Consider the following 72,089-nt stretch of genomic DNA (forward strand, 5'->3'; position numbering starts at 1 on the left):
ATTCAACTTCCCTGTTTGGCGGTAGTCCTGGCAATTCTTCTGGAAAGACATCTGAAAATTGGGATACTACTGGGATATCTTTTAATTCTTTTCCTTTAGTGTTAGTGATTATAGAAATCAAATACACTATAGATCCTTTCCTTATACAACTTGCAGTTTTCATCACAGAGATAAATTTAGTGGATCTAAATGGTTTATCTCCTTTAATTGAGATCTTTTCACCTCTTGGTGATTTTAATTGAATTGTCTTTTGATCACATAAAATACTGGCTTTATTGGCTATTAACCAATCCATTCCTAATACTACATCAAATCCAACCAGATTCATTGGGTAAAGGTTTGCCATAAATTTTTGATTAAAAATTTCTATTCTTGCTCCCTGCAAGATTTCAGAAATCTTAACAGTTTCTCCATTTGCGGTTTCCACTAGACATTCTTGTGGTAGTTTAGTTAATGATTGATTTAGGAGTTTGCAAAACGAAGTATTAATAAAACTTTGGTTTGCACCAGAGTCAAATAATACTTTAGCAAAAATATCATTAACTAAAAACGTACCAGCAATGACGTCTGGAATCATCCTGGCTTCCTCTGTAGTTAGCACGAATGCTCTGGCATTTTTAGGATTTTTGTTGGTTGCAGCTGGAGTCAATTTTGGGCAGTTGGTCCTAATATGACCTTTTTCCCCACAATTGAAACACATTCCATTACTGGATTTCTTCTTACAATTTCTCTTCCTTGTGTCCTGGGGCTTTGCAAAAATTACAGTAAGTAGAGCATCTTCCAGAATGCTTCTTTCTGCAGGCTTTGCAGTAGGGTGCAGAGGTAGAACCTACATTCCTACGATTGGAATTCCCAGAACGGAATTCTTGAGTAAGCCTTTGGGTTAGGTTTCTCCTCTGATCTTCTTCTCTAGTACGGATTAACTCATCTGTCAAGGTATTGGCTAGTTCTACAGCTTCCTCTATGGTTTGGGGTCTAGCTGCCTTGACTACATGTCTAATTTCTCCAATTAATCCCCAGATATAACGGGAGATTAATACCGGTTCAGGTGATGCAAGGGTAGGTACTATCCTAGCATATTCAAAGAATGTGGTAGTGTAACCCTTACTATCTACCCCGGTCATTCTTAGATTCAGAAACTTATTTGCTATCTGTTCTTTTTCATTGGGAGGGCAGAATTTCCTTTCTACCATGTTCTTGAATTCTTCCCATTCCATATTATAAATCCTATCACTTCCTCTGGATTGGAGGATAGTGTTCCACCATTCTAAGGCTGCATTTTTAAACAGATTTGAAGCAAACATTATTTTATCTTCTTCAGCACACTTACTTATTTTCAGAACTGCCTCAGTTTTCTCTATCCAGCGTAAAGCTGCAATGGGTCCTTCATTGCCCGAGAATTCTATTGGTTTGCAGGACCAGAATTCCTTGTAAGAACAACCATGTGGCATGGTTCTTCTTCTTTTAGGGACGGGCGCTTGAAGTATGGGTCCATTGTTCACGCTGTTTTCGGGTTCAGTTGGTCGCTTACTGCTATGCTTACTTTTATTATTTGCTTCCTGAACTGTTTGAATAATAAATGGCATCGCATCTATAATTCCCTGTGCCACAATATGCTGAACGGCACTATTATCCATTTGATTTCCGTTGTTATTATTGTCCGAATTCTCATTAACCACGTTAATGTTACTCTGGTTATCGTTATTCAGATTTTCTTGATTTCCCGCGTCGGCCATCTGAATATTTTAGACATTTACCAAATATTAATATCACAATTAATATTTGAATATATCCAATCACATAACACGCACGTTTACCCAAAAACGTCGAGCATTGCGACTTTTACTCTATTTATATAGTATGCATCAATACACACCAGTACAGAAATAAAAATTACAGTACCGACTGAAATGTAAAGCTACAATACTAATAGTATGCATCCGTAGTTTTTTTTTTTTTTTTTTTTTTTTTTAACACATACACACATATATTATTATTATATTATTATTATTATTACTACTACCATTTTTACCATCACTTTCACTGATATGGATTCATCCAAAAATCCATATTACGCTCATCGTATTTCCATACGAGGCGCTCTCCCACCTGTCGCATACGATCACTGCTTTCTAAAATTTCCTCCCCGAAAGTCCTAAGTTCCTGGACATTTTCTGCACTCATTGGGGGTGCAGGTTCTAGGACTGGGTTTGGAAACTGAGGTATGGGTTCCTGATACGGAGGCATAGGGGCTTGGTACGGGTATGGATTTTCTAAAATTTCCCTAACATATGCATCACTAATGTTGTAGGGATCTTGAGGATCTAACCCTGGGTAAGCTCCTAAGTTGGGTATTGGCACATTTTCCTGAATTGGGTTTTGTTGCACGTAGTCCCTAACATCGTCCCACCAGGGGTTGTAGTTGTTTGGGTCTAGAGGATCAGGTGCAGGTACCCTAGGTATTTCCTCCGGGTTGAAATCAGGCATTTCTATCTGGTCTTCTATTTCCATGGGTTGATCAGGATTTTGTGGTTGGGGTGCTAGCATTTGTTCCAGGTTTGGGTCAGCAGCAGTGGTTGCTAAAATATGGATATTAGCGATACCCCTATTGAGCATATCCTGATTATAAGCATCAGTTTCTCTTTTTGCTGCGGCTAACACTCGCTGTTCCTGCAACTTTTTCATTCTTTTCCTACGCTCGTGCGCTCCCCTACTGAACCATCCCCTCTTTTTCTGAGGAAATGGCTCTTCAGACTGAGCCTTAAACACAAAGATCCCTTCTTCTGTGTCAGCAGAATACCCTGAGAGGGCAGGCTGAGAAGAGGAGGTGCCTTCGCTCCTAGGCGAACCAGACAGTTGACGATAGGCGTCAGAAGGTCCTTGGTCACTCATACTGTAAACTAACAAATAGTCAGATAACACATAGCAAGAAATACAATTATACACGTATTTCCATAATTTATTTCCTAACACTTTGAATTTTGATGTCAGCAGAACACTTCTGTGGCTGAATCAGTGGCATAGCTCTGATACCACCTTCTGTCACAGCCCCCGATCCCTATCTCCCGGGAACGGGCGGCCGTGAACCAGTTTCGGTGGTATCACATTTATTTATTCAATTTGGCAGCGGAAATTTTCATCAGGATCGTAGTTAGGAAATATTTTAATCAGAGTAAACCACCATGTTTATAACATTAAACATATGGGTAAAAACCCAAGTTTTCAATACACACGTTTCATAGGAATACATCCTATTTATTTGAATAAAAACATCCATTTTATTCTTAGGTAACTTTATTGCCACTTTTCCAAGCCTTCAGTGCTGTCCAGCTGGCTTCTATTTGGCTTTCACATTTTGTTACCTGAAACGCGTTTTAAAAACATTTTGTCAGTGGGAAATACTGGTGAGTGAATCCCAGTTTAATCAAGTTTGAGTAAAAACCAATTTGCAGTATTGAGGGCACATCCGCAATTACATTTGTATCCAAGACATCACAATTAACATCAGTGGTACGGTCATACTCAACATATGGGATGTTACCACGCCAGTAACCAATTTTGTATACAAAACCCCAACATACCCACTATAATTGTACTCTTTACAAATACTCAATAACTGTCTTTACATGGAAAGGTATTTAAGGTTTTGTAAAAACATTCAACAAAAGGTTTACTCACAAAAATGAGCATATAAAAAGAAGGATCACTCACATTGCTGTTTTAGGTTTTTCGTAAGGGTTTCCTGGAGATAATCTATAAATTACACAAATGCACGTGTGTTAGTATAATAACCCATTTTAACATTAGTAATACCCTCCCCGAGACGGCATTCCAACGACTACGTCGGGCAGAACCACGACAGCCGTTACGGAACCCTAGATCAATCGGGCAGCGTATCTAATACGTCTCCAGGGGTTATAATACTTACATCGTAGCAGAACCTCGCTATTTTAGGGGATATTGAACTCGGGTATAATGCCCACTAACTAAAATTGAGAGAGAAAGAACGAAAATTGAACGATCAGACTGAATGCCCGATGCCCCCTCTTTATAGTGCTGAAATTGGACTTTCACGCGGCCCGCGTGAAGTTTGGGCCAAGTCTACGCGGCCCGCGTCAACAGGCGGTCAACGCGTAGCTTGGTCCGGTCAGCGTATAGCTTCGACACGAGTTGGACACGTGTCATCACCGGGTCATGCCACAAGTCCGGACACTCGCGGCCCGCATGGACTTAATCCATCATTTACACGGCCCGCTTGGGCTTAGGGTTTTGGCAAATCCTGGTTACTACTCGCGCGGCCCGCGTTAAGTTTGAGGTGAGGCCCATGCGGCCCGCCTCAACTTAACTATTATTGGTTTTATTGATTTTATATAATATAATCTAGTTTGAGGGCTCGGTTTTCATATACGGGGTACATATAGATATATTTCAAGATATATTAGGGTATCAGAATTATTATGAGGATATCGGTTTTACCGAGGGTTGTTATAATTTCTGACTCTAGTTCCCAAGTATATTCTGGTCCTCTCTTTGAATTCCATTTGGCTTTCACCAGTACTAGTCGCTTGTGTTTGAGAAACTTGATTTTCTTATCTTCTATTTGTAAGGGTTTTTCTATGAATTTCAGCTTTTCATTTACATCTATGTCTTGAAGAGGTACTACCAGGGATTCGTCTGATAGACATTTCTTAAGATTGGATACATGAAATACATCATGTACTCCAGCTAGTTCTTCTGGTAGTTGTAAGCGATAAGCAACTGGTCCTATTCGTTGAATCACTGGAAATGGTCCAATATATCTTGGACTCGGTTTTCCTTTCATACCGAATCGTACGACTCCTTTCCAAGGAGATACTTTCAACAGTACTTTGTCTCCTATCTGGAATTCAAGTGGTTTGCGACGATTGTCTGCATAGCTTTTCTGGCGATCTCTGGCTGTTTTCAATCTTTCCTTAATTTGAGTTATCTTGTCTGTGGTTTCTTGTACAATCTCTGGACTTGATAATTGACTTTCTCCTATTTCTGCCCAACATACGGGAGTTCTGCACTTGCGTCCATACAGTGCTTCGAATGGAGCGGCTTCGATGCTTGAATGATAACTATTATTATAGGAGAATTCGATTAATGGTAAATGGTTATCCCAATTACCACCAAAGTCAATTACACATGCGCGGAGCATGTCTTCTAGAGTTTGGATCGTCCTTTCACTTTGTCCGTCTGTTTGTGGATGATATTCAGTACTTAGATTGAGTCGGGTTCCCATTGCTTCTTGGAAACTTGTCCAGAAACGGGAAGTGAAATGACTATCTCTATCCGATACAATGGAGAGTGGAACTCCATGTAAGGATACTATTTCATCTACGTACAATTTGGTTAACCTTTCCATGCTAAAGGTTTCCTTTATTCGTAGAAAATGAGCGGATTTGGTTAATCGGTCCACGATCACCCAAATGGCATCATTACCTTTTCTGGTTTTGGGTAACTTAGTAACAAAGTCCATTGTTATAAGTTCTCATTTCCATACAGGCATTTCTAACTGTTGTAGTAGTCCTGAAGGTTTCTGATGTTCGGCTTTAACTTGTGAACAGGTTAAACACTTAGATACGTATTCGGCTATATCCTTCTTCATTCCTATCCACCATAAATTCTTTCTTAAATCTTGGTACATCTTATTGTTTCCTGGATGTACAGTATACCTAGATTTATGAGCTTCGTCTAAAATCTTTGACCTTAAATTTCCCTGTTTAGGTACCAAAATTCTGCTTTTGTGGAATTTCCAAATTCCATCGTTTCCTTGTTCCAATTCTTTTAGGTAACCTTTCATTCCTTCGGCATCGTCCTTGATTGCCATTTCTTGATTTTCCTTCAATTGTTCCATTAAATCTACTTGTAGATTTATTCTAAGAGCACGGACTCGCCTTTGCTTCTCATGATACTTACGACTTAAGGCGTCTGCGACTACATTTGCCTTTCCTTCGTGATATTGAATATCACAGTCGTAATCACTCAGGATTTCCATCCATCTTCTTTGCCTCATGTTTAACTCTTTTTGCCCAAATATATACCTTAAACTCTTATAATCTGTATAAATAGTAAACTTACTTCCATACAGATAATGTCTCCATATCTTAAGGGCAAAAACTATAGCTCCTAATTCTAAATCATGAGTCGTATAGTTTTCTTCGTGCTTTTTCAATTGTCTGGAAGCATACGCAATTACCTTCTTGCGTTGCATCAACACACATCCATATCCTAATTTTGAGGCATCACAATATACTTCAAAATCTTCTGTTCCTTCTGGTAAGGCTAAAATTGGAGCATTGGTTAATTTCTGTTTTAAAATTCTGAAGGCCTTTTCTTGTTTAGGTCCCCACTCAAACTTAGTGGCTTTACAGGTTAGCTTAGTTAATGGTACAGCTATCTTGGAAAAATCCTTAATAAACCGTCTATAATACCCGGCTAAACCTATAAAACTTCTAATTTCCATTGCAGTTTGCGGAACCTTCCAATTGGTAATTGCTTCTATTTTAGCAGGATCTACGTGAATACCTTCGTGATTCACCATGTGTCCTAAAAATTGCACTTCTTGTAGCCAAAATTCACACTTCGAGAATTTGGCGTATAACTTTTCTTTTCTTAACAAAGTTAAGAGTGCATGCAAGTGTTGACAATGTTCAACCTGACTTTTTGAATAAATAAGTATATCGTCTATGAAAACAATTACAAATTTATCCAGATATGGTTTACAGATCCTGTTCATCATGTCCATAAATGCTGCAGGTGCATTAGTTAACCCAAAGGGCATGACTGTAAACCCATAATGTCCATACCTAGTTCTAAAAGCAGTTTTAGGTATGTCTTCTTCTTGAACCTTTAATTGATGATATCCGGAGCGCAAGTCTATCTTAGAAAAATACCTAGCGCCTTGTAATTGATCGAAAAGATCATCAATCTTAGGTAATGGGTATCGATTCTTAATTGTAACCTTATTCAACTCTCTATAATCGATACACATTCTCATTGATCCATCTTTCTTTTTCACAAACAACACTGGTGCACCCCAAGGGGATGAACTAGGTTGTATAAATCCTTTGCTTAGTAATTCATCTAATTGCTTTTTCAATTCTAGCATTTCGGTAGGAGCTAATCGATAGGGTGCCTTGGCTATCGGTGTAATTCCTGGAATTAGATGAATCCTAAATTCTACCTCCCTATCTGGTGGTAACCCAGGTAAATCTTTCGGAAATACATCTGGGTATTCTGAGACTACAGGAATTTCCTTAAGTTCCTTACCTTTAGTACGAATGATTACTGAAATCATATATACTATTCCTTGTTTCCGTTCATAATTAGCAACTTTCATTACTGATATGAACTTTAGTGGCTTTCGAGGTTTATCTCCTGTAATCATGATTACTTTCCCAGTAGGTGATTGAATTTCTATAGAGTTTCTATCACAAATGATTTGAGCATGGTTGGCTATTAACCAATCCATTCCTAACACAACATCAAATTCAGCTAATTTCATAGGCAATAGGTTTGCAGCAAATTTATGACCTGAGAGTTCTATTTCTACTTTTTGCAAAACCTGATTGATTTTTACTGAATTCCCATCTGCAGTTTCGACTGTAAAAATTTGCCTAACGGTAGTTAAGGGTAACTTAAGAGCTTGACAGAATGAAGTATTTATAAAACTTTGGTTTGCACCAGAGTCAAATAATACTTTTGCATAAACGTTGTGAACTAAAAACGTACCGGCTATCACATCCGGAATGAGCTCTGCTTCTTGCGTAGTTAGCTGGAATGCTCTGGCATTCTTCTTAGTAGCTCCTTCGGCTGCCTTGGGTTTATTGTCTACTGGGTTGGCTAACTTAGGACATTCCGTTTTGAAATGTCCGGCTTCTCCACAATTGTAACAAATTATGGATTTCTTCCTGCAGTTTTCTTCACGATGTCCTATCGTTTTACAAAAATTGCAAAGTTTGTTACATTTTCCAAAATGTTTCTTTTTGCAAATTTTGCAGAATGGCTGTGCTGAAGATTGCCCTACTCCTCTTTTCTTGAAATTACTACTATTACCCACTCTAAATCATTGGGTAATTTTCTGGGCTAATTCCTTCTTCCTGTCTTCATCTCTTGTGTGTATCAATTCATCGGTTAGGGTGTTAGCTAATTCTACTGCATCGTCAATAGTGCGAGGTCTCGCAGCCTTAACGATATTGCGAATTTCGCTAATTAATCCCCAAATATAGAGAGAAATGAGTACCGGTTCTGGCGAATCCAGGTTAGGTACCACTCTAGCATATTCGAAGAATGTCGAAGTATAACCACGACAATCCACACCTAACATCCGATGAGTTAGGAACTTATTTGCCATTTGTTCCTTTTCATACTCAGGACAGAATTTTCTTTCTACGAGATTCTTAAATTCTTCCCAAGTCATAGCATAAGCCTTATTTCTTCCTTTAGCTTGTAACACAGTGTTCCACCATTCAAGTGCTCCTTCTTTAAACAGATTTGATGCGTACATGACTTGATCATCTTTGGCACACTTACTTATTGCAATTACTGCTTCGGTTTTCTCTAACCAACGTAGTGATGCAGTTGCCCCTTCATTGCCTGCAAATTCAGTGGGTTTACAAGCAAGGAATTCTTTGAAAGTGCAACCAGGTGTTGCAGCCTTCCGTTTCTTAGGGAGCGGCGTGTGCTGGGATTCATTATCATGATTAACATGATTATGGCCACCGTTTATACTATTACTGAAGTTATCTTCAGTAGTACGTTTACTAGGAATGATATGTTGCGGTTCGATTGGACTTTTTACAGCAGCAACAAATGCTGGAATAGCATTGGCTATCCCTTGAGCAACAATATTTTCAATATCTTGTCTAGTCATATATTGATCCCCTGGATGTTGTTCCGACTGATTAACTTAATTTACTGGTTCATTACCACTATTTGCCATCTGATAATATATAATAATTTTTATTAGTATTTGATAACTAGCAATTTATACACAAATAATCAGACAATTCACAATGCACGTAAAGTCAAAACTATCGATTTCTCGATTCCATTTTATATTGGTTATAGTATGCATCAATACACACCAATATTTTACAACGTTTTATTCGTTATGTTACATACTAATTTCAATATTTACTTTTACTATTACACAACTATAGTTTTACCATCCTCCTATCCCTCGTCGCTTATCATCCTAAAAACGAAGTTCCCTTTCGTCATACTTCCAGGCAATCTGTCCCCCTATCTCCCTGATTCTATTCCCTGCATCCATCAACTCTTCACCGAAATGGCGAAGTTCAGCCATATTCTCAGTGCTCATTGGTGGATTAGGTAGGGGTTCTGGATCGAATTGCGGAAGAAAAGAATAAGGGTCGTTGACAATATTTTGAAATTGCCAACCATTCGTCCACCATTCTTCCATTTCTATAGGTTGAGCGTGGACTATTGGTTCTGGGATTGCTGGTGCAAAATTCATAGGGATTGGATTTTCGATAGGATAGGTAAAAATATTCGTATTGACAGGCTGAATAGTCTCACAGTTTGCCAATAGGATATCTATTTCTTCCTGAAAAGTTATTCTCTGGCTTTGGTTGGAGCTCTCTCCGATTTCTACCCGAGTTGGTCTAGAACCTTGCCCTACTTCCATTTCTATTTCCTGAGAATATTCCTCAAACTGTATCTCCATTTGCCTAGAATCTTTCTTAACTTCAATTTCCATCTCCGGCTGTTTACCCGTTTCTTTTTCTATTTCTAAAGGATTGTTTATTTTAGGAAGTTTCGGGACTGGCTTTTTCCTACGGATACGATGTCCCCACACGTAATTCTTCTTTTTCTTTCGTTTTGGCTTTGTCAAAGGTGGAGCATGGAATTCTACAGGTTGGTCCACATCAGCAAAGTATCCAGTAAACTCTTGGGAAACTTCTATATTCACCGGGTAAAGATTGAGGTTCTGAAAAGCTTCAGATATCTCGCTCATGCTGTGTAGCATATATGCAAAAATGCACAGGAATGCTAAGTTAAAACTTTGGAACAAAGTTTAACAAATAAACATCGAAGTTTTATTGCACACTATTTGTACAAAATAACAGGAAAGAACACACTCAGATTTATTTATTTATTTACTGACAAGTGCTATTACTAGACTTAGGGTATTTAAAAATTTGCATGTTCTGCTACAGTGGCTAGCATATACAAATTTGCCCATTTCTCATCTAGCTTATCTTCCCAAGGTGATTTATTGATTAATTCCTGGGTTTCCTTTTTAATCCTCTTTTCTCGGATTTGCTCTTTACTTTTCTTAATAATCATACTCCTTTTTCTAGGAGAAAGCGGTTTCTCATATTGTGCTTTTCGCACAAATATTCCTTCTTCAGGAATTGTAGGGAGTTTTGAAAATTTAGTTTTGGATGAACTTCCCTCTTCATAGACTGACCTATCTAATTTAAGATAGATATCTTGCAGTTTTTGCTTACCCATACTGTAACTAACAAATAGTCAGTTTAATAAAACACATAATCACATAATAGTAATCAGGAAAAATTAAGTATCTTTTAAATACTTAATTAGCTTAACTCAGTGGCTCTGATACCACCTTATTTCTGTCACGGCCCCCGACCCGGTTTGACCCGTTTCAGGAGCCGCGGGACAGAAATCCCGTGATATTTATTTATGTGATTTTAGCAGCGGAATTTTAACATCAGGATCGTTATAAAGCTAAAAACTTTTCCCGATTATTTTATTTCACAACTCGGGATAAAACCCCGATAATTTACAATAATAAGATTTTTCTGATAAATCTTTATTTCAAAACATATTTCTTTATTTTATACTGAGCCACTATCTTAAGCTTGAAATGCTCTCCGGCACTTTTCCTGAATTACAGTAGATCACTTGAAACAAGTTTGAAAAAGGTTTTGTCAGCGGGGAAATACTGAGCGAATCATTCATTTTACTAAAATGACACATTTGTTATAATTTACAGTATTAAGAGTTTTTACATATGTTTATTATCAACCAACTACCCACAGTATTTGTCACTCGACCGGATCTGTGACTGTGGTCATATCACCATTGGCTGCCCCAATGAATGACGTATATCACTTAATTTTAGGTTCGCCCACCTAATGTGATTAAAACTGTAGTAATGTGCACAATACCCCACATACTGGCTGTAATTTGGTGATTACATAAACTTAATCACTGTAATTATAATTCTGAAAATAATTTGGAGTATTGTAAAACAGTTGATAAAAGGAGAATGACTCACATTGCAGATTTAACATGGACAGAATATGATTTAGCCTGGTTAACCTAATTTCAATAATAATGCACACAAGACTGGGTTAGTGATCAATACAGCAGTCACGATAACTCACGAAATCAAATTCTCACAATGAACGACAAAGTGCAATACTTAAACATTCATCGATTTAACGACGAACGACAAAGTATAACCCAATGTGGGCGGCACTTAAACATCCATTGGATATATTGATCTCGGAAAATGAATCGTAATAGCGATCGAGTGATTACCCTGTTTTGCGGCAGCAATTCAAAAGCAGTGTGTGTTTAATTGTAGTATAACGACTGTAACTCATCGTACAGACAGCAACTTTACGTCGTTTTCATTTCCAAATTCAAGTCCAAGGTCGGCTATTTATAGCCAGAAAATAGCCTCGCTTACGGACCGTAAGCCATAACCCTTACGGTCCGTAAAGGTTCGGTCTAATTTGTAGAGTAGCCTAGTCAGTGGTATAGGCTTGATGAATCAACTATTTCGAAAATTCTCAGTTTAGACAACGCAATTTAAAGATAATTATCAATTAGGGTTTTACCCCCCTGAGTTTTAGGGGCCCTGATCCTAATTCCGATTGTTCCGAAAATTTTAGGGTTAGTGCAGAATTACTTGGGTGTCTCAATTAGGGTTTCCTTATTGACTAATTATCATTCTAATTATAAATTTTAATGAGAGTTGTTACACTTTGGTATTCCAAATACCTCGTAAACTGTGTCCGATGTTATTTTTATTTGGTGTTTTCCTACATTTAGCTTATCGAACTTCTCATCAAAGTTTCTCGCTAGCCAATATGCCAATCGTATTGAAATATGGTTGATATTGATATCCAGAATAGCTCCAAACCCCATATCCCTCACATCATCAATCTGTTTTTTTGAAAATCTTCTAACAGTATCCATATATGAGTTAGGTTGGCATCTCAGCAGTATTGCTTCATTGCTGTATTTGAAGAACTCCCTATGTTCTGTTTTAGGTTGTTGCACCTTTTTGAATGTTTTTTTGTCTGTATCTTTGATTTTCTCTTATCTTCTTTCTTCTCATCTTTTTTCTTTTTTGTGGGTGGCTTAACAAAGTCATTATCTTCTGAACTTTCTTCAACCACCAATCTCTTTCTATTCTTGTTAATTTTTATCAGAGTTGATATTGGTCCTTCAAAGTCATCATCAGATTCTATTTCTACAAAATCGCATGCTATAGTTAAAAACACTTACAAAATCGCATTTATCAGTTAATCATGTACAACAAGTCGTCAATTCGCATGTGTTAGGTATCAGTTCGCATGTGTTAGTTATCAATTCGCATATATGAGATATGATTTCGCATTTGTTACATAAGCATTACCTAAACCAGTCAATCATTATAAATCATAAACACTACAACTAACTTATGATATAAAATCGCATGTGCCTTTATATCAATTCGCAAGTTTAATCTAACCTAAAACAAAAAACCTTCGACATACTATTTTTTTATCAAATGAAATCGTAAATGTCATAAAAACCACCACAAAACCCTATATGATATCGCACATCTATCAGTTATCATTAAGAAAACTGCATAAAAAATGCAAAACCTAATAAATAACCATACCAGTAATAAACCCTAGCAAAATTGAAGTTGTTATCAATATGTAATGTTATAAAACTATACGTTTCAGTTAAAACGTTAATAAACAAACAAAATCGCATTTGATTTTAAAGCCCCTGTATATTCCACTATAAAATCGCAAATGTCAATAGATACCTGGATTCATCTTCTTCGCTTGTGGTCTGTCGTTGTTTGCTTTGCTTCTTTTCTCAATATTCATGAATCCTAGTTGAAATCGCAATGGAGAGTAGCAGGGAACGTTTGGAGAAGGAGAATGCAATGTTTTGATTTTGGGTTTTACGATATGATTGTGAGTTATTGTGTGCTGATTATCAGGGGTTTTGTTCTCACTATGGACGATTTTAACCTTGGTGGTTTCTTTTATTAATTTTAATTTGATTAATTTAATTGTTAAACACGCGCTTTAAATGAGATGATCGGACGGTTGTTGTTGTAGCGTACATAATGTATGATTAGTGTATTTGTATGTTAACCGGCCTATATATATATATATATATATATATATATATATAGGATCCTGTAAAAAAGATCAAAAGTGTGAGAATCGTAAGAAAGAATATCAGCCATTAGATCTTTCCCTATCCATTTTATTAGATCAAGGATATAATGGTAATTGTACTAATAATTCTAATTAAGGATTAAATTAATGTAACCAAATTTGGTAGTTATTTTATGATTAAATAAATGTAACCGAATTTATGTAGTTATTATAGGAATTCGAATTTTGAATTTCAATCTGATTAGTTTTCTGATGAATATGGTTTTTGCCCCATTGATGTTACAGTGTATGGTGTTTTTTGCATGGGTGATTTTCGTTTAGTATACGAGTTCATTTAATGACACCATGTGTAATCCTTCCATGGTGTTTTTATATGTACATGGTGTTTTGATGTATACTATTGAAGTTGAAGGGTGTTTTTTTATACCAGTTGTTTCTTTTCTACAGTTTGATTAGTTGCGTATGGTGTTATGTTGTAGATATTATGTTACAATGTCTTTTTTTGCACATCGTTAGTTTTGAATGGTGTTTTCTACATTAGTTATATATTTCCATATGGTGTTTTACTGTAAAATACAACGCCTTGAATCACAATACAATGAAAACAGCATTTGTATGAACATAGAAAAAACACCATGGACTAAAACATCCAATCGAAACATAATTTTTTTCTCTACATAAGTATAACAATATGGTACTCATATTAAAGATAAAAAAAACACTCGTTATTATGGTGTAATTTAAAAAAAAAGTTACGTATAAAAAGTTATTGACGTTTAAAAAAGAAGGGGGGAACTTGCATATGGATTGCATGTGACTTTCTGAATTTAAAAATGCTAATTTTATCTTTATACCCTTAATTTAAAAAATTAATTATTTTAATTGTTACACTATTTACAAGATTGTCATCAACATTTCAACCATTAAATTAAAGATCTAATGGTTTAGATTCTTTCTTACAATTCTCATAAAAAAAACATTTTTTTTTACAATAACCTCTATATATATAATATTCTTTTTGAAATTTTGATATTAAATTTTGTAATTATGTATTTAAAAACACAAACTTTATTATTTTAAGTGTATTCTATTAATTTTATTAAGAAGAAAATTAAAATGGACTACTTATAATTAAAAGTATCTGATTATCAAAAATAAATGTAAAATGTTCAGCCAATGTGGGAGTAGCCCACTTGGTAGAGGCTCTTGCCTCTTAGTGAGAGGTCTTGGGTTCAATCCCAAGAAAGGAGTAGATTAGTATTTATTTGGTGTAATTTAGGAGTATGTAAGGTTTGCCATTCAAAAAAAAAAAAATGTAAAATGTTCACGTGGAAATACAAGACCACTCTCAAGACATCCCATAGGTCCCCATCGGAGAGGCTAGCACGTGGAAAAAATGCATATTAATTTTTTTGGTGAGGTAGTGGAACACAAGGTAAAAAGTAATTATTTATGTTATATTTATTTATTTTTTCTTCTTATACAAATGAATATTTATTTACTTATTTATTTATATTATATATATATGTGTGTATATATATATATCTAAAGAAGCTTTTGTAGTAAAATAAATATTTTATTTTTATTTTCTTTCTTTTTTTACTTTTAAGTTCACTAAGAAAATCTTAACATTACTTTTTTTTTACCTTTTAACTTTTCTTATTAGTATAATTTGTTTTATTTGTTATTTCTATAATATAATATTTTATTATTACAACTACTTTTAAGCATACTTTGTTATCGCTTATAAATTTATTCAAACAGGTACCTCACATGATTTATGTGCTAAGTGATAGTTACCTGCGTGCTAGTTGTTAGATACATGAAGAATATACGTGAAAAATTCGTACACAAACCCTAATGATATTGATAACCATAATAGGACGTGGATGACCATTCTAGCTCGAGTATTTTGACATGCCGAACTAAGCTAAGGTGAGTTCACACATTTACTGAAAGCATGTATTCCCGGTGTTGGGAACCACATTATCTCTGGATTGGGGCAGCCTAGTATTCCTGGTTTGGAATACTGTTAAATACTGTAATTTATACTTCATGTCTTTAGCGGACTAAACGAACTCTATCTGAAAGTTCCCACACATTAACTGATTAGTCGCCGAGTTTGGCGAACGGGGTATTAGTTGATAGCGCTATTAGATTTGACAAATCTCACACCGTGTCGGGACGGGTGGGCGTGAACTTTGCCTTTGCAACTGGTCAATGATGATAGACATTGACACGGGGCACAAACAACTACAACAGTCAAGTTTCGGTACCACACAGTTTAGTAGCTTAACGATGGGGTAGCTCCCCATGACATGTTTTATAAACTAAGTATTTGAAACAAACTTGATTTTGAAACAACACCAAAAACCGTGAACTTGCCAACTTTATGTTGACACACTTGTGCATGCTTTGCAGGTCGTTAGGTACAGCTTAGGAGCTTGCACTGTGGGAGTGTCGTGATTGCGAAGAACTATTGTTTGGAATTTATTAAACAATTATGGTTTTGACTATTTGTCTAGATTTTTAAACATTTTGCTTCCGCTGATAATTTAAACTTTGTCTTTGAACTTTTGAAAACTTAATCACTAATCGTGTTGATGGTGATGAACTTTATTATATTATTCAATTGTTCAACATAATCAGTGGCTTGATCCTGTTCAGTCGTACGCCTCGCGGTAAAACTCCGCATGTGGATTTTGAGGGTGTGACAAGTACCGATACCGTAACAACCCAAATCAATACCGACAAAATTCATAGTGTAGCACGAATAATCCCACTAGTTATTAATTAACCCCTAACTAAACATTTTTTAGAAACATTTTTGTGATTTCATTTTACATCATATTAAATAAACCCCACCAGAGAATCTTGATCAAGATTTTTGTTGCAACCATTGGTTGGTATCATCATCATCATGTTGAGTCTTCTTCACAAGATCATGAGACCAAGGGATTGAACTCATTGGTGGGAAACAACATGAACATTCTTTTAGGCATGTCTTTGGTACCTCCCAATTGCTTGATTCCCCTTCATCAGTGGCAGATCCATATGACCAAGACGACGATGACGAAGACGAAGAGGACGACAATGCCTTCATAAGCGGACCCCAACATTCAACCCTATTGAATTCTGTAACGTTTGAGTGAAAGTAAACCCAAACTAAAGCTTCTTGCAGCTCGGGGTAGTTCTTTAACAAATTCCCATCTCCATAAGCAAATGCCTTCAACACCTAATGATTGGAAGAGTGTTACTTACAAGAGTTGTACTCTATGCATTGATGCTTGTAAAAAACATGTTAAATAGTTACCAAAGGGAGTTCTTTGGTGAAGATGTAGAACCTGAGGTGAGCACACAAGTCTAGAAAAAAATGGCCACCACTTATGTGACAATGAACATGAAGAGACATGTATCCTTTCACTTTCCTCCATTCTGCTATAACTTCATCTCTATATAATTTATTATACCAACCCTGCAACTGTAACCAAATAATACAAAAACAAAACTTACTAACAATATCATTGATTCAATGTTATTTTACCAAATGCCAACATATTTACCAATTATTATTAGCTATTTACTTATTTTACATGCCTCTTTATTTGCTATAAGAAATCTTGCCATGAATCTTGATGTGAAATCTTTGATTGGATATATTAAAAGATTTGGAGATTTTAAAAATTAGACATCTTTTAAATCATAAAATAAACAAAACATGTAAAATATTTGATTGGATATACTAAAAGATTTGGAGATTTTAAAAATTAGACATCTTTTAAATCATAAAACAAACAAAACAAAATGTGATATTTTACTTATCCTTCATTAAAACTAGACATCTTTTAAATCATAAAACAAACAAAACAAAATGTGATATTTACTTATCCTTCATTAAGTTCCATAAAAGAATTTATGGTTCCATATCTTTTATACCTAACGAGTTTTTAGAACCCGCTCGTTGCGACGGGACCTTTAAACTGAACAAAAATAGACATAAAAACGTTAAACCACGCACGAACACTACAGGTTGTCAACTCACCAAATTTAAACAATGAAAGAGAAAACCCAAAAAATAGGAACACAACCCACAAAATAATGTTTTATATATGTATCATCAAATCGGCCGGACCAGTCAAACTGCTTTAAGAACCAAATATAATCACATAATTTAATAAATATATAGATACGAAATTAAAAGAACAAACTTAATTTCATATAAAAAAATAAGTTTACATGAAGAATGTACTAAATTTATATAATATAACAAAGATAAATAAAAAAAGTTGTCATTTATATAAATAATAAATAAATCTAGTATTGAGCAAATGTGTGTGAAATAGAGAGTCGTGTGAGAAACATCTAAGAGAGTTTCGACCGACCAAAGGTCCAAAACAAAAGAAATTGAATAGTAAATATGTGTGTGGAGAGAAAGTTGGTAAATTATACAAGGGAAATATGAGTTTTGGTGACATTATTAATCCTAAACAAATAACATAACATATGTTTGGAAAATTGAGAACTTTTATATAATAATATAATATAATATAATAATAGTAGTATTAAAGTGAAAGAAATGAATAGTAGTTTATATTGCAATTGATTTATCCTTGTATCATAGGATTTGAAATAAATGAAGTAAAGTACAATAGTACTCTCTTTATATTTATAATGTAATCACTTATTTAAAAGTTGTAACCTATGAAACAATAAATCAACAAAAACTAGAAAAAAGAAAAAATCAACAAAAGGAGTTCAATAACCCATCAAGGGTATGAAACAAAAACAAAAACAAAAAGACAATCAAATTACCTGATTATTGTTGATGCTTTGAGAGATTGCAAGAGTCAAATTAGAAGTTACATCACTATGTGTAAGTGTGTATGTTCTTGGAAGATTCCCAGGGTGCTTCTTGTCATCAACACCTATAAACAAAACCTTCAACTTTGGAGCTTCAAATATTGAAGCCCCAAATAATCTTGCAACCTAAATCAAAGCATCAATATTATTATCTCAAAAGAAACACATATCAAGAATACCCATAAAGAAAAGATTAAAAAAAAAGCAAAAAGATATGTATGATCTTTAGTTACAGGAACTATGGTTTGAATTTTCTTGAACTTTCTTTCACTTATGGTGTTTTGATGCAGAAATGAAGATGGTGGGCTTTGGTTAGGGAGGATCAAAGAAGCCATTTGTGTTTAATAAAGAGAAGTTTTGGCCTCTGTTTTGCACACACAACACCAAGAACACGCAGTGAATATTGACATAATAACTAAGAAGACGCGTGAAGGGAATTGAAGCGTGGAGTTTAAAGGAAGTTTGCCTGAATGTTCGGTGAAGATGACGTTATTCATGGCCCAGCCTAACCATGTTCTAGGGTCTTATAGATCACAAATTAGAATCTAATTAAAGTTTAGTTACTAATTATTTTTTTTTTAACGGTAAATTTGGATCTCAATAACGGATCACTGGAGTATTATCGTGCCACCAACGGAATCACCTGATCATATTCATCTCCGTTAGGTAATAAATAATACATATATACCAAATTCAGAAGAAAATTCAATAAATATGAGAAAAACATTGTTATGGGAATCGAACTCAGAGCCTAATGGTCCCTAAGGCCTAAGCCTTATCACACTCCGAAGATATCGTTAGTCTTTTAGCGAAACGCTCGTCTAACGATACCAAGATGTTAGAGGAAGGTGTTTAGTGTTTCTGTTTCTCTTTGGTTGTTGAAGATAAGTCTCGTGGTAAATAAAATGTATCGATTAAAAGCATTTTTTAATTGTTAAAGATTGTGTTAGCTACGGATTTAAAAAAAATAATAAAAAAGATAAAGTCACATGGAATTTTACTTTTTTTTTCTTCTCTATTTTCTTTTATCAAAGTGAATGTTACTTTTGATTCTCTCTCAAAGACGCAAGTACAATCAAAATAGTTTAATCGTTTTACACACACAAACATGTCTAGCAAAACCTATAAGTTTTTTTCAAACAATCTATTCACCCAACAAACAGGTTTACCTTTTCTTTCAAGGATATTGGATTTAAATAACTCAAATTTTCATCAATTAGCCGATAACACTCTTAACTTTTGATTTGTACACACCACTCCCAATTTTCAACTTATTATTCGATAGCACTCACAAACTAACTGAACCTTAACCCAGTTAGTTTTTCGTTGATATGGCACTTGTGTGTTCACGTGGCATCTGACGTGGATTTTTTTGATGATGTGGCAACTGAGGTGCCCACTGACGTGACATCTGACTTGGTTTTTTGATGACGTGGCAACTGTCGTGGTTTTTTTGATGACGTGGCAGTTGATGTGATAGTAGTTTGGTGACTTGGCAGCTGATGTCAGCAAACTGTGTTAGTGTTGGGTTAGTTTGGAGTGTTATCGGCCAATAAGTTGAAAGTTGGGAGTAGTGTGATACACATTAAAAGTTGGAAGTGCTATCGACCAATTAGTAAGATTTGAGATTATTAAAATCCAATTTCCCATTCCCATTGTTATCACAATTATAACTCAATACCAGTAAATGTATAAGAACATAATTCTTTTTAGAATAAACTGCCATTTTGGTCCCTGAGGTTTGGTCACTTTTGCCACTTTAGTCCAAAACTCAAACTTTTTAAATCTGGGTCCCTGTGGTTTCACTTTTATTGCCATTTTGGTCCAAAACTCAAATCAGTTGATATCTGGCTAATAAAATCATGTTATTTTGTCCTTTTTCTCAGGGAAAAATGGCCAAATATCAGCCGATTTCATTAATGTAATTAATAATGTGTTATAATAAAATTATATTGATCGTTTTGCCCCTAAGGAAAAGGACAAAATAACAGGATTTTATTAGCTAAATATCGGCTGATTTCATTTTTGGACCAAAATGGCAATAAAAGTGAAACCACAGGGACCCAGATTTAAAAGGTTTGAGTTTTGGACTAAAGTGACAAAAGTGACTAAACCTCAGGGACCAAAATGTCAGTTTACTCTTCTTTTCAATATACTGGATCTATCTTTTTCCATCATTGTATTGGGCTTCATTTTACTCCGGGCTTACCTTAGGCTTTTAGCCCATTTCTTTCTAGATTTAAATCGTTTATTTTGAAACCCATAACCACGGTTAGCCCATTTCTTTCTAGATTTAAATCGTTTCTTTTGAAACCCAAAACCACAGTTGAGCTTATATTGGGTTCATGTAATTTGATCGAAGTAATGAAGTAGTGAAGTAAGCTAGTTGATATACTACTCATACGTTATTTGGGCTTCCCTTTTAAAAGTTCGGCTAGACCTCAAACATAGGCTCGGCATACCCACTCACAAAGGAAGAGAGCAACCACACCCCACTACAAAAATTTAGGTAAAAATCTCGACTGACCCCTTAAAGTTTGATTCAGCCGCCCAATTGCCCCCCTTGAAAGAACAATTCTGGGTGTTGGGTCCGCTTTATAAATACATAATAGAGTTCGTTTAATCATCAAGCTCGGACCAAAGATTGAGATATTTAACTTAATTATTCTTGTGTGCCTAAAAGACGGAGGGACATCACATGATCTTTTTATCGTTCCTTTCATCCATCCATTTTAGTTTCCCCTCATCTTCCCACGTGTCATCTCCTTACCAAAATTATTTTGTAGTGTATCCTTGTATCATTGCCTACACACATACATAGGGGCGGATTCAGGTGTTTGGTACCAAGATCAGGTGACCCCCGATTTTATTTTTTTTTACAAGTATTAGGTTAGTAGCGATTCTCGCCTTTATGTGTATTATACGGAGAATGACCCTGATTCAAGACAAATATATGAAGAATGACACTAGTGTAAAAAAACTTAGGCCCATCCCTACATATACATACATATACATACGGGGTATCCCTAAATCACTATAATGAAAGAATATTAATATCATTTAAATTTAGGCCCAATTAAAAAAATCCTTCGCTCCATCCTTGTATACAGTTCAGACTTTAAGTAAGTCTAATCACAAGTCATACGTGTACTAAAAAAATATAGATAATTTTATTATTTGTTCATACATATATGTACTATGTTAATAGTTTACAACCTAACAATCATAATATATGCGTTCAAAATATCAATATCTAGTTTTGTTAATATTTCTAGCTATGAAGTCGTTAATCATAATATTTAAGTTGCTTTGAGAAAATACATTGCCATTAGCACATATAACATGTTGTTTTTGAGGTTTTGAACTTTGTTTTCGAAGAAATTCATGTTTGGTGTTACACTAATGTTAATCAAGTCCAATTTGAAGATATTCGATGAGCATTAGTGGTTTCTAACATGAAACTAGAAGTTTAAGATGTTATAAGTTTAATATTATGTTATAAAATGCCATCATATATGATATTGGTTGCAATAAACATTTAAAGACATCAAATGAGATTTTATCTAACTGGTGGAGTAAATTAATTCACATCGCACATTGATTTTATCAAACTAGAAGTCAGGTGTGTGTATCATATATACTAACAAATAGAAGTTGAATTTACGATATACGTAATATAGTGTAGGTTACGCACAAGTTAGACTATACGGCGTGGGCTGGTGCTCCTTATCACATCACAATCTTAACCACCCTGTGCGTGTTGGGGGGGGGGGGGGGGGTTATAGGGGTTGTCATCCCTTTAAAGAGCACCAAAGATACATGCATGTGGGGCCATTGATTCGCAACCAATCTGATTTTTTCCCTTTTTGATTTCCCTTTTCTTTCTTTCTTTTATTGTTTAATAAAAGGGGGTTTAAATCGGCATTATCCCACACCGTGCAAGTTAACGATAAAGTCTCTCGCATATATAGTACATACATGGCGTTGTGGCGTGATAAAGCTCCTAGGGGCTTTATCCCACAGCATATAGTCTTACGCTATGGTATGCATCAAACTTTTTTTTTTCTTTTGTCTTTTTGTTGACAACAACATACCAGTTTATTAGTCATCAATCTCATACTAGCATTTTATACTGTATACATATCACTAAGAAAATATATTAGTTTAGCATTTTCTATTTATATATCTAGTTCTAAACACAGTTATTCCTTTTTTTTAATTTATTTTTATTATTATTAGTATTACATGCATAACAAAAAACAAGTCGACTAAAACAAAATGAAAAATACCCTTAGCCTTGTATTTTTTTTTTTTTTGTTGCTATAACGAATACTAGAATTCATGTCGCAAAGCATGGAAAAATTCAGCTAATTTATTGCAACAAAAGAAAGAAATTCAATTGGGGTGAAGCTCTAGAGATAATATTGCAACAAAAGAAAGAAATTCAATTGGGGTGGCGGGCTATGGATATTACTGAATTGGGCTGCATATAGTGAAACTTGATATGGTCCATTCTTACCTAATGTTTCAAAAAGAGGAAACTGAATTTTGGTCCCTAAGTTTTGGTCTTTTATCACTTTAGTCAAAATTTGAAACCTTTTACATCCGGGTCCCTGTGATTTTATTTTTATTGCCATTTTGGTCCAAAAATAAAATCAGGTCATATTTCTCAAATTAAATCATGGTATGTTGTCATTTTCCTCAGGGACAAAATAATCATTTCTTTTTTATTTTTATTTAAACCTTTTATTAAAACAATAATATTTTGTAGGTCCCAAGGATGTCGACGCACTACCATTTTGCAGTGTGAACCTTGGGAGGGGTTCAACAAATATGCGAATTTGAATATACCAAACACTCGGAATTCATGGTATAACAAGACGATGATCCTTGTAGATTGTGAGAAGATGTGTAGAAGCAATTGTTCGTGTAGTGCTTACGCGAGTTTAGGGAGTGATTGCTTGCTATGGTATGGTGACCTATTTGATGTCAATACAAATTATAGATATGATAACACTCTTTATATACGGATGGCACCTTCCGAGCTAGGTATATCAAAAACCTTTTTTTTTTTTTTTTTGTGTTCATGATATTCAGACTTAAATGTCTAAATGTTAAAGGAACTTTATGTTTTGACATAGACTCAACAAAAAAAGGTAGACGCTCTAGTGTAGGGAGAAATCCATCTAACGGATCGGTTGGCAGATCTGTTGGCGACATACGTTCAGGGAGAAGAGTACCAAACTTTAACTAACATGTACGAACAAAATGTTTTTGACCCGTTAACACCACTTTAGTTTGGAAGCGCATGAGGGCGGGTGATGTGTTCGCTTCAAGCGCTCCATTCAACTAAGATAAGGATTAACCTAAAACCACAACACATAGTTAGTTGTCATAATACATACAACATAGAATTCATACATTCCATCAAACATGATAACCATCCTATTGTTTCATTCTCATACTAAGTTTTTTCTAAACTCTTACCAACATTAATTTATTTGACCCGTTCATACCGGGTCAACTACCTAACCATTCTGGTATGTCATCATTCTTAGTTCGTTTGACTCGTTCATAACGGGTCAACACTTACCACTCTTTTTACATCATCATTCTTAGTTCGTTTGACCCGTTCATAACGGGTCAACACTTGACCATTCTTATTACATCATCATCCTTAGTTCGTGTGACCCATTCTTAACGGGTCAACACCTGACCATTCTTTTTACATCATCATCCTTAGTTCGTGTGACCCATTCTTAACGGGTCAACACTTGACCATTCTTTTTAGTTTTTACATCATCATTCTTAGTTCTTTTGACCCGTTCATACATACATTTGTGCCATGGGAGGTTATGTTAGAGTAAAGGGGGTTATGGGGGGTTATGAGGACACAAGGGCTAACCCGACCCTGTCCTCCATGATACGGACAGAAAAACATGCATACAGATGTTACTAGTTCTTTTAAAACAGCTGAAGTTCTGCTTATCTTGAAGAATGATATGGCTCAATTGAATTCTCTTTCATTGATACCTCAATATAAATACAAGATACAATCCCTTATCTTAGGGAACAAGTAAATACAAATCTTAGGGAACAAGTAAATACAAATCTTAGGGAACAAGTAAATACAAAATCATATCTATATTTACATAAGGGATACTCCATTACACCCCCGCAGTCGAAGCAAGAGGTGGACGAATGTTGAGACTGGAGCGGAGATCATCAAATAATACTCGAGGTAAGCCTTTGGTGAAGATGTCAGTAATCTGTAAACGAGTAGGCGTGTGAAGTATCCGTATGGTACCACGTTGAACATGTTCGCGCACAAAATGAATATCAAGTTCGATGTGCTTCGTGCGTTGATGCTGAACCGGATTACTAGATAGGTAGATGGCACTGATGTTGTCACAATATACTAAAGTGGCTGTGGAGAGCGGTCGACGTAACTTGAGAAGGAGGTTACGAAGCTAACAAACTTCAGCAACGACATTGGCAACCGCTCGGTATTCTGCTTCGGCACTGGAGCGAGAGATGGTAGACTGACGTTTTCAAGACCAAGACAATAGATTTTGTCCCATGTAGACACAATATCCGGAGGTGGAGCGACGGGTGTCCGGACACCCCGCCCAATTAGCATCTGTATAAGCCCGTAGAGAGATAGAAGGACATGGAGATAGAGTAAGTCCATATTCTGTCGTGCCGCGAACGTAACGAATAATACGTTTCAAGGCTTGCCAGTGCTCGATGCTAGGATTATGCATATGAATACATACTTGTTGAACGGCATAACTGATATCGGGCCTAGTGAACGTGAGATACTGTAGTGCTCCCGCAAGACTGCGATATGAAGTGGGGTCTTCAAAAGGGACGCTAGATTGAGCACTAAGTTTTGGTTTAGTATCAACAGGGGTGGCGACTGGATTACATGTAGCCATACCTGCACGGTTGACAATATCCAAGGCATTAGAGTGTTGTGATAAAAACATGTTGTTGCCTGTGCGAGTAACCATAATGCCCAAAAAATAGCTGAGAGGTCCAAGATCTTTCATTGCAAACTCAGCTGTGAGGCTGCCCATGAGCTTGACGCGAAGCGAGTCAGTTGAAGTAGTGAGTGTAATATCATCCACATAAATTAATAAATAAGCGATGTCACCCCCGTGATGATATGTGAAAAGAGAGTTATCACATCGACTCTGTAAGAAAACTATAGAGGTTAAAAAGTCGGTAAACCTTTGATACCACGCCCTCGGGGCTTGCTTGAGCCCATAAAGAGACTTGTTGAGACGACAGACATGATCCGGAAAATCTCGATGTTGAAACCCCATTGGTTGATACATATAGACAGTCTCGTTGAGGTTTCCATGAAGAAAAGCGTTGGTTACATCCAACTGATGAATGGACCAAGACTGAGATAATGCTAATGTCAAAACGGTCCGAACCGTAGCAGGTTTAACTACCGGACTAAAAGTTTCCCCACAATCAATACCCACCTCCTGATTTCTACCATCACACACAAGTCGTGCCTTGTACCTTTCGAGAGTGCCATCGGACCTGTATTTGTGGCGAAAAAGCCACATGATGCGAATAACGTGCATATCAGGGTGTCTCGGGACAAGTTCCCAAGTCTTGTTTTTAATTAAGGCATTAAATTCGGTCTGCATAGCATTAAACCATTCCGGGTTGGACAATGCATCTTTGGGGTTTTTGGGTATAGGGGCGATGGTTGATGTTGAAAGGTGGAAAATATGTTTCGGTTTGGAAATACCAGACATGGCACGGGTGTGCATAGTTCGAGTGGGGGGTAAGGGTGGTGATGTGTGTAAAATGCAACATATAAATTACATCAAATGAGGCATAAAACTAATCCTTTTTAAGTACTAATGTTGGAAAAAGTGTGTTTTTGTCTTCTTTTTGTATTTTCAGGATTAAATGAGCTCAAATTAACAAAAGAAGCAAAAAAGAGAGCTAAATCTAGCATAAATACAAGAAAAGGAACAAAAGTGGATTGACCGACCCCTCAACAGCATCCTCCCAAGCAAAATAGAGAAGGCAGAAGACTGAACACGCCCCATGCTCAGCGAGCACGGGCCGTGCCCAAGAAGCAGCAGAAAAGACAAACCTGTAGAAGCTTCTATTGCTGGCCACGGGGCCGTGCCCAGGCTTCTGTTCAGCCTATAAATAGGAGTGCTTGGCTTCATTGCAACTCATCCCTTGGCACACCACCTCTCTCACACTTCATCCACCATCATCACAACACCATCATCCACCACCATCATCCATTGTCCATCATAGAGTGTATGAGTCGTCTCGGGATCCAAGATTGATCGTAAGAGTTCTTGACAATCAAGGCCATGTTTGCCTAAGTCTCTTACATCACTTGGTGAAGACAAGTGTTTAGTATAATACTTTTTATTTTTAATCTTTTACACTTTTTATTTGGTTTTGTATTAATGACTTTAATAACTAGTTGCTTATGTTGAAGGTGATTCTTCCTTATCGTTTGTCTGTGGTGTCTTGGCATTACTTTACTGTCTATATAAAATAAAAGATTTTCACCATTCATATCTCCACGGTCTATATGGAGGTATGTTGGCTACCTGGTCGGGGGTTAAGGGAACGGTTGGTAAGGGTCTTGCCCTTGTTCAGCGTTTAGAGGTCCTGCAAGGGACCTGGGTCAAATTTAGTAGGACCTCCTTCAATACCCAAAGGTATTGGATGGCGGGGGTCCAAACTCTTTGATCCCCTCATAAGTTAACTACTATTAATACTATAACCCGGCTATTTAGGACTGTATCCCTGCTGACTCAGATTACTTAGTCGAGGGTAACGTCACCTCCAAAAAAGGGGCCTACCATAATTTGCATTAATAACTTAATTAATTATCTTTCAATAATCCGACCCTTTAGGATTGTATCCTTGCTGACTCAAACTATTGGGTTGAGGGTGACGTCGCCTTCAAAAGAGGGGCCTACTACAATAACTAAGATAATCTCTTAAACAAGTGCAAAAGTGCGAAAATAATCAAAGGTTATACTAATACACGAGTCGGATCCAAGTGATTCATATTGTCTATCTGTTTTTATTTTTATTTTATTTTTCAGCATTTAGTTAGTTTTATTTTCTTAGCTTAAAAATCTTTTTCTAATTTTTTGATTTGATTAGACGTTGAGGATAACCCGGTACTAAAATTTCTTGTGTCCTTGGATGACCTCGGTATCTTACCAACACTATACTACGTCCACGATGGGTGCACTTGCCCATATGTGTGTTTAGTGTTAGTAAATATCGTGTTCTATAAATTTAAAACTTGGCTAAAAAGTGTAAAAAGGGCTTAAAATATACATCAAAATTATAACACACTTCACGTACATCAAGTTTTTGGCGCCGTTGCCGGGGACACAAGGATTTTAAGAAAGTTAGGAATCAACGAGCTAATCATTTTTTTTATTTTCTTTTTAATTTTTTAGGAGTTTCTTAGTTTTTCAGCTTCTGCAGAGCTCAACACGGGTCGTGCCTGCTGAACACGCCCCCGTGCTCAATCATTGGAACTGACAATCTTGTTTCTAGTCAGACAGTAAGCTGAACACGGGGCCGTGCTCACTCAACACGCCCCCGTGCCCAAGATTCAGTTACTGAAAACAGAACCGTTAGATCCCGGCGGTTGGTAATTTCTGACACAAACATGAGTGATGGTAATTCTTTTTACTTTCGGCACTCTTATGGTACGTGGTGTCAATTATGTGGAGGCAAACATAAAGAATTAGAATGTTACTTTCTAAATTATAAGCCCCACTATATAGACCCACCGTCTCCCTATAACCTTAAGAGGGGCGAAAGTAAAAATAATCACTATCTCTCCCTCGAATGCGCCCAGCCAGATATTCTAGGAGAAATGCTCCTTGACGAGTTATTTCAACTAGAAAATCTAATTTTAAACTGGTTAAAAGAGCTTAGGAAGGATTTCATTAATCCATCCCAAGACGACGACCATGAAGAAATGTTGGGATCGCATTCCAACAACCTCGTTGCTCCCAAAAATACCTTCAGTTCTAGCGAAGACTTGGACGATAGTCATCCCTGTGCCGATTGTGCCGTGAAGGACTCTCCATCGACTTCGTTCGGTGCATACATAGACCTGAGCGATTCGGCATATACCTTCTTTAACGAGAGCCCGGGAAAGGGTTGGACTTGTCCACCTAGAATAAAAATAGGAATTACCCTCACCGACAACCTCTTGCGTTCTCGCCTTAGTCTAGGACAATTAAGGTATCTTAGGCACTTTGGGGTTGTTCCAACCAGTAAGGAACCACCCGATACAATTAAGCCCCTTAAGAAAATTAGACAAACTTCATAATCAGCCTCTCGACACGGGGCCGTGTCCAACCAACACGCCCCTGTGCCCACCAAAAAGATTCCCTTCTGACTTTTACGTCAGAATACGGACAAACTGTGTCAGAACTCTATCTGCACACGGGGCCGTGCCCATTGGACACGGGGCCCTGTCCAGGACGCTGTCGTTTTCTATAAATGCAGCCAAGAATTCTGCACATTTAGACTATCTTGGGACAGAGATTTGAAGGAATCTTCTCTCAACTATTCTAGGTATGTTCTAAAAGAAGGTTCCAACAAACCAATCTTGTCCTTTCCTCTTTTAACCATTTCCTTCTTCTTCATCTTTCTCCAAGAACCTCCATTAAAGTTTGAAACTTCAAGCTTTGTGGAGGGGATTAGTGAGTTTTGATCAAGGAATCTTGTTGTATAACATTGTTTTAAGTTACTAATATCCAAAAAAAAGACCTCACAAATTCAGAAAATAACTTAAAACTTCAAGATTCCTTGTTTCAAAACTCTGCAGAAAGATGAACACGGGGCCGTGCTCAACGAGCACGGGGCCGTGTCCAGATTACTGTTTCAGCAAATAAACTATTTTCAGTTTATTTTTCGTAGAATGTCAAGTGAAAACAGCGAGACATCTTTCGTGCATTCATCAAACAGTCGAAGAGGGAGGAGGCCCTCCATTGAAGCTACACTTGTACACTATGTCATAGCATTAAGGGAGGCTCTCGACGAAATGACGTCAGTAGAGGAGGTCCTCATCGACCGTATTAACTATCTTACGGTGGGACTTGAGAACAACTTCCAAGAAATTAACCTCTTGCGCCAGAGGTTAAATATTCTTGTAATACCCCCGATGGAACCGGTCCTCCCTCAAGAGGATTGGAACCTAGCGCTTGAAGTTAACAACCCTACTGGGTGGGACGACATTCCGGCGGAACCTCCCGTAGAACACCAACAAGAGATCCTGGTGGAAGTCGCAACTCCTCAAACTAACGCTAACGGACCCTCTTTTCTCCTCCCAAGGGAGGTGGAGGAGTGGCTCGCCGACATGTGAGGAAACCACACCTGGAAGAAGGAGTTCTATAAAGCCGCATCCAACCAAGACTACTAGCTTCTTGGAAATTTTGCTAATTAAAATAACTTGTAGGCTAGAACTCCATGGTTTAATGTTTCTTGTGTTTTCTTATCTAGCTTAATATTATTTTAGGACTATGTATCTCTCTATGGTTTTGATGGAATGATGGTTTTAAAGTTTGAATGGTGTCATAATGAATAAAACACACTCATGGTGGTCAAGGATGACAAGGGAAACGAGAAACATGGCCCCATGCACAAAAACAAGGCCATCCGACAACAATTTCTCTATTACAGTAAGCTCAGCACGGGCCGTGCCTAGCCAACACGGCCCCGTGCTGAACACCCTGCAGACTAATGCCCAGTTCAGGTAATTGGACACGGGCCGTGCTCATTGAACACGCCCCCGTGTCCAGGCTTCTGTTTTCTTTACCTTAATTATTGTTACTGGAACCTGAACACGGGGCCGTGCCCGGTCCCCACAGGGCCGTGTCCAGACTGCCAGTAACATAAATTTTTGCTTTTAACACCATTTTGCACATTCAATCAACCTAAAAATTTATTTTTGGGACACATTGAGGACAATGTGTAATTTAAGTGTGGTGGGGATGCTAAAACCTTGAATTTTGCAAGTCCTAATAACAAGCCTTACACAAAACTCTATTGGAACCGCTAATCACCCCAAATTTTTTCAAAAATTTTCATTTTTTTTACTTGTCTAAAGTTTAAGTTGGGAATTTTAAGATTAACAAGGTTATATTTTTACAAGTTTACAACCGACAGCGTCGTGATAAAAAGAACCAACATAAAAAAATTATGAAACGGCATGACAAGCTTAGTTAAAATTCGATTATATATACTTGATCACATAAAAACCCATTCCCACAAAAGTGAGTTTTGAGCCTTTATTCAGCATACAAATATACATCTACACGCTAAATGCTCATTTTTCGTTTCTTGTGTGAATAGCCGCTTGGTTCTTACGACTCTAGAACTTGCCACGACAATTCATTCCCGGTCCTTACCAACTTAAACCCAAGTAAGTAAATGATGGAGGCATTAGGACTAACCCTTTTTTCATTCAACACCATTATTTTTATTTTTGTTTTCACCTACCCAAAAACTCCCCCTAGTTAGCCCCTTTGAGCCTAAACCTTTTCGTTTCTTAACCCCAAAACTCTTCTTACCCACCAATTTTATTTTTACCTTTTATTTTAGTAACAAGCTCGGTTTTCGTGTGACTAAAAAAAAATTATTTACAATGAAGTTAGAAAATAAACAAACCAAGCTCTTCAAACAAAGGCTTGTTTGAATAAATACTTCATTAAAAATAAAAAGTCACAAAAACAAAATGTTTTACGAAAACCGACGCTTTTTACGACTTTCGCCCTTTTCTACTAACCACTAACCCAACTACCGACCTTTAGCCCAAGCCTAACCCTTCACCCAAAAAGTCCTCTTGATATTTACAAAGGTATAAAGTTAAAAAAAGGAGGAGGATTGATTGCTTGGCAAGCTTATGGTAAGAATAAGTTCCATGCCGCTCTCGAGTGATTCACTAAAAATACACCTTCGGCCGAGTGTGAGTGATTTCTCCCGTGAGGTATGTGAACTTGTATATAAATGGAATTTTAGAAAGGTATGTTATGCCTTAATAAATAATTTACCTTATGAAAAAATTTTAATAAATCATGACGAATAAGATTGTAAATAAATAAAGATAAAACCCAATAAAGATCTTGGATTCCCGACACTCTATGACAAGCCAAAACCTTCTCTTCTACCCATTCCATTTGGGAGTGTAAGCCACATATTAAAGAGTCTTGCTTGAGGACAAGCAAAAGTTCAAGTGTGGGGATATTTGATGTGTGTAAAATGCAACATATAAATTACATCAAATGAGGCATAAAACTAATCCTTTTTAAGTACTAATGTTGGAAAAAGTGTGTTTTTGTCTTCCTTTTGTATTTTCAGTATTAAATGAGCTCAAATTAATAAAAGAAGCAAAAAGACAGCTAAATCTAGCATAAATACAAGAAAAGGAACAAAAGTGGATTGCCCGACCCCTCAACAACATCCTCCCAAGCAAAATAGAGAAGGCAGAAGACTGAACACGCCCTGTGCTCAGCGAGCACGGGGCCGTGCCCAAGAAGCAGCAGAAAAGATAAACCTATAGAAGCTTCTATTGCTGGCCACGGGGCCGTGCCCAGTGAACACGGGGGCGTGGCGAAAGTACTGCAGGCGCATTAATTGTAATTGCGAATTACAATTAATGAGGAGAGATAGTGTCAGACAGGCACGGGGCCGTGCCCAGCGGACACGGGGCGGTGCCCAGACTTCTGTTCAGCCTATAAATAGGAGTGATTGGCTTCATTGCAACTCATCCCTTGGCACACCACCTCTCTCACACTTCATCCACCACCCACCACCATCACAACACCATCATCCACCACCATCATCCATTGTCCATCATAGAGTGTGTGAGTCGTCTCGGGATCCAAGATTGATCGTAAGAGTTCTTGACAATCAAGGCCATGTTTGCCTAAGTATCTTACATCACTTGGTGAAGACAAGTGTTTAGTATAATACTTTTTATTTTTAATCTTTTGCACTTTTTATTTGGTTTTATATTAATGACTTTAATAACTAGTTGCTTATGTTGAAGTTGATTCTTCCTTATCGTTTGTTCGTGGTGTCTTGACATTATTTTACTGTCTATATAAAATAAAAGATTTTCACCATTCATATCTCCACGGTCTATGTGGATGTATGTTGGCTACCTGGTCGGGGGTTAAGGGAATGGTTTGGTAAGGGTCTTGCCCTTGTTCAGCGTTTAGAGGTCCTGCAAGGGACCTGGGTCAAATTTAGTAGGACCTCCTTCAATACCCAAAGGTATTGGATGGCGGGGGTCCAAACTCTTTGATCCCCTCATAAGTTAACTACTATTAATACTATAACCCGGCTATTTAGGACTGTATCCCTGCTGACTCAGACTACTTAGTCGAAGGTAACGTCACCTCCAAAAAAGGGGCCTACCATAATTTGCATTAATAACTTAATTAATTATCTTTCAATAATCCGAACCTTTAGGTTTGTATCCTTGCTGACTCAAACTACTGGGTTGAGGGTGACGTCGCCTTCAAAAGAGGGGCCTACTACAATAACTAAGATAATCTCTTAAACAAGTGCAAAAGTGCGAAAATAATCAAAGGTTATACTAATACACGAGTCGGATCCAAGTGATTCATCTTGTCTATCTGTTTTTATTTTTATTTTATTTTTCAGCATTTAGTTAGTTTTATTTTCTTAGCTTAAAAATCTTTTTCTAATTTTTTGATTTGATTAGACATTGAGGATAAACCGGTACTAAAAGCTCTTGTGTCCTTGGACAACCTCGGTATCTTACCAACACTATACTACGTCCACGATGGGTGCACTTGCCCATATGTGTGTTTAGTGTTAGTAAATATCGTGTTTTATAAATTTAAAACTTGGCTAAAAAGTGTAAAAAGGGCTTAAAATATACATCAAAATTATAACACACTTCACGCACATCAGTGGTGGAGGTGGTATGGATTCGGTGGGGTGCTGAAGGGGTGAGTCGGAGGTTGGGTCAATAGATGTAGGGTGGGCCGTGGGTGTTTGAGGGTGGGACGAGGGAGGAGGTGATTGGGCCGAATGGGCTGGCGGAGTGGTGGTGATCAGCTGGTCGGAGTGGGCTGGTGAGAGGGTGAGAGGGTGAGAGGTGAGGTTGATTGAGCATGGGCCGAAGGAGGAGGGGATTGGGCCGAGGTGATAGTGGGATGCTGTGAGGGATGTGTAGGTGAGGTGGGCTCAGGTGGCAGGTGTGGTAAGGAGGGAGGTTGGTAATCATGATGGTGTGCATGAGATCCTGAGATATGGTACCGTATATCCACTGAAGAACAATGGAATCTATACGTTCCCATGACTCAAGATAGGTATGTTTGGGGGCGGTTTCTTTGGCTTTGTCTTTGTCTGTTTCGGTGGAGGAGGAGGTACCGGTGTCGCGAGCTTGCAAGTGGTCGAAGACATCATAGGCTTTACCGTGAAGAACGAACAATTCAGCCCATGTGTTGTAGTGTTCGGTTTGACTATCAAGAATCAGCGGGATGAAGTTCTTGATATTGTTAACTGTGACAGCAGGATGGATGGTTGAGGAAGACATGATCGGCCGATGTATGATATTGGCCGATTATGAGAGAGAGGAGGTGGGGGGGGGGGGGCGAAAAAAAGGAAGAAGAATTAGGGTTAGGGTTAAGCTCTTGATACCATGAAGAATGATATGGCTCAATTGAATTCTCATTCATTGATACCTCAATATAAATACAAGATACAATCCCTTATCTTAGGGAACAAGTAAATACAAATCTTAGGGAACAAGTATCTTAGGGAACAAGTAAATACAAATCTTAGGGAACAAGTAAATACAAAATCATATCTATATTTACATAAGGGATATTCCATTATATCTAATCCACAGGAACACCTGGAAACATGTTTGGACATGATCCTGAATTCGGAAGTGGTGATGGAGATCTTAATATACAATTATTTGGCTTGTCTACATTACATAAAGCTACAAACAACTTTTCAGTGAACAATAAACTTGGAAAGGGTGGGTTTGGACTCGTTTACAAGGTAATTTATGACTACATGAGCTTCTTCTGTGGAGGGGGGGGGGGGTGTGATTGATTTACCCAATAATAACAATAACAAAGATGTAGAGAAGGCTTTTTGTGCCATACATGTCTTAAAAAGTCAAAGTTATATTTCAGGGTGTGCTTGAAGATGGGCAGGTAATACCAGTGAAGCGGCTATCAACAACATCCGCTCAAGGACTTCAGGAGTTCAAGAATGAAGTCATCTCAATATCTAAACTACAACATCGGAATCTTGTCAAACTCTTGGGTTATTGCGTAGAGGGAGCCGAAAAGATGTTGATTTATGAATACATGTCAAACAAAAGCCTCGATTCCTTCTTATTTGGTAAATGATAATAAGAAAAACCTTAGAAAAGTATCAAATCAATAAGGACCTAAACTTAAATGCCAACTTTTTATAGATGAGACACAACGTGAACTCCTTGATTGGCCTGCGCGTTACCACATTATCAATAGAATTGCTCGTGGACTTCTTTATCTTCATCAGGATTCTCGGCTCAGAATCATACATAGAGATCTCAAAGCCAGCAACATATTGCTTGACTCAGATATGAACCCAAAGATATCAGATTTTGGCCTGGCTAGAACTTTTGGAAGTAATCAGATAGTGGCTAACACAAAGAGAGTGGCTGGAACAGAGTGAGATTAATCTACCCTAACCCTATCCCATTTTATTTATTGAATCACTTACATTAAATTTGATTCTTCACAGTGGCTACATGGCACCAGAGTATGCAACTCGTGGTATATTTTCCATAAAATCAGACGTATATAGCTTTGGCGTATTAGTGCTTGAAATTGCGTGTGGGGAGAAAAACACAAAATTCGTCTGCAAAGAACATTGTGACACCCTTATTGGACATGTAAGTTTGGCATGGTAATATTGAAAGGTCAAATTGCATAAAAGACTAAAATAACAGAGGATTCACCAATAGATAGTTAGCCAACTTATTAAACATTATTTAAAAGCAAGTCAGAATGATTATGTCCCAATTGAATTTACCTACCTAAGCAGAAACCAAAACAAAGTTGCTACTTTTTTTAATGCAATATGCCCTTTAAAATAAGTAGGGGTGTGAATTTCTGACACGATCCGAAAATCCAACACGAACCTTACACGAAATTTGCGGGTTTAGGTTTAGTCTAAACGGGTTCGGGTCAGTTTCAGGTTGAACACGTGAACCTGTTTAGGTTAACGGGTCGGGTTCGGGTAAACCTGGTCGGGTTGGCAGGTTGACCCATTTAACACATTTATACTATATTATATTTTTTTTACAATATATTTTATGTCACAAAATTAAATGGGGTGTGTATTTTATGCCATGATTATAACTTAATAAGAAAAATTAACATAGATTTTATAATTTAAATATGATATTATTATATACATTTGTGTTTCTTAAGTAAATTTTAATTTTAATATATTAATTTCAGAAAAAAAAATTAAAAATTTGGGTTAAACTGGTCATGTTCGGGTCAACCCACGAAACTTCGGGTCGTGTTCGGGTTCATATGTATGATATGATTTTCGGGTTCGGGTCGGATTCGGGTTTGTGTAACATTTTTGGGTTCAGGTCGGGTTGAACCTGCCAACCGGCGAACACGACCCGTTTAACACCCCTAGAAATAAGTAATTCATTGTTCTTGGCAAGGCATGGGGACTCCATAATGAAGGTAGAACCTTGCAGCTAGTTGATAAATGTCTAGGCGAATTAGTTGATGTGTCTCAAGTAATACGATCAATCCATATTGGTTTGTTGTGTGTTCAACGTAACCCACAAGATAGACCAACTATGACTTCGGTGTTCAGTATGTTGGTTAGTGAGGGCCCATTGCCTTCACCCAAAGTTCCAGGCTTTTACATTGGAAAAGCTAAGCAAGAAGCACACAACCTTCGAGCTTATATGGAGCATGTTCTAACAATGAACTAACCATTTCGATGTTGAATGGTAGATAAACTGAAAGCTTCATGCATTGAAAGAAACAAGTTCAAGCCACTGGCTATAATAAGCTTATTAAACATAACCTGTTTGTCGTTGCCCGTTGTTCGTTGGTTTTGGAGTTTGTTTGATTGTTTTAGGAGGATGAATGATGGAATGAAGGTGGAACATTCAAATAAAATGAAATATAAAAAACCAACATTTTTTAATTAAAATAAAATATGAAAGACAAATAAATAAAAAATAAACTACAAAACCTAAACATTGCAAATAAGTTTTAGGAGGATGAATGATGGAATGAAGGTGTAACATTCAAATAAAATGAAATATAAAAAACCAACATTTTTTAACTAATATAAAATATGAAAGACAAATAAATAAAAAATACACTACAAAACCTAAACATTGCAAGTAAAAAAATCGACAAAATTTGTGAAAAAAAAAACATTATCAGTCTAATTCCACTTCGTAAAAATTTCCCGTTTACGTTTTATGAGAAACAACTTGTATGGTTCGGGGATGTTTTCATGTGGTTCACTCGTAACTTTCAAATCCTTATTCTTCTCTATTTCCCGAGTGTTTCATGTATTGATCGTCTCTTTTTAATTTTTATTCCGCTAACATCTTGCGCCGCTCTCTATTCTCTTCCAAATCCAACATTTTTGCCGACTTGAATTATGTCAAGGCATCCACCCAACCTTCTTTCCCTTCATTGTTGACTACTCGACACTTTTCTTCCGTTGCGGCCTTGTTGGTGTTGTGTCCTCGGTTGGGTCGTCATTTAAATTGATGTCGGGAATGTTGCTTAATAACACATTTGTTAAGGTTGTGAAATTTTCTGACTTGGATGTTTTTGATCGTTTTTTAGAATGACGACGAGTACCTATTGGGCCATCACGATGAATCAATGGAATGGGTATCCATTTGGAATGAGTCCTCGCGATCGCCCATGACGCCAATTGAAGAAACCCATTCTACGTGTAGAGTCTTACGTGTTCGCTTAGAGGTTAAAAGTGTTTTTTTTCATTTTGAATAGTAATATGACCGTTGTGAAACGGTCAACTCCACACACTTTCCATCTTTTCACGTCACGATGGCTATCACGCTTTCCACCTTCACGACGATCACGATCGTGATATGGGTTTTCAAGAGGGCGCCCCCATGTACCCTAATAAGGTGACTCCCTTTACCTTTTCATTATTCAATAATAACAATATATATTGCTTTATAAATTTGTGGTTAGGTTTACAATTTGAAAGTTGTCAACGGTTGTTTAATACTACTTTGAGTAAAGTATAGTTTCAGTCCTTAAGGTTTACACCCGCTCGCAGGTTCAGTCTCTATTTCAAAAAATTCAACACTTTAGACGTTGTCAATTTGATTCAATCAACTTTTAGTCGACTTGGGCATTTCTGTCCTTTTACCTATAAAACGAAGGGCATTATAGTGATTTTGTATTTTAGAAACCCTTACAACAAATATGATCCCTCTAAAAGCCCCCATTTGCACCTTTCAATTATTCCTTCTTCTCCAGGAAGCCATAACCAACACATGTTCAGTCTTTTTCTCATTTCCAAATTGACGATGTGGTTTGACCCGCTAACATTTCCGTTATAAACAGGTCGTAAACTTTATACAAATTTTTCACATATTATCGTGCTTGTTCCTCTTCCATTCTAAGAGTTGAAATTCGAGTCTCCATGACAGGATGCAAAAACATGGCCAAGATACCCATGATTCCTCTTCGATTCCAATTGTGTATGCGGTATTCCATCCCATCCGAATGTTGCAGTCATCAGAGGCGGAGGATAGTGGGTGCTCGGGGGTGCACCCGCCCACCCCAATATTTCGGTTAGAAGTGTACAAGTTTCGATTTTTCGTCTGAAAATTTTAAAATTATATAGGATCGCCCCCCAGATTATTTTTCCTAAATTGTATATTCTAAATATTTATAAACTTTGTATATAAATGATGGGTAGTTTGGTAAATATACACTTTGTTTTATTTGGAACTATTATTATTTGACCCGATTTGAATCGAATAGCCAACCCGACCTGAACCGAAACATAACGATAGGAAAAAGGTTTTTTGGGTCCCATTACTTTACGCCCCCTCGAAACTTTTGGTCAAGCTCCGCCACTGGCAGTCATCAAAGTTTTAGACCTTGGACTTTTTATTGTGATTCTTATTATTATTAACTGAATTTTAGTTGTTTTTATTTTAGTCCCACTTTTTTTAGTTTTTTTTTTTAATTTTATAGTTATATTTATCTAACTATTTAAATAAATTAGTTTATATAAAAAATAAGATTTACATAAATAGGTAATGTTTAAAAAAATAAATTACTTTATAACGGGGTGAAAACCCGTATTGTTGGTATTCGAGATTCAAACAATGGAGATAGTAGGAAACCTCTATTTGATTTTTTTTATTAACCCAATCAAACAATTACACAACACACCTTTTCTTTTTGATTTTTTTTTTGTATTTATTTTCAATGTGAAATCATTACACACATTTTCTGTATACGGGTACAAAATACAGAATACCGAATTTGAGAAAAGTGGGTACAATACCAGGTACGATATGTTACCAGACATGTGTACGATACCAGGCATGCCTATTAGGGGTACGACGTACAGGTATTCTGCATCCCTACATACAACCCCCTCAACATGCTTTCCTCAACGTAGAATACTTTGGCCTTTTTGCTCTCTTACCAATTTTCCTCTCATGGCTCGAAGAATTAAGGTATTCTCTTCACTCTAATTCCCAATTTTGTATTTTGGTACCGTTTGCTTCTTTTTTTTTCTAGATATGAAATTGTTGTTTTTAAGTTGTTGCAATTTTTGTAATCATCTTCGTCTAATGAACTTCACAAATTTAGAACAGTAAATTTGGTTTATTATAATTATAATAATAATAATAATAATAATAATAATAATAATAATAATAATAATAATTATTATTATTATTACTATTATTATTTTAATAATAAACAGTTTTGGCAAACCTAGATGATCATTTTATGATTATTTGTTTTAGGAATGGTGTCAATTGAAAGTTGTGGACCGCAATTGGTTTTCGGCTGAAGTTAAGGGTGTTTGATGAATCATAAATGTCTTCATCTTTAAGAATAAGTGTGCTTAACAAATTTAAAAAAATGTCTCATTATATATCCTTCATATGTTAGAAATAGAAAAAGGCTAGAAAAACATCTTATGTGTGGGTTTACTTTGAGAAGATAACCGGTGAAGACGGATTGCCACAAACAAGATGCCTCCTCTGCGACAAAGTGTTTAGTGCTCGTCCCAAACCAAATATATCAACAATGTCACGACACTTACTCAAGTGTTGTTCACAGCCTTCAACCCAAGTTAGCCCAACCCAGTCTAGTTTTAATTAAATGAGGTGAATGGTGTTCTTACATATTATAATTTAGTATATAAATAAATGAGTAGGAGTCGAGTTAATTATATCTATCTTCACTACTCAGCTGCATTGTTACTTATCTTCCACCATTGACCACCACCTCGATCGTTTGAAAACATGGAGAATGCGGTTGAACAACCATCACCATCTGCGCCCACTCGTGTGAAGTCTCTAGTCGTGGCTTCGTAGATCACTTACCTCAAAACTCTTGCAATGACCTTTTTCACTTACCTGAAGATGATATTAAGCAACATGATAAAGAAAAAGTTAACAACGATAGTCGAGTTTTCCATGACTATCAAGAAAACATGGGTTGATGATCCAAGAACCTCTACACATTCTTTGAAAGTGGCGTTGGCGGTCACACTCATCTCTATGGTTTACTATATCCAACCATTGTATAAAGGAGGATTAGGTGATGCCGGAACATGCGCTACCGTGACTGTCATCAGGGTTTTCGATTACACTGTGGGTGAGTGTGTGTGTGTATATATATATATATATTTGATATTATAACGTATTAGGTAATTATTCAAATTTAAGTCTTATCATCATGTGTACGTTTGATGTTTTGTGAATTTAGGTGAAACCCTACATAAATGCATGAACAACAGTTGGGGAACTCTACTAGGTTGTGTTTTAGGAGTCGGGGCCTAATCACTTGGTAGTCTATTCGGGCCAATGGTTAAACCCGTTGTTGTTGGTTCCCTTGTTCTAATCGTTGGTAAATTAAGTTCATCCCTGTTTGTTTGTTTTGATTATCTATCTATTACACATGATACTTAGTGATTGATATATTGACATGGATTCTTAATCCGCAGTTGTTGTCGACAGCTTCTCAAGACAAATACCGAGCATAAAGGTGAAGCATGATAATAGGGTGGCGGCGTTTATAGTGGCTTTCACTCTCGTATCTATGTCTGGTTACCGAGTCCACAAAATCGTGGAGCTTGCGCATTGACAGTTTTCAGCAATCGGTTTCACCGTATTAGTGTGTATAGTCATCTTCGTGTGTGTTTTCCCGGTGTGGGACGGTGAAGATCTTCACAAACACATGGTCATTAACCTAGAAAACATTATCAGCTTCCTAGAAGGGTGAGGTTATTGTAAAAAAAGGTGTTTTTTTTTTGTGAGAAGGGTAACTCGATGAAACTAATGGTTTACCCTTCTGCTTTGGCTGTTCATATGAAAAATTGCAAAAAAGGCGGTAGATGAGCTCAATACCGTGTTAAAAGTTTCTCTAGTAGCCCAACGGGACAACATCCTGCAAGCCATACCGGTGATTGCAGCCACTTCGATATTGGTTGACATCATAAAATGTGTTGAAACAATATCCAAGGCCATCCAAGAACTTTCTGAACAAACATGCTTCAAGAAATGAGAACTAGATGATGATGAAAATGCACACTCTATTGATAATAAACAAGTGAACACTGTATTGTAATATTTAAAAACCACACTCGGTTAATACGAAATAGTATAACTTTTTTTAGTATAACCTACTTCTGTATTTAGAAATTGGAGCATTCGATTTATGTAGCAGCGCACAGTTGTCGGATTTGAAACACGTACTTTGTTATTGGTGTGATTTTTTAGAGTAAATTGTCATTTTAGTCCTTCAGATTTGACTCAAAAATGCCACTTTAGTCCAAAATAATTTTTTTCTGTCGTTTTAGTCCAAATAGTTTTTTCTGTCATTTTAGTCCTTAACTTTTGTCATTTATTGCTATTTTCATCCAACACCCACCCCATCACAACCTTCTATCATCGCCCACCACCTACTTACACCGTCACCACCCACCCACCCCACCACCCACCATTTCCACTACCACCGGTCACTTTTCCCGCCACCCACGTCATCAACCAACACCACTGCCGTCATCGTAAACCAGCAACCACCCCCATCATCTTTACTGTAAATCAGCACACCACCATCTCCATACCATCGCACCTGCAAAAAAAGAAAGAAAAATATGGTTTGACCAAAATGCTCCTATGTTAACTGACTTTTCTGAATGAAGTTAGTGTGTTTGATGAAAATGTCAAAAGATAACAAAAGTCATGGACTAAAATGGTAGGAAAAAAACCATTTGGACTAAAAATGGCATAAAAAAACTATTTGATGACATTTTGGTTCAAACCTCTGGGACTAAAATGGCAAATTACTCTTTTTTTTTATCATACAAGGAAAAATCATATATACAATAATAATGTGGTGAAATCTACTTTCTTATATTCACACTACAAATGATACTTTGAAATATATTTTTAGTTGGTAACAAGAAATCACAGAAAAAAGGACCAAAGAGCCATAAAATTGTTCCAAACATGCTCTTCTTTTTGCCCTAGTTCCATTTGGCATCACACATAATTTGATTACAAATAAATACAATGTTAAATAAAAACAATCGACTTACGCCTACTTAATGAAGAAAATGGGCACAAGAAAATTGTATCCGCCTTTTATAGCAAATCCAACACGGCTCACGTGGTATGTTTCAAGCCATAAGAGAAGGACGGACGAGTCGAGCCATTGAACCGGAGGCTCCCTTCTAACACAACTCCAGAAGTCCCTCGTAACCATGGTTGGAACTAGGACCTCTTAGCCACTTGCAACCCTCATAAGAGATCATTAACCTTTTTCTTTTGTTTCAATAGTTGGATCATTAACCTTTTTCTTTTGTTTCAATAGTTGGGCCCATAGGCCGGCCCAAACACTATTATTAAATTGCTTGAAATTAAATTGAAACATGAGAACATGACCCGGGCCCAATAATAAGTGTTTAATATTCAAATTGCTTGAAAGTGCTTAAGGTACGGGATGTAGGGGCTGTTTGGCAACCTTTGACCGAGTAAGACTACACGGTGTGGGCGTGAAAATCCGACGTTGTTGCCTCTTTATGTTGTGCACACCGGCCCACCAACGGCATGAAGGGCGGCGTGGAAATCCGACGTTGTTGCCTCTTTAGTCTAATTCCACTTCGCAAAAATTTCCCGTTTACGTTTTATGAGAAATGACTTGTATGGTTTGGGGACATTTTCATGTGGTTCACTCATAACTTTCAAATCCTTATTCTTCTCTATTTCCCTCAAGTGTTTCATGTATTGATCGTCTCATTTTAATTTTGATTCCGCTAACATCTTGCGCCGTTATCTTCTCTTCCAAATCCAACATTTTTGCCGACTTGAATTTGGTCAAGGTATCCGCCTAACCTTCTTTCCCTTCATTGTTGACTACTCGACACTTTTCTTCCGTTGCGGCCTTGTTGGTGTTGTGTCCTCGGTTGGGTTGTCATTTAAATTGATGTCAGGAATGTTGCTTAATACCCATCCGTTAAGGTTGTGAAATTTTCTGACTCGGATGTTTTTTATAGTTTTTTAGAATGACGACGAGTACCTATTGGGCCATCACGATGAATCAATGGAATGAGTATCCATTTGGAATGAGTCATCGCGATCGCCCATGACGCCAATTGAAGAAACCTATTCTACGTGTAGAGTCTTACGTATTCGCTTAGAGGTTAAAAGTGTTTTTTTTTTCAATTTGAATGGTAATATGACCGTTGTGAAATGGTCAACTCCACACACTTTCCATCTTTTCACGTCGCGATGGCCATCACGCTTTCCACCTTTAAGGCGATCACGACCATGATATGGGTTTTCAGGAGGGCGCCCCATGTACCCTAGTAAGGTGACTCCCTTTACCCTTTTCGTTATTTAATAATAACAATATATATTGCTTTATGAATTTCTGAATAATACCGTTGCCACATATTTATTTTTATCTTTCATTTGCTACAACGAGTGTCGGTACCGTAACGAATTAAATACTTGACAAAATTCATGCCGAGTAGCACGAATAATCTCAATAGTTATTAATTAACCCCTAACTAAACATTTTTTAGAAACATTTTTGTGATTTCATTTTACATCATATTAAATAAACCCCGCTAGAGAATCTTGATCAACATTTTTGTTGCAACCATTGGTTGGTATCATCATCATCATGAGACCAAGGGATTGAACTCATTGGTGGGAAACAACATGAACATTCTTCTAGGCATGCCTTTGGTACCTCCCAATTGCTTGATTCCCCTTCATCAATGGTAGATCCAAATGACGACGACGATGATGAAGACGACGACAATGCTTTCATAAGTGGGCCCCAACATTCAACCCTATTGAATTCTTTAACGTTTGAGTGAAAGTAAACCCAAACTAAAGCTTCTTGCAGCTCGGGGTAATTCTTTAACAAATTCCCATCTCCATAAGCAAATGCCTTCAACACCTAATGATTGGAAGAGTGTTTGCTTTCAAGAGTTGTACTCTATGCATTGATGCTTGTAAAAGAGAATATTAAATACTTACCAATGGGAGTTCTTTAGTGAATATGTAGAACCTGAGGTGAGCACACAAGTCTAGGAAAAAATGACCACCACTTATGTGACAATGAACATGAAGAGACATATTCCCTTTCACTTTCCTCCATTCTGCTATAACTTCATCTCTATAAAATTTATTATACCAACCCTGCAACTGTAACCAAATAATTAGATACATTCATTCAATGTTATTTTACCAAATGCCAACATATTTACCAATTATTATTGGCTATTTACTTATTTTACATGCCTCTTTATTTGCTATAAAAAAATCTTGATGTGAAATCTTTGATTGGATATACTAATAGATTTGGAGATTTTAAAAATTAGACATAGACATGATCTTTTAAATCATAAAACAAACAAAACAAAATGTGATATTTTTCTTATCCTTTATTAAAATTAGACATCTTTTGAATCATAAAACAAACAAAACAATATTTATCCTTGTATGATAGTTTATGTGGTTAGGATGTATTGAAATAAATGAAGTACATTAGTATTGTACTATTTGAAACAACCAATCAATTAAAGGGGTTCAATATAATAATAATAATAATAATAATAATAATAATAATAATAAAATAAAAAAAATAAAAATAAAAATAAAAAATCAAATTACCTGATTATTATTGATGCTTTGAGAGATTGCAAGAGTCAAATTAGAAGTTACATCACTATGTGTAAGTGTGTATGTTCTTGGAAGATCCCCAGGATGCTTCTTGTCATCAACACCTATAAACAAAACCTTCAACTTTGGAGCTTCAAATATTGAAGGCCCAAATAATCTTGCAACCTAAATCAAAGTATCAATATTATTATCTCAAAAGTCAAGAATACCCATAAAGAAAAGATTAAAAAAAAAGTAAAAAGATATGATCTTTAGTTACAGGAACTATGGTTTGAATTTTCTTGAACTTTCTTTCACTTTTGGTGAGAAATGAAGATGAAGATGATGGTGGGCTTTGGTTAGGGAGGATTAAAGAAGCCATTAGTTTTCAAAAATGGGAAGTTGTGGCCTGTTTTTTTGCACACACAACACCAAGAACACGCAGTGACATAATAACTAAGAAGATGCGTGAAGGGAGTTGAAGCGTGGAGTTTAAAGGAAGTTTGCCTGAATGTTTGGTGAAGATGACATTATTCATGGCCCAGCCTAACCATGTTCTAGGGTCTTATAGATCACAAATTTGAAGGTTTATTCCAGTTGTCAAAAGTCACTTTCTCCTTCTCCCCAGTGAGACGCAGGTTTGATTCTCACTTAGACTATTTTCGAGGAACATCTGGTGAACTGTGAAGGGACGAAGCGGGACTTTAATCCCGGGTTTGAACCTGATGGGTGGCGAGGGTTTACGAATTCCATCCGGTTCTCGTGCATCGGGGGGGCACGGTTTCATGGCGATTGAGGAGTCGACCTTGAACATAGCTCCGAGTACGATGGGTTTACACGTGAGATTTTTTGCAGTTCAAGAAAAAATATGACAAACTAGAATCTAACTAAAGTTTAGTTACTAATTAGCGGGTAGGGACGCTCCACTAGTGATGGAATTCCATAACTCACAATATCCAATCAAGTTCCGCCACATTATCGAACTTCATTCCATCACCAGTAATGGATTTTAGTGGAAATATCATCACTAGTGTTTAAGTTTTTTTTTTTTACATCCTAAACGGTAAAAAAAACTCAACGTTCAATTCCATTTCTCAACGCGTGATCACGAGGACGCGTTGCCACATCCACGCGTGAACAATTTGAGCGGCAGTAGTGTATAACGCGCATCGACGCGTGAAGTAGGGATGGGCTTTTTTTCCCAAATACTCATACTCGTACCCGTACTCGTATCGATTTTAGGTATTTGGTACATGTATCGGTACCCAATTTTATTGATTTTGGCATTCGGTACTTTGGTATTGGTACGGGTACGGGTAAAAACGGGTACTGGTACCGAATTTTATGTAGACCTTTAAAAGTTTTTTTTGTATTATATTTTATTTCGTATTATGGTATTTATAGTACTCGTATTGATTTTACCTATATGGTACCCGTATCGTATTGGTACTCGTACCAATTTTACGTACTTGGTACTCGTACTATATTGGTACCCGTACTATATTGGTACTCATGTCAATTTTACCTATTTAGTACTCATACAAGTGCTAAAAAAACTAAATAAAAGCAAAATGGTACCAAAGCGGGTACCGTACCGAAAATACCCGTACCAGTATCCATACTCGTACCCATACCGTACCTATATATTTGGTACGGTATTTGGTATCTAGTTTTGTTCAAATACAGTACCGGTATTTTCGGTACCGGTACGGGTACGGGTATGGGTACGAGTACTGTACCAATCTCATCCCTAGCGTGAAGAAATCTTCACCACGGGACGCCCCGGGTGACCTTATTGTTATCTTTTAGGTAAGTGCTCTTGTCTAACGGTACTAAAATGTTGAGAAAGGTGTTTGGTGTTTCTCTTTGGTTGTTGAAGGTAAGTCTGGTGGTAGACAAAATGTATAGACTAAGGTGTTGTTTGTTTTTTAACTTCTGCAAGCTGTTGAACATCATACAAATTCTAATTACCATTTTATCACAATGAATATCATAGTCAAACAACATAACAGGTATGGGTAACACCAAAATTTTGAAAATTAACAACAAAATTCGTCAAATTACACCAGAATTCTGAAAATTAACACCAAAGTTCAGCAAAGTAACCACATCAATTCTAAAAATTAACGCCACCGTCCTCACACAGAACGTGAATCCATAAACATGAAATTACGGTACCGTGCATAGATACACAGCCGGAGAATCAGAACACCTAGTTTTCCGACTGGTTATTGCTCTAGCAACCGATGATATCAGATTCCAATGCGAAACCGAAACATCAATTTTGACATTAGAAAACTCAGATCCGTTCGATCGACCAACTAGTTACAGGTCTGCAGGTTGTTCTGCGGTGACGGTCCGATGGTCGATGTGCGAGAGCGACAGAGGCAGCAGGGTGGTTGCAGAGGAAGTGGAGGCGACGGAGATGTGGTCGTGGTGGCGGAGGAGGTGGAGGTGTCGGTTGGGCAACAAGGCAGCATGTGGTTGTCGGAGGAGGTGGAGGTGGTAGCGGAGGAGGTGACGAAGATGTGGTGGTGGCGGAGGAAGTGGAGGTTGATGTGCGTTACGTGTATATTTTAAGCCATTTTTACACTTTTTAGCCAAGTTTTAAATTTATAAAACACGATATTTACTAACACTAAACACACATATGGGCAAGTGCACCCATCATGAACGTAGTATAGTGTTGGTAAGATACCGAGGTCGTCCAAGGACACAAGAGATTTTAGTAGCGGTTTATCCTCAACGTCGAATCAAATCAAAAGTTAGAAAAAGGTTTTTAAACTAGAAAAATAAACTAACTAAGATGCTGAAAAATAAAATGAAAGTAAAAACAGATAGACAAGATGAATCACTTGGATCCGACTCGTGTGTAGTGTAACCTTTGATTATTTCCACACTTTTGCACTTTTTAAGAGATTATCTTAGTTATTGTAGTAGGCCCCTCTTTATAAGGTGACGTTACCCTCAACCCAGTAGTTTGAGTCAGCAAGGATACAATCCTAAAGGGTCGGGTTATTGAAAGATAATTAATTAAGTTATTAATGTATAATGTGGTAGGCTCCTCTTTTGAAGGTGACGTTACCCTCGGCTAAGTAGTCTGAGTCAGCAGGGATACAGTCCTAAGTAGCCGGGTTAAAGTTTTAATAGTAGCTTACTTATGAGGGGATCAAAGAGTTTGGACCCCCGCCATCCAATACCGGTAGGTATTGAAGGAGGTCCTACTAAATTTGACCCAGGTCCTTTGCAGGATCTATACACTGAACAATGGCAAGACTCTTACCAAACCGTTCCTTTAACCCCCGACGAGGTAGCCAACATATCTCCATATAGACCGTGGAGATATGAACGGTGAAAATCTTTTATTTTATATAGACAGTAAAATAATGCCAAGACACCACAGACAAACGATAAGGAAGAATCACCTTCAACATAAGAAACTAGTTATTAAAGTCATTAATACATAACCAAATAAAAAGTGCGAAAAGATTAAAAATAAAAAGTATTACACTAAACACTTGTCTTCACCAAGTGATGTAAGAGACTTAGGCAAACATGGCCTTTGATTGTCAAGAACTCTTACGATCAATCTTGGATCCCGAGACGACTCACACACTCTATGATGGACAATGGATGATGGTGGTGGATGATGGTGTTGTGATGGTGGTGGGTGAAGTATGAGAGATGTGGTGTGCCAAGGGATGAGATGCAAGTGATCCAAGCACTCCTATTTATAGGCTGAACAGAAGCTCGGGCACGGCCCCGTGTCTGTCATCCTTCTCTTTCTTCCTTAATTGCAGTTTGTCTGCATTAGTTGACCACGCCCCCGTGTCCGCTGGGCATGACCCCGTGTGCAGAAGCGTATCTGTACTATCAAGATTTCCCTAGATCCTGCGAATCTTAGAGTTGACCACGGCCCCGTGTCCTCTGGGCACGCCCCCGTGGTGGGTGATAGAAGCTTCTACAGCTTTGTCTTTTCTGCTGACACTTGGGCACGCCCCCGTGCTCACTGAGCACGGGGCGTGTTCAGCCTTCTGTTCTCTTGTTTTGCTTGGGAAGATGCTGTCGGGGGGTCAGGCATGCCACGTTTGTTCCTTTTCTTGTATTTATATTAGATTTAGCTGCCTTTTTGCTTCTTTTGTTCATTTGAGCTCATTTAATCCTGAAAATACAAAAAGAAGACAAAAACACACTTTTTCCAACATTAGTACTAAAAAAAGGTTAGTTTTATGCTTCAATTGATGTAATTTATATGTTGCATTTTGTGCACATCAAGGTGGTGGCGGAGGAGGTTGGGGTGATGGCTGAGAGGAGGATGCTAGGGTTAGGAGAACTTGTGTTTTGAAAGTGCAGAAGAGATGAGAAGAAGGAAGTCCACATCTGCCCCCAAGAAGAGGTCTAGAAGACTTTTTTTTTCATGAAATCAATTTGAGAAAACAAACGCACTGTGGACTCAAATGTCTACGCGTGATCTGTGTGGGACAGATATAAAAGGTCAAGAAGTGTTTCTTACAATAAAAGTATTTTTAATTGCTAAAGATTGTATTAGTTATGGATTTGAAATAATAATAAAAAACTCTAATAAAAAAGATAAAGTGACATGGAATTTCACTTTTTTTTTTCCGTTAATTTCTTTTATCAAAGGGAATGTTTAAGTTTTGATCCTCTCCCAAATACGCAAGTACAATCAAAATAGTTTAATCGTTTTACACACACAAACATTTCTAGCTACATTACATCGAATATTAGCAAAACCTATAAGTTTTTTTTTCAAACAATCTATTCAAATAATATTAGAAACCAAGGCTATGTCCTTCTTGTGGGTTAGCAATCGGGCCAGAAGAGGCAGAATTGCTTGGGGCGAGTGGAAGAGTTTCAATGTCGATGGGGTGGGTAGGCCTGTAAATGAACCGAACGTTCATGGACTTGTTCGGCAGGAAGTTCGTTTATGTTCGTTTATTTAACAAACGAACGAACACGAACAAAAAAATTTGTTCGTTTAATTAAACGAACGAACATGAACACACCTTGTGTTCGTTCATTTATGTTCGTGAACATTCTTTTATGTTCGTTCATTTATGTTCGTGAACGTTTGTTTATTTACGTGCGTTTATGTTCGTTTAAATTCTAATAAATACATAAATAGTTATATTTATATAAATATTAAGTTTTCTAACTAGTTATATAAATATAACTAATTAGTATATCCATGAACCCTTATTTAGATGTGTTTTCGGATGAAATGTAATATATTAGACTTGTCTTCAATCATGTTAATTTATGTTTATTCAAATATGTTCAGTTAATTTTTTTTATGTTCGTTTGTGTTCGTTTATGTTCGTGAACTGTTCGTTTAGGCTTTAAACGAACGAACATAAACAAACAAACAAACACAAACATGCCCGATTTCTTAATGAACGAACACAAACAAAAAAATGTGTTCGATTATATGTTCGTGTTCGCGTTCGGTTAAAGTTAAATGAACGAACACGAACATGCCTATGTTCGTGTTCGTTCGGTTCATTTACAGGCCTAGGGTGGGGTAGTTGTTTGTTTTAGTTCGTTGTTTTTGTGTTTTCGTGTAGTTTTCGAGATGTATCTTTCAGATCCTGTCTGGTTCGCATATGAATAAAATGTTGGTTTTGTTGGTCGTTAAAAAAAACAACTTTACCTTTTCAAATTATTATCATATTTTACATTTTGTTAATTTCACACACAAACATGTCTAGTTACATGTATATAAATTATTCAATTTTAAAATCCATAACAGGGGTAAGATCAAATAAAAAGTTTATTTTGCCTAAATAGGATGAGAAGTAATCTTGACCATTCATTTTTCAAATCAGTGGTTAAGATGAAAGTGTAGGAGAAAGGAGGAGTACAAGGGTATCTTGGAAAAATCATATTTTTGGACTTTCTCTCTCCACATGCAAGGCACATGCATATTTCATCCCCATTTTTTAAACTTTCATAACTTTTTTATACGACATTATTTTTTCATAAAAATTTTACCGCTAAATCGAGCGTCTTTTTATTTTTAATTTTTACATCAAATGTGGCATAAAACTAACCCTTTTTTTTAGCTCAGCGTGAGGTCTCCGTCGGTTACCTGGTATTTAAAAACTAACCCTTTTTTAGTACTAATGTTGGAAAAAATTATGTTTTTGTCTTCCTTTTGTATTTTCAGTATTAAATGAGCTCAAATGAACAAAAGAAGCAAAAAGGCAGCTAAATCTAACATAAATACAAGAAAATGAACAAACGTGGCATGCCCAACCCCCTGACAGCATCTTCCCAAGCAAAAACAAGAGAACAGAAGGCTGAACACGCTCCGTGCTCAATGAGCACGGGGGCGTGCCCAAGTATATGCAGAAAAGACAAAGTTGTAGAAGCTTCTATCACCCACCACAAGGGCGTGCCCAGCGGACACGGGGCCGTGGTCAACTCTAAGATTCGCAAAATCTAGGAAAATCTTGATAGTAAAGATACGCTTCTGCACACGGGTCGTGTCCAACGGACACGGGGGCGTGGTCAACTAATGCACACAAGCTGCAATTAATGAAGAAAGAGAAGATGGGTGGACACGGGGCCGTGTCCGGGCTTCTGTGCAGGCTATAAATAGGGGTGTTTGGCTCATTTGTAAACCATCCCTTGGCAAACCACCTCTCTCACACTTCACCCACCCACCACCACCATCCCAACCCACATCCACCACCATCATCCATCATCCATCATCCATCATAGAGTGTGTGAGTAGTCTCGGGATCCAAGATTGATCGTAAGAGTTCTTGACAATCAAAGGCCATGTTTGCCTAAGTCTCTTACATCACTTGGTGAAGACAAGTGTCTAGTGTAATACTTTTTATTTTTAATCTTTTTCGCACTTTTTATTTGGTTATGTATTAATGACTTTAATAACTAGTTTCTTATGTTTAAGGTGAATCTTCCTTATCATTTTTCTGTGGTTTCTTGGCGTTATATTACTGTCTATATAAAATAAAAGATTTTCACCATTCATATCCCCACGGTCTATATGGAGATATGTTGGCTACCTGGTCGGGGGTTAAGTGAATGGTTTGGTAAGAGTCTTGCCTTGTTCAGTGTATAGATCCTGCAAGAACCTGGGTAAAATTTAGTAGGACCTCCTTCAATACCCACTGGTATTGGATGGCGGGGGTCCAAACTCTTTGATCCCCTCATATGTAAGCTACTATTAGAACTTTAACCCGGCTACCTAGGACTGTATCCCTGCTGACTCAGACTACTTACCCGAGGGTAACGTCACATTCAAAAGAGGGGCCTACCACATTATGCATTAATAACTTAATTATCTTTCAATAATCCGACACTTTAGGATTGTATCCTTGCTGACTCAAACTACTGGGTTGAGAGTGACGTCACCTTCAAAAGAGGGGCCTACTACAATAACTAAGATAATCTCTTGAAAAGTGCAAAAATGCGGAAATAATCAAAGGTTACACTAAACACGAGTCGGATCCAAGTGATTCATCTTGTCTATCTGTTTTATTTTTATTTTTATTTTCAGCATTTTTAGTTTTCTTTTTATAGTTTTAAAACCTTTTTTCTAACTTTTGATTTGATTAGACGTTGAGGATAAACCGGTATTAAAAGCACTTTTGTCCTTGGACGACCTCGGTATCTTGCCAACACTATACAACGCTCACGATGGGTGCATTTGCCCATATGTGTGTTTGCTATTAGTAAAATATCGTGTTTTATAAATTTAAAACTTGACTAACGTGTAAAAAGGGCTAAAAATATATATAAAAGGGCTAAAAATATATATAAAAACATATAACACCACACGCGCATCAATTTCTATGTTGTATAACATTTTTTTCTGCTGGATTTTTGTACTATCTTTTTGTGCTAAATTTTTTGTGCTTAATTTTTTTTGTCTTAAATTTTTTTTCTCAATTTTTTGTGCTGGGTTTTTTTGTACTAAATTTTTTTGCTGAAACTTTTCGTACTATGTTTTTTTAACTAGATTTTTTTGTGCTATATTTTTTTGTACAACATTTTTTGTGCTATATTTTTTTTTACTAGATTTTTTTGTGCTATATATTTTTGTACTATATTTTTTGTGCTATATTTTTTTGTACTAGATTTTTGTGCTAGATTTTTTTGTGCTAGATTTTTTTTGTTGTATTTTTAAAAAACAAAAGAGATGCCACATGTCATTTTCACTCCTATTTATAAGGACCAAAATGCCCTTCATTCCTACTTATTAGGAGTGTCACATGTCATCATCACAATCCTTCTTAGGCTACTTAAGCAAAATCCACTTTTTAGTGGATCCTTCCCCATCCATAACATTATATATATATATATATATATATATATAGGAGACCGCTAAAATGAGAACCACCTCGAGTTGTAAGAACCGTGAGAACTACACCGTACGGGGCGAGGTGGACCAAATTTTTTTTCATAAACGTAGATGCGTGTATTATAAACACATTTGAAAAAAAAATGTCGTGTGTGTAGTTTTGAGCACCACAAGTTTGTGTTTACGGGTACCGTAAATCTTACCGGAAAATTTACGGTACCCGTAAACACAAACTTGTGGTGCTCAAAACTACACACACGACATTTTTTTTGAATTTTTTTTACAAATGTGTTTATAGTACACGCATCTACGTTTATGAAAAAAAAATTGGTCCAACTCGCCCCGGATCAAGTAGTTCTCACGGTTCTTACAACTGGAGGTGGTTCTTATTTTAGCGCAATTCTATATATATATACTATAATAAAAGAAACAAACATTTAGATACGTGTCATTCATTGAAGGTATTCTCAAATCTATCTTTATCTTATATTAACTAAATAAATAATAAATTAATATTAAATCTTATCATACTTTAATAAAATATTATCCTCGAATCTAAATTGTTAATTTAATATATTTTTAAAACAAATACCTTTCTTTCCTACTTATCTTATATATTAAATATATAAATAATAAATTAATATTAAATGTTATCCTAATTTATTAAAAATATAACTCTTTTTTATTATTTGGTATACAAAACTATATTTATTCAACTCGTGTAAAACGCGGGGTTTTTAAAAATAATTTTTTCTTATTATTTACCATTCAAAGTCACATTTATATAACTCGTGTAATACATGAAGTTTTTAAAAATATAACTTTTTTTATTATTTGGTATACAAAACTATATTTATTCAACTCGTGTAAAACGCGGGGTTTTTAAAAATAATTTTTTCTTATTATTTACTATTCAAAGTCACATTTATATAACCCGTGTAATAAACGAAGTTTTTAAAGATATAACTTTTTATCATTTGCTATGTAAAATTAGATTTATTCAACACGTGTAATACACGGGGTTTTTTAAGGATATATTTTTTTATTATTTAGTAGATTTTTCAACCCGACTATACATGGGTTTTTAAAGATACGAAGTTTTTTGTATTTAATATACAAAATTACATTTATTCAATCTGTGTTATACACATGGTTTTTAAAGAACCAACTGGGGTAGCCCAGTTGGCCAGTCCCACCCTTTCTCTCCCTAGAGACCCGGGTTCGACTCCAGGGATGGTCACCAGCCACCCACCTCTTCCACGGGGAAACGGATCGACTCGGTATAGGGTATTAACCCCCAGGTGGCTATGGGACTAGGCTAACCTGCGGAGTGTCACACTCCGGCGGTTGGGAGGACCGTGGAATATCCCCCCCCCCCCATATGGTTTTTAAAGATATAACTATTTTTTAGATCTATTCAACATGTGTAATATACGTGTTTTTTAAAGATGTAATTTTGTTATTATTTGATAGATTTATTCAACCCAATTATACACGGGTTTTTCTAAGATACGACGTTTGTAGTATTTAGTATACAAAATTACATTTATTTAATTTGTGTAATACACATGGTTTTTAAAGATATATTTTTTTTATTATTTGATATATAAAATTACATATGCTTAACCCGTACAATATACGGGGTTCATAAAGATATAAATTTTTATTATTTAATATATAATAATATATAAAATTACATTTATTCAACCCGTGTAATACACGGGGTTCTAACCTAGTATATATATATATATATATAGGAAAAAGATCCGTTAGGAACCACCCTTTATTGCGAGAACTGCGAGAACCAGTGTGAACACAAACAGTAATACCTAAAAAAATCTAAAAAACACCAAAAAAAAAAGAAATTTACTATTTTTTTTGGAAAAATCGCTATATTTTGTTTATAAAAAAAATTCAAAAAAAAAAATTCAAGTAACAGTTATCCATGCACATGTGCATTTGTATCATTTCTTTGACAAATTCCGTATTTCATACAAATATTAGACAATTGCACTTTCATTTATACTACCACGTGTAATACACTACTTTTTACGTTAACAATATTAGAAATGCACATGTGCATCTATATATATCAACATGAGATAAGGTGTGTAGGTACACTACTTTCTCTTTCATCTATCATTCCATCCATAATACACAAACATGCACATACATTTTTGTCATTTCTTTGATAAATTCCGTATTTCATTGCAAATATTAGACAATTGCACTTTCATTTGCACTACCATATGTAATACACTACTTTTTACGTTACAAATATTAGAAATGCACATGTGCATCTATATGTATCAACATGAAATAAGGTGTTTTGGTAGACTACTTTGAATACACTTTCCCTTTCATCTATCATACCATCCATAATACACTACCATTACCTTCTACCATCCATAATACAATACCATTACCTCCTACCATCCATAATACAATACAATTACCAATATTTTCACTTTATTACATATATATCAACACCATTTATACCATCCAATCAACATATTACATCATAAAATGACAACTATAACCAAACCATCAACCACTAGATCCACTAGATGTAACTAACCAAAAAACATGTATACGGGCCCTACTTCTCCATTCAAAATCACAAACTTTTTGTACCAAAACACGTTATATCATGGTTATACATAATGATGCACATGTGCATAATATTGGTAATGTAAAAAGTAGTGTATTACTGATGATATTGTAAATTAAAGTGCAATTGTCTATTACTGATAACGTATTACGGATTTTGTCGAAGTAATGATACATATGCACATGTGCATGGATAACTGTTACTTGAAAAAAAAAGTTTTTTTTGCTAACTAAATATAGAGATTTTTTAAAAAAATATTAAAAAAAATTCTTTTGAGTGCTTTTTGATTTTTTTAGATTTTATTTTGTGTTCACATTGGTTCTCGCGGTTCTTGCAATAAGGGTGATTCTCGTGGTTCTCGCAATAAGGGTGGTTCTCGCATGAACCTTACCCTGTGTGTGTGTGTGTGTGTGTATATATATATATATATATAGGGAGCCGCTAAAATAAAAACCACTCCCAGTTGTAAGAATCGTGAGAACCAAAATCAACCGATCAAAAATGGACATTTCATTAAACATGTGTGTATAAAGGAGGTGTATTTTTGTAATTGAAGCAAACTGACAATATTAATTACCTCTTTCTCTTTCTCTCTCCCATTTCACATTTATTAAGATTCAGAATCTCTCTCTCTTTATTTACTAAATTTCAGACTCTCTCTCTCTCTTTTTTCTTTTCTCCAGACCTTATCTTTCTTACTTTCTAGATCTTGCAAGATCCGACGGTGGGTGGTGTGATGGTGTTCAGGGAAGGCGGGGGAGTGTGATGGTGTTCTCATGGTGACGGTGGTCGGCGGTGGTGTGATGGTGTTCGGGGAAGGCGGTTGGGGCGACGCCGGAAGAGGAAGACGGTGGTGGTAGGGGCGACGCCGGCGGTCGGAGTCTCGGTCTGCCGGGTGAGAGAGAGAGAGAGGCCGGAGAGATGGAGATGACGGCATCTCAGCAGTGTTCACAGTGATGATGATGACGTTACGAGATGGAGGATGCGAGGACGATGATGATGTTGATGAGGGTTAACGGCGACGTCGGGGTTGTTCAGCGGCGGCGGCGCTATGACGGTGGAGGTAAATTGACGATGACGGTGGAGCCGTCCGTTTTGACGTTTCCTCGACATAACACCGGTAAACACCCATTTTTTCCCCTATTTTCTTTTATCTTTCTGTTGATGATTATGTGAAGATGATGATGCATAATGATGATGAACAGGGGATTGGTTATGTTGGCTTGGATTATGTCAGGATCGGTTCAGATTAGACGATAGCTCGGGTTATAGCTCGGTTCGGGTGATGGTTTTTGTTCTCGGTTCAGATTTGAGGAGTGTTTGGGTCGCGGATTGTGCAAGTCAGATTTTGGTTCGGCAGAAATTCGGGTTCTCGCTTCGAGTTCGGGTTTCAGGTCAAGCTTCGGGTTTGGTCAACGACTCAGTCAACTGGTCAACAACGGTCAAACGCGGTCAACTCAGGACCGGGTAACAACTTAAACATAGCGAGTTGTTATTATTAGGCTAGTTAGATTAGTTTACACGATTTTTTAGATTTTATTATAGTTATACGCGACCGAGCTCGACCATATTCGATTAAGTATTAGTTTACATATTAATATACTTGACGAAGAGTTTATATATATTGTTATATTTTGAGTAATTGATTTGAATTTTGAAAATAAATCGACACTTTAGTTGTTGGGATCGTCCAAAAACAGAGGAAACTCTGTCCGTTTTTCGTAAAAACCCGAATTCCAAAAAAGTAAAAAGTTTTACGTAAAACGTAAAAACTATAACGTAAAACGTAAAAAGTTTTACGTAAAACGTAAAAAAAAAGTTTTTGTAAAAAAAAAAAGTTAAACCGTAAACTTTTTAACGTAAAATGTAAACTTTTTAAAGTAAAACGTAAAAACGTTAAACGTAAAATGTAAAAAGTTTTACGTAAAACGTTAAAAGGTTTACGCAACACGTAAAAAGTTTTACGTTAGCCATAAAACGTAATACGTAAAAAGTTTTACGTTAGCCATAAAACGTAATACGTAAAAAGTTTTACGTAAAACGTAAACAGTGTTACGTAAAAAGTTTTACGTAAAACGTAAAAAGTTTTACGTAAAACGTAAACAGTGTTACGTAAAACGTAAAAAGTTTTACGTTAAACGTAAAAACGCAAAAAGTTTATGTAAAACGAAAAAGTGTTAGGTAAAATGTGAAAAAATCGACGCGTTAAAAAACGTGGAAAAAACGGCGCGTTAAAAAAACGACGCTTAAAAAACGGCGCATAAAAAACGTGTAAAAAAACGGCGCGTTAAAAAACGTCGAAAAAACGACGCGTAAAAAATGTTTAAAAAACGGCGCGTTAAAAAATGTGAAAAAATCGGCGCGTTAAAAACGGCGCGTTAAAAAACATGTAAAAAACCGGCGCGTAAAACCGGGAATAAAAAACCGCACGTAAAAACCCGGTCGCAAAAACGGCGTGAAAGAAACGGCGCGTAAAACGGGCCGTATAAACGGCGCGTAAAAACGGGACGCTAAAATGGCGCGTTAAAACGGGACGTAAAAAATGGGGCGCAAAAACGGCTTGTAAAAAACGTGACGTAAAAAACGGTGCGGCAAAAAACGGCGCCTAAAACCGGGCCTAAAAAACGGCACTTAAAAACTACGGTCGCAAAAACGGCGTGAAAAAACGGGGCGTAAAACGGGCCGTAAAAAAACGCGAGTAAAAACGGGTGGTAAAAAAACGCGTGTAAAATTTTTTTATAAAAAATTCTGATTTCAAAATATTTGTTTAATAAAGAAATCTGATTTAAAAAAAATAATTAATGTAATAGGACAAAATTGTAATAAAAACAATAAACTTAATAAGACAAAAAAAATAAAATTACTTAAATACACTTTTAGATTAAAATATTAAAAACATAATAAGACAAAAAGAATTTAGTATTACTTTTAACTACTTTTAATCTCATCCATCCATTTTTAAGATCTAATGGTCAGAAAGTGGTTCTCGCGCTTCTTACAACTGTAGGTGGTTTTCATTTTAGCGGTCCCCTATATATATATATATATATATATATATATATATATATATAGGGAGGTTCATTTGAGAAGAAAATTAAGTTGAGAAGAAAAAAGAACAAAGGGTATAATTGTAAAACATTAAATAGCTTTCTCTCATCTCATTTATTTTTCTTTTTGACTAATTAATTAGTCATAAAGATTATCATCCTCCACACTAAAATTTTTGGATAGACACATCAAAATTCATCCTACACGTTTTTGAAATTTATCCTACACATATTGAAATTTATCATACACAACTCGTAATTCATCCTACACACCTCATAATTTATCCTACACCTTAAATTAATTTTTTTCTTCTTTGAAAAGATATATTTAAAAAAAAAAGTTACAAATTTAATTTAATTAGCTATTAAAAATGAAGACTAACAATTAATGATCTATCTAATTTACCAATATACCCTTACACCCATATTAAATACAAAAATTAAATGAAGTAAAATAAAGCATTTTTATTGGTTGAAATTTGTTCTTTTTTATTCTTACAAAAAATTTCTTCTCATTTGAACCCTCCACTATATATATATATATATATATATATATAGAGTAGGGTTCGCACGGAAAGTGTGTTTTTCCTAGAAAGTCTAGGAAGCGATCTGGTCCATCCCATTGGTGTGTTTAATGGTTGAGATTAAATCAATGGCAATCTTGTAATATTTGAGTTTAATTAATTGATTATTTTAAATGAATAGGGGCAAATTTGTCAAATGACCTTCTTTTAAATCAATTAGATAACTGCAATCCCTACTTTCATGGGATTTTCCCTCTCTCTCTCTCCATTATTGATTTGATTTTCTCTCTTTCTCTCTCCAATCCAACCCTAAACATAATAAAACCTGCGATCTCTACTCCCCTTTGCTGTTGGCGACGCAAAACAGGATCCCAAAAGCATTCAGGTTTCGGTTCCAAGGCTTGTTGATACCCCTTTTCTTCACTAGGTATTCATATCTTGTGTTGTGATTAACGTTCTTGTAGTGCATATATGTTTTCGGTCTTAATCTGCTTGTAACTTGGCTGTGTTTTTTCTGTTTGAATTGATGATTGTAGATAGGCATGTAAAACACAGCGTCAAGAATCTGCTTGCTGTTAAAACACAGCGTCAAGAATCTGCTTGCTGTTAAAACACAGCGTCAAGAATCTGCTTGCTGTTAAAACACAACGTCAAGAATCTGCTTGCTGTTAAAACACAGCGTCAAGAATCTGCTTGCTGTTAAAACACAGCGTCAAGAATCTGCTTGCTGTTAAAACACAGCTGTATGAATCTACATGATAAAACACATTTGTATGAATCTGCTTGCTGTTAAAACACAGCTGTATGAATCTGAATTGCTGTTAAAACACAGTTGTATGAATTTGAATGATAAAACACATTTGTATGAATCTGCTTGCTGTTAAAACACAGTTGTATGAATCTGAATGCTAAAACACAAATGTATGAATCTGCTTGCTGTTAAAACACAACTGTATGAATCTGAATGCTAAAACACAACTGTATGCATCTGCTTGCTGTTAAAACACAACTGTTTGAATCTGAATGCTAAAACACAACTGTATGAATCTGCTTGCTGTTAAAACACAGCTGTATGAATCTGAATGTTAAAACACAGTACCAAGAACATGCTGATAGATTCCAGCAAGAAAACGAAGGAATGGTTGATATTAAGTGAGATCAAAAATCGAAAACAAAAAATTCCGAAATTTATGGATAGTTAGTTATTGAAGATAATTTCCTAAAATAAAAATAAATTGTGAAAGTACATAAATGCCCTTTTAGATAAAATCCTTCAATGCCACATGTCGCGTTCTTATTGCTTCCTAGACTTTCTAGGAAAAACACACTTTCCACCCAACTCCTACTCTATATATATATATATATATATATATATATATATATTTCAAGAACTGCATTTATGCAGTCGAATTTGAAGATTTTTTAGAGAGTGAATTGCAAATCTTGTCCTTTATCTTTATACTCAATTTCAAGCGGTGTCATTTATCTTTAAAAGTGATGAGTTTTGTCCTTAATGTTTTCAAATGCGACACATTCTGTCCTTTGACACTAACCCAGTTAATTTTTTATGTTAAATTATATACCACAAGGGTAGTTTTGTATTTTTACCCATCAATTTAAAAATATTTTGATAAATAAAACAAAAATGTATTATACAGACACTCTTGGCCCCCTCTCTCTCCCTACCCACCCTGCCACCACCGCCACCATCGGATGAAAGATCGGTTGGCCGAAAAATCATGTAGCGGTAGGTCTATTTTTTCATTCGAAACCAATGCTCTCGACACTATACTTTTGTTGAATTCCTACAAAAGAAAACTCACAATTTCAATCTACCCAATTCAAAAACAGCAGATAAAAAACTCATATAAACTTAATTATCACCGAAAATCAAACAACAATAATCATCCCAAGATCCAATATCATCATCATCAAACGTATCAACCATAAATCAATCAAACTCATATAAAAAAACCCCTAATTCAAGCAACACATAAAAACCCCTAACCCTAGAAAATAAAAAAAATCAAATCAAATCATAATATTGTAACAGAATCATAGAACAAGAGTTGCATACTTTGTTGGAATTAGTGGCGAGTGCGGAATCGAAGTGAGTGCCCTTGGATTGTTCTTGGTTAGCATAATCTTCGTAAGAACATAGAGTATAATCGAATGCAAAATTAAACATAGGAGTGGTCCAGACCGAATGTGTGTGATTATAAATGAGTGTTTTATGCAGATTCATCTAGGACTTAGAAGTAGTTGCAAAAATGGATCTAGGCCACAGTGGCCTTGAGGGTATTGCCATTAAGAGCTTTCTTGGCAAATTATTAATTCAAGGGAATATAATGTGGAAGCCATCCAACGAAACAAGATGGAAAACAATTAGATGGAAATTGGAAAGGAAAGGAGTGGACTGTGGTGGTGGCGGGTAGAGAGAGGGGTGGCGGTGCTGCTTTTGGGTGGGGTGGAGGTGGCAGTATCTTAGAGAGACATGTGAGGGAGAGTGTGAGAACAGGGTTTTATATTTATTTTTTTTGTTTTTAATTTTTATATTAAAAGAGTAAAAAGACTAAGTTGTCCTCATGTGGGGTCCACATGACTTGATTTAACAAAAAAATCTAACTGCGTTAGTGTCAAAGGACAAAACGTGCAGCATTTGAAAACATTAAGTACAAAACTCATCAATTTTAAAGGTAAAGGACACCGCTTGAAATTAGGTATAAAGATAAAGGATAAAATATAAAATTCACTCTTTTTTAGATATTCAATGGCTTCATCCAACATTGAAGCCTTATCAGTATAAAGCACAAGTCAAGAAAACAGAAAACCCTAATTTACACCAAGAAATGCTGCAATTCATAAACAAATTCTAGGATTAGTTCTATGTTCAAAACCCTAACCTTATATGAATCTGGAATCAGTTTTTGTAAGGCCTTCATCTTCTCATTATCCGTTTTCTTCTCCTCTGTACACTACAGTAAATCAATTTCAAAAACCCTAAATTACAAAGCAAATTGTAAGTGCAAAATGAGGATGGAAGCAATCAAGCAAACATTTTCTGATAAATTAGAAACCTGTAGTTTGTTTTGAAAGATTTTGAGTAGGTTAAACTTTGGATCTGAAAAAAACTACCAGCTATAAATCGGTATGAATATTACAAATACCCAATCTTACCTCTTCGTAGATCTGACTCTTCACCGCTCTTATCCTCGAGTTGAGTTTATTTGCTGACCGTCGTCTTTTGCTGTGTGTATGGTTTGTGATTATTGTTGTTTATTGTGTTTCTCGTTTGTGATTGTTTGAGTTTTGTGGTGGTGGAACTGAACTGAGAGAGAAAGAGGGGATGATTTGAATTTTGAGAGATGGTCTTGATTTGAGAGAGAGAAAGAGACAAGTATTGAAATGATATATATTTGGGCGGACTTTGAAAGATGAGAGGCAGATTTGATTTTGAATTTTGAACTTCCTCAACTTTTGTATTTTAATTGTATTTTAAAAGATTTAAAAAGTATTTAAATTAGTGATTTATGATGTAATAAATACATAAGAAAATCCTAATTGGCATATCTAAGAGATTGACACATAACCTTTTCTTATGTCCGCACTTAATTTCCTTTAATAGAGAAGATAGATAATTTATAAATAAAACAACAAAACTTTGAATGGATCAAACTGATTGAATATGGTAAGATAATGAAACCATTATTTGATTAGGATACAACCATTTAAGCACAATTTACAACCATACATGCATACAAAACAGATTGAATTTTGTAAGATAATGAAACCATTATTTGATTAAGGTACAACCACTTAAGCACAATTTACAACCAAACATATATACAAATGTTCCAAATTAATAGTATATAAATTATACCCTTATACAATTAGCAACTTGGGTTATGTCCTATTTGTTTAAAAGTCACACCTTTTGGTTAATTTTACTCACACCCTTTCATTTTATAGTATATTCTATAAGACTACAAAAATCAACTTGGGTCATGCCCTTTGGTTTAAAAGTTGTGTCCGTTAGAAAATATTATATTATATTATTGATTATACATATACACAATTACCAACTTGGGATATGTCTCTTTTGTTTAAACATTGCATCCGTTGGAAAATGTATAATTAGCAACTTGGGTTATGTCCTATTTGTTTAAAAGTCACACCTTTTGGTTAATTTTACTCACACCCTTTCATTTTATATTATATTATATAAGACTACAAAAATCAACTTGGGTCATGCCCTTTGGTTTAAAAGTTGTGTCCATTAGAAGATATTATATTATATTATTGATTATACATATACACAATTACCAACTTGGGATATGTCTCTTTTGTTTAAACATTGCGTCCGTTAGAAAATGTATTTAAGAAAAACATATAATTCAAGAGTCATGTCTTTTTTTTAAGTCAAACAATTAAATATGTCAATCTTTGCGAACCGTTGCAAATCATATGATATTTTGGTTAAATTTGATTTAACCATTGCAACTTTTATTCTTAAATCACAACTTATTTATCTCGCCCTACATGATCTAAGAGAACGGTTTGCTCTTTCCTAACGTGGTTTAGCACTTCATATCTTTGGTTCCCTCCAAAATCAAGTTTAATATTCTTCTTGAACAAGGGTTTATGAATTGTTATGTCTGATTCGAATATGGTCGCGATTAAGTATGATTATTAAACTTCAAGAGTCATGTCTTCTTTTTTAAGTCATACAATTAAATACATCTCCTTCGACTTACGACACAACGCTTTGTAAATTAGGTTTTTGTTTGATACTTTTACGTTTACATATTAATAGAATAAACGCAAAATCGTGTGTATTTTAAGAAGTGTTGTGTCGATTGGTTAGAATTATATCTATTGGTTTAACGGTTATTTAAATGCCAATTCCTTGGGTATAAATATATATCACATATAACATTTTTATGTTTGAAATAGATTGAATATATTTATCTCCAAATTGTTCCCTCCCGTGTACCAGTACCAGTACCACCGAGTCCCTACAGATCAATTGTGCATACTCATAATCTCATATATTGTTCATCGAAGAAATTCAATGATTCTATATTATTTGATCTTAAAGGGCATGTGATAATCTGATCCTAATTTCATTGAGTAACCACTATGTTAAAAATGAAATGGTAATTGAAAAAGGTTTTCTTTTTTGTGTGTTGAAATAAACAGTGGCACGTCCGATCAAGAAAATGGTTATGACAATGAACATCGGAGATGTAGCGGCACTATCAATCAACGGAACCGAAGAGTACATGAGGGTTTACGACAGTAAACATAATGTTCATAACACCGTTACAGGTGGATGCCATGGAAGGGTGATTTCGCGTTTAAGATACTTCACTATGGGCAGTCGAGCAACAACGGTAAGGGATCAGATCTGTCAGGGAGGGTGAACTAGAGTGGCCGGATACCGGCTGATCATGCCAATGTGTATTCCGTCGGGAACTTCCTCAAGGTAATAAATAGAGGAGTAAATTACAAGTTTTGTCCTTTATGTTTACATCAAATTTCAGGCGCTGTCCTTTTGGCCAAAAATTTACAGGCGGTGTCCTTTACCTTTCAAAAACTTGCACGTTTTGTCCTTTAGACCAAACCCAGTTAAAATTTTTGGTTAAATCTAGTCATGTGCAAGACACATGAGGGTACAATTGTAATTTCACCTCACAGAGACTATTGTGTAAGATAAATTATATCAAGGGGCTATTATGTAAAAATAAAACAAAATAATTTAAAATATTATTTTTATAACCATATATATATATATATATATATATATATATATATAGGTAAAGAGTATGGTACAAATATGGTTATCCTACATTATGTACGCTATATTGTGAGCCGTACACGTGTCTTGATTCAGTTGGGTTTAAAAAGGTATCAGACAATTAACCTAACCATCAGAGGGCAAATTCGTCTCTTCATTCATTCAGCGAGAAGTTCGTTACACTGATATCCCGGTAATTATTATTCAAATCAGTTTCAAATTTTCCATAATTCACAATTTGCAGTTTTCGTTCGTACGTGATAGGGTTTCATTCAATTTGTCTATTTTCGAGGGATCCACAGAGTAGCACTGGACGAACAGAAGATGATTTTGAAGAAAATCGACCGATCGGTGATCATGCTCAATTATCTGCTTATCAGAGAGTTTCGATTGAGGATGTTTTAAATCCTCGACCTGCAAATCCAATTCCAATTCCAGTTTCAAGTTCAAGTGCTGCAAACGAGATTTCTATTGGTAATTATGTTAATTCAGATATCTAAATTGTTCGTATAATTGTTTTTTGTTTAATCGTAGCATTGTTGTAGCTGCTTTTGTAGTTTGAATGTTTGATTACACTTTTGTATTTTTTTTAGAAGCAACATGTATAACTTCGCATGTTATTACTCTTTACAATTCGCATTTGGTTTTGTTTTTTTGTAATTTCGCATTTGATTATGTAATAAATCGCATATGTAATTCAGATTAATCAATATCATCATTTCGCATGTATTGATCAGACGATTCGCATGTGGGTTATATGACTTTTTATGTTTTTTATTTTGATTCATGTAGATGAAAGGGTTTACACTCCGGAGGTTCAGGCATCAGCTACACCTGTTGTTGGAATGCAATTTATCTCCATTGAACAAGCATATGCGTTTTATCAATCATATGCTAAGTTAGCTGGTTTTTCTATTCGGAAAGGTGGCGAAGTATACAGTAGTGGTATAATCAAAACTAAGTATTTTGTTTGTTCTAAAGAGGGACATAAGCCTGTGTGTATTGATGATAATTCCAAGTCAAAAAAGCAATTCAAAACAAGGAACAGGGGGACTATTAGGACCGGATGCAAAGCTCAACTTATGATTTGCACTGTGGATGGTAGATTATATACAGTCAAGAGATTTGTTGATGGTCATAACCATAAGTTTGTTTGTCAAAATGACATTCACATGCTCCCAGCTTACAGACAATTGTCAGATGTCCAGGAGGAGATGGTATGGGAACTAGGCACTTTAAACCTTGGTCCTGTCAAAGCTTTCCATATAATGAGGAAACGTTATGGTGGTTTCGAGAACGTTGGTGCCACGGTTGATGATTGCAAATATTTTAGGAAGCGAATAAACAGCTATATAGGAGAGTATGACGCTGACATGGTTATAAATAGGATGACTGACAAAAAAAAATATTTAGCTGATTATTCGTTTGAATACTCTGTTGATGATGGCAAACGGTTAACTGGGTTGTTCTGGGCTGATGGTTTATGCAAGCTTAACTATATGGAATTTGGCGATGTGATATCGTTCGATGCAACCTTCAAGACAAACAGGTAACTGTTTCAAAGACAAACATGTTTTGTTACTGATTTTTCGCATGTTTTGTCTGCTAATGAGTGTTCAATATCGCATGTGTAGACAACAGAGTGGTGTTGAATATATCGCATGCCTTTTCCCCTGGTTTCGCATTTGATTTTTATTAATTCGCATATAATAAATGTGATTTCGCATTTGTTGTTCAGGTACAAGATGGTGTTTGTTCCGTTCACAGGCATTGACAACCACTGTCGGAATGTAACACTCTCAGCTGGGTTGTTGGCATCAGAGAGTATTGAATCATATAAATGGCTTCTAAATTCATTTTTAAAGTCATTTGGTCGGCAGCCTAATGTTGTAGTGACGGATCAAGACCCTGCTATGAAACAGGCTATTGAGGAGGTTTTCCCTATTAGCAGACACAGATTGTGTATGTGGCACATAATGAAAAAAGTGGCAGATAAGGTAGAGCATGCAACATTTTTGTGTTTTTGTTGGTGTTATTTTTTATTATTATAGTTTTTTGTAATAGACTGATATAAAATGCATTTATTGTTAAAGGTTGGGCACGAGTTGTGCAATAATGATGAGTTTAAAAGGAGGATGTGCGACACTGTTTGGACTGATTCGATTGAGCCCGAAGAATTCGAGAGACAGTGGAGGTTGGTGATGATTGAGTTTTGTCTTACTGAAAACAAATGGATTGATGATATGTTTGGGATGAGATCCATGTGGATTCCAGCTTTTTACCGGCATGAGCCAATGTCAGGTCTTATGAGAACAACTTCAAGATCAGAGAGTGAGAACCATTTTTTTTGTCAGGTTGCTAATTCACAACTCACACTCGTAGAGTTTATGAATCATTTTGATGGGGCAATGGATGTTCAAAGGTTCAATCATAGAAAAAATGATCATATTTCAAGATATACTGAGCCAGCTGATTGGAGTCAAACTACATTGGAAAAAGATGCTGCTAAGATCTACACCAGGTCTATATTTTTTGATCAGCAATTAGAGATTCATGGAACAATTTCCGAATGTTTGCCGATGGACACCAAAGTTGAAGGTCCACGTATCAGAATATTGTTGAAGGACTTTAAAGCACATGGAGATGGTTTATTGGAGGTATTTTTCATGTTTTTTTAGATATGCGAATTTGTTACATTACATATGCGATTTTAGTTTATTTATTTTACATTAATTTTTAGAAATGCGAAATTGTTATCTTCCACATGCGATATTAATTTTACTCACTTACATGATTGTTTAAACATGCGAAATTGTTATGTTTATACATGCGATTTTAAATCTTATTATTATTTTTTTTGGTTATTTGCTAGGTGTGGTTCAAGAATCTTGAAAATGATGTAACTGCACAGTGTAGCTGTTTGCGTTTTGAGCAGTATGGGCTGCTATGTAAACACATCTATTTTCTTTTCAAGATGTTTGGTGTTAAAGAAATTCCAAACAAATATGTTACGAAGAGATGGACGAAGGATGTGGTGCCCAATGAGTTAAATGTGAAGTATAATCTAAATATTGGTGGTAAGGATGTGCAACACAAGGCTAAACGGATTGCTCGTGAAATCATTCATACAGGGGAGTATTTGGTTAGTAATTTGATTTCCGACCTTGATCAACTTGTTTTAGTGAGGGATCAAATGATGCAGCTTAAAGAGAGAGTTGATCAGAGTCGCATAACCAAGCAACTTGATCCAAAATTTGACCGATTTTCAAAGTTGATTGGTTATCAACAACCAGTAACTAATGCTCCCCCTACTGTTCGTGTGTCGGCTGGTATAAGAAACAAAGGCCGCGGCTCGCATAGAAGGATTAAATCTAAGAAGGAACAAATGATCAGCCGCAAAGGGAAAAGGTCAAGGACATGTAGTGTATGCAATGTAAAAGGTCATGACATTCGGACTTGCGAGGAGCTGAAAGCCAAACAACAAGGTAAACAGCAAAAAAAGAAGATGAAGGGTGTCCAGATTGAAGATGGTTTGAGAGACAAAGACAATGAGGGTGAAGACGACGAAGAGGAAGATGACTTTGAAGATTACATTAGTGATGATGGATCTGAAGAAGATCAGTGGGAAGAGGTGTCTGGAGATGAAGATGACGAGGATGAGTAATGTTTTTTTAAATGTAAATGCGAATTTATACGAAACACGTGCGATTTTATATTCATTTATGTATATCATTTTTCACATGCGATTTTAGTATTATAAACATGCGATTTTATATGCATCAGTTTATATTTATTTATATGATTTTTCACATGCGATTTCTCCTTTAATACATGCGATTTTGAGTTATCTTGTTTTTTTTATGTTATTGTGGCAAAGATCCCTAATTCATTCATGCGATTTTAAATTATATTAAAGCATAAGATTTGTTCAAAACATATATCCAAAATACAAAATAGTGGTTATTGTCAAACACAGCTACAACCATAAAACGATTAAACAGAAATTTAGGTACTTGAAGCAAAGATTTTGTCACGTTCAGTAGAGCTGAACTCCATCTTCTCCTTCACAGTGTTTAGAGCATCTGTCAGGAAAGAGAAGGCTAAGTCATCAGCTCGAGATTTCTCTTTTATGTGATCCAAAGCTGTGTCTCTGAAGCTTGATGGTGGTTCTTGAAGTAGCTTTTCCCATACTGCTTGATTGTTCTTGATTTGTTCAAGGATTTTGCCCTGCACATCAAGAACCAGATGAGAAGAGGTGACATCAATGCTTATTTCTGTCAACGTGCGAGTTGACAATAGCTCTTTGATTGCAATGTTTTTGATTTTTTCTATATCTTCAGATGCCATTTTTGTTGTCTGTGTTTTTGTGTGTGTTTTATTTGGTCTTCTATGTCTTAATATGGAAGGTAGTTATCAAGGTTTTTTATATTAATATAGTAAATTTATTATATAGGTAGGGTGGTAAGTTCAGTAGTATTTATTGTAAAATTCATCATTACATGTCAAATTATAGTCACATCGTTAATAAATTAAGTTTTTTTATATAAAATAATATCATTTTTAGTTTTTAAGATTGGTAGTTTTTTTTTGTATTTTTATTACAAAGTATTTTTTTAAGTTTTTTTTTGCACTCTTCCTTATTCGAAATCGCACTTGATTCGAAAGTAATTCGCAAATTGTAAGAAACAAACATTTAAATATCATTTTTTATGATATCGCATGTGTAATTTATCTAAAATCGCACACTATATGAAGAGATTTTGTAAGGTTTTGAAATCGCATGTGCATTATCCTGAAATTCGCAAACTATATGAAATCTCAAAGAATTCTTAACTTTTTTTACTGATATCGCACATGCATCCCATGAATTCACAAACTATATGAAATGTTAAAGAATTCTTTTTATACCGAATTCGCATTTGCATTGTCGACGTTTTCGCACATGATTTGACAAACTGCATCATCTTCTTCGATAGTCAGTGCATACAGAATTTCTAAATTCATCAGAAGTTCATTTTCTCAGAAGAATTTGGTGAATAGGAGTCGGTCGATTTGGTGAATAAGAATCGATCGATTTTTGGTTAATTGTTATAATTTCGTTTTTGGTTTTGATTTAGGATCTTTTGTTATGATTTTTGAGGTTTTGTTTGCCGTTTATCAGGTGTTTTGATCTTAAATTTGACGTTTTTAACCTTGGCGGTTTCTTTTTTATGAATCCTATGTTGATAAATTTAATAGAAAAACGCGCTGTTTAAGGAAGATGATCCGACAGTTGTAGACGACGCGTACATAATGTACGATTAGAGTATTTGTATGATAACCGGCCTCTATATATATATATATATATATATATATATATATATATATATATATATATATATATATATATATATATATATATATATATATATATATATATATATATATATATATTTCTGAAATTAGCAACCACCTATCACCACCATCTTCCACCTCAACCACCACCACCCTTCACCGCCACCACTACCACCCTTCATCATCTACAACCACCATCTCCAAATCAACTCACCAACCAAAAACCCCAAAACTAATAATCAACGTGAAACTAGCTATTTCTAAGTAAATTCTCACATAACTTCTGCTTCACAAGTTTCAACAGGCAAGAAAATGCCCAAATCCCTAATTTTCTTTCTGTTTCAACAATCAACAATCGATATTTTAAACATCCGATCAGCCATCTAATTTCAACAACTTTAAATTTCAAATCCAGATCCATAACTATATCAAGATGAAACAATATCAAATCCAGATCCATAACGGTGGAAGGTACGGCGGTGGTGGTGTTCAGTGAGATGGTGACGGTGGAAGGTACGGCGGAGAAACGGCGGTGATTGCCAACAGTGACGGCGGCATTCCGGCGATGTCCAAACGACAGTGACGGTGGTGTTCAGTGCAAACAGTGACGGTGGCATTACGGCGATGTCCAAGCGACGGTGACGGCGGCGTTCCGGCGATTGCCAAACAATGGTGGTGGGCGGTGGAGCACAGTGGTTGTGGGAGGTAGAGGGCAGTGGTGGTGTTGGTGAACATATTACATGCTTCTTGAGATAAAAGGCATGAGCTTCTTGAGAGAGAAGAGAGAAGACTTAGAGATTAGAGAGAAGGTGGAAGATTTCTATAATTAAATATTATTTTATTTTTACAAAATAGTCCTTCTATATAATTTATTTACACAATAACCCCTAAAAAGATGAAAAGACAAATATACCCTCATGTGCAAGGCAAATCACCATACTTAACCAAAAAATCTAACTGGATTAGGGCTAAAGGACAAAACGTGCAAGATTTTAAAAGGTAAAGGACACCACCTGTAAACTTTTGGCCAAAAGGACAGCGCCTGAAATTTGATGTAAACATAAAGGATAAAACTTGTAATTTACTCTAAATAGATGGTTACATCTTTTAAGTGAAAGTAGCCAAAAAATTGAGAGGTATGATAGACGAAGTTATGGCCACCGAAAAAAGCAACTCGCCGGTTTTAAATGATGGACAACTACGGCTACAGATGAGACATCTAATCCACATAAAAATGATGAAGACGACGAAAGTCGATTTACATCAAGAGTAATACTTTACAATCGATTCAAGCATATGTCTTTCCATGAATGTCAATTTCTTCTTCTTGAATCGTGAATACCATCTTTAACGTTATTTTCATTTTGAATCTGCAAATACAAAGGGATTTTGGACCCGCAGCAACGCGCGGGTTAACGTTAAGTTGTTTATAAATAATATACAAATAACCAAAGAAATGGTACAACTAAAAATAGCATAAACCACCAAATTAATAGTAATATAAATTTATAAATAATGTACAAATAACCAAAGAAATGGTACAACTAAAAATAGCATAAACCACAACTAAAGCTACACTTACAACACCACATTGCACTAACATGTTGCAAAATAATAGTATATAAAAATACACATTTTTTCAGTTTTATAAATTTTTTTCTAAATAAATAGAAAA

At 36.0% G+C, this 72,089-nt stretch overlaps 4 protein-coding genes and 1 long non-coding RNA gene across 5 annotated transcripts; 3 read left to right on the plus strand and 2 right to left on the minus strand.

Moving 5' to 3' along the window:
• Window positions 1-16,154: 16,154 nt before the first annotated feature.
• Window positions 16,155-18,775, minus strand: LOC110864361 (protein STAY-GREEN 1, chloroplastic-like). Its single transcript, XM_022113410.2, has 4 exons — window positions 18,524-18,775; window positions 18,243-18,416; window positions 16,744-16,911; window positions 16,155-16,665 (listed from the first exon to the last, which is right to left on the minus strand). Exons 1-4 carry the CDS (start codon window positions 18,623-18,625, stop codon window positions 16,309-16,311), a joined length of 801 nt encoding a protein of 266 aa, XP_021969102.1. The 5' UTR covers window positions 18,626-18,775; the 3' UTR covers window positions 16,155-16,308.
• Window positions 18,776-34,220: 15,445 nt separating this feature from the next.
• On the plus strand, window positions 34,221-36,318 carry LOC110866062 (G-type lectin S-receptor-like serine/threonine-protein kinase At4g27290). Its single transcript, XM_022115415.1, has 5 exons — window positions 34,221-34,364; window positions 34,502-34,712; window positions 34,789-35,026; window positions 35,100-35,250; window positions 36,040-36,318. The coding sequence occupies exons 1-5, from the start codon at window positions 34,221-34,223 to the stop codon at window positions 36,316-36,318; spliced, it is 1,023 nt and encodes a 340-aa protein (XP_021971107.1).
• A 2,462-nt stretch (window positions 36,319-38,780) lies between these two features.
• Window positions 38,781-41,322, plus strand: LOC110945142. The gene is made up of 4 exons (XR_002595057.2): window positions 38,781-39,078; window positions 39,373-40,231; window positions 40,343-40,483; window positions 40,581-41,322. It is a non-coding gene; the product is annotated as an uncharacterized LOC110945142 (long non-coding RNA).
• Window positions 41,323-43,507: 2,185 nt separating this feature from the next.
• LOC110864360 (protein STAY-GREEN homolog, chloroplastic-like) lies at window positions 43,508-45,301 on the minus strand. The gene is made up of 4 exons (XM_022113409.2): window positions 45,032-45,301; window positions 44,764-44,937; window positions 44,128-44,295; window positions 43,508-44,047 (listed from the first exon to the last, which is right to left on the minus strand). Exons 1-4 carry the CDS (start codon window positions 45,131-45,133, stop codon window positions 43,724-43,726), a joined length of 768 nt encoding a protein of 255 aa, XP_021969101.1. The 5' UTR covers window positions 45,134-45,301; the 3' UTR covers window positions 43,508-43,723.
• A 19,201-nt stretch (window positions 45,302-64,502) lies between these two features.
• Window positions 64,503-68,744, plus strand: LOC118479876 (protein FAR1-RELATED SEQUENCE 2-like). Its single transcript, XM_035974718.1, has 7 exons — window positions 64,503-64,561; window positions 64,612-64,692; window positions 66,819-67,014; window positions 67,174-67,411; window positions 67,628-67,737; window positions 67,953-68,193; window positions 68,521-68,744. The coding sequence occupies exons 1-7, from the start codon at window positions 64,503-64,505 to the stop codon at window positions 68,742-68,744; spliced, it is 1,149 nt and encodes a 382-aa protein (XP_035830611.1).
• The last annotated feature ends 3,345 nt before the right edge of the window (window positions 68,745-72,089 follow it).

Source organism: Helianthus annuus, chromosome 6 (genome assembly GCF_002127325.2).
Source record: "Helianthus annuus cultivar XRQ/B chromosome 6, HanXRQr2.0-SUNRISE, whole genome shotgun sequence".
Taxonomy (NCBI): domain Eukaryota; kingdom Viridiplantae; phylum Streptophyta; class Magnoliopsida; order Asterales; family Asteraceae; genus Helianthus; species Helianthus annuus.

Excerpts from the sequence above, each read along its gene's own strand:
- LOC110864360 (XM_022113409.2), bottom strand. The coding sequence starts at position 45,133 with ATGGCTTCTTTAATCCTCCCTAACCAAAGCCCACCATCATCTTCATCT. Across the intron at positions 44,938-45,031 it reads AAATTCAAACCATAGTTCCT|GTTGCAAGATTATTTGGGCC; the intron begins GTAACTAAAGAT and ends ACTTTGATTTAG. Across the intron at positions 44,296-44,763 it reads AAAGCATCAATAATAATCAG|TTGCAGGGTTGGTATAATAA; the intron begins GTAATTTGATTT and ends ATTTGGTTACAG.
- LOC110864361 (XM_022113410.2), bottom strand. The coding sequence starts at position 18,625 with ATGGCTTCTTTGATCCTCCCTAACCAAAGCCCACCATCTTCATTTCTG. Across the intron at positions 16,912-18,242 it reads AAAGCATCAACAATAATCAG|TTGCAGGGTTGGTATAATAA; the intron begins GTAATTTGATTG and ends ATTTGGTTACAG. Across the intron at positions 16,666-16,743 it reads TCACCAAAGAACTCCCTTTG|GTGTTGAAGGCATTTGCTTA; the intron begins GTAACTATTTAA and ends TCCAATCATTAG.
- LOC110866062 (XM_022115415.1), top strand. The coding sequence starts at position 34,221 with ATGTTTGGACATGATCCTGAATTCGGAAGTGGTGATGGAGATCTTAAT. Across the intron at positions 34,365-34,501 it reads GGTTTGGACTCGTTTACAAG|GGTGTGCTTGAAGATGGGCA; the intron begins GTAATTTATGAC and ends GTTATATTTCAG. Across the intron at positions 34,713-34,788 it reads CCTCGATTCCTTCTTATTTG|ATGAGACACAACGTGAACTC; the intron begins GTAAATGATAAT and ends AACTTTTTATAG.
- LOC118479876 (XM_035974718.1), top strand. The coding sequence starts at position 64,503 with ATGGTTATGACAATGAACATCGGAGATGTAGCGGCACTATCAATCAAC. Across the intron at positions 64,693-66,818 it reads AACGGTAAGGGATCAGATCT|GTACAAGATGGTGTTTGTTC; the intron begins GTCAGGGAGGGT and ends TTTGTTGTTCAG. Across the intron at positions 67,412-67,627 it reads AACAACTTCAAGATCAGAGA|AGATTCATGGAACAATTTCC; the intron begins GTGAGAACCATT and ends ATCAGCAATTAG.